This window comes from Lycium barbarum, unplaced genomic scaffold, assembly GCF_019175385.1.
Source record: "Lycium barbarum isolate Lr01 unplaced genomic scaffold, ASM1917538v2 unchr_scaffold_05, whole genome shotgun sequence".
NCBI lineage: Eukaryota > Viridiplantae > Streptophyta > Magnoliopsida > Solanales > Solanaceae > Lycium > Lycium barbarum.
In genome coordinates, this window is record NW_026843402.1 from 405,221 (window position 1) to 472,657 (window position 67,437).

The 67,437-nt window shown below is 43.5% G+C and overlaps 1 long non-coding RNA gene across 1 annotated transcript; it reads left to right on the top strand.

Annotated features, from left to right (window-relative positions):
- Positions 1-35,681: 35,681 nt before the first annotated feature.
- LOC132625562 (uncharacterized) lies at positions 35,682-38,596 on the top strand. The gene is made up of 3 exons (XR_009576901.1): positions 35,682-35,926; positions 36,008-36,199; positions 38,276-38,596. It is a non-coding gene; the product is annotated as an uncharacterized LOC132625562 (long non-coding RNA).
- The last annotated feature ends 28,841 nt before the right edge of the window (positions 38,597-67,437 follow it).

The following is a 67,437-nucleotide window of genomic DNA, read 5'->3' on the forward strand; positions in this document are numbered from 1 at the left end:
CCTCAGTCGGCTATAGTTCTACACCCCTATCTTCGGTTGCGGGTATGTCAGTCGCACTCTGTAACCCGATCCGCACGATGATCCTGCCAGTTAGGCTTTGTACCTCTGTTTCATATCACGATTCAGACGGCTACACCCCGTGCTTATGATATATATCGTGGTCCTGGCCATACACTCTGTATTTCCGTTTCGGACTTGGAGTCGATACTACCTGTTCTATTTCTATACTTCTGGCTCGGTTTTGCTTATATTGTTATATTTCCCCTTTACATACTCGGTACATTTCCGTACAGACCCCCTGTTCTTCGGGGGCTGCGTTTCATGCCACGCAGGTACTCCCAATTGAGTTGAGGACAGATGGAAGATGTTCCAGTGCAGATGGCAAGCTCCGTTTGTTCCCGGAGTGCTACCGAGTCAGATTCTGTATGTTATGCTTTTGGGATCTTATTAGAGACTTTGCAGACAGTGTCGTGGGTATTGGTTGTCGGTCTGTGTACGTAATGAATTTTGTATGATCACAAATTTGTTCGGCTTGAAAGCCACGAGAAAGAATATTTCTGAAAGAAAAGTTTTGCTATGTACTTTATTATTTGTTTTAAAGAAAAAAAAGTTGACGTGATTTTATGTGCAGCGAGAGTCTGAGGGTTCGCTCGGCCCTAAGTAAGGGTCGGGTGCCCATCACACCCCAGCGAGGTCGGGGTGTGACAAGTGCCGAGGAACGTACGGCCCGATCCATATAAGTTAGTGTCTAGGAATGTACCACCCGATCCATAAATGTTAGTGTTGAGGAACGTACGACCCGATCCATAAAGTTAGTGCCGAGGAACGTATGGACCGATCCATAAATATTAGTGCTGAGGAACCTACGGCCCGATCCACATAAGTTAGTGCCGGGGAACGTATGGCCCGATCCATAAATGTTATTGTCGAGGAACGTACCACCCGATCCATAAATGTTAGTGCTGAGGAATGTACAACCCGATCCATAAATGTTATTGCCGAGGAACATACGACCCGATCCATAAAAGTAAGTGCCGAGGAACGTACGACCCGATTCATATAAGATAGTGCCGAGGAACGTATGACCCGATCCATAAATATTAGTGCCGAGGAACCTACGACCCGATCCATATAAGTTAGTGCCGAGGAACGTACGACCCGATACATATAAGTTAATGCCGAGGAACGTACGGCTCGATCCAATAAGTTAATGCCGAGGAACATACGGCCCGATCCATATAAGTTAGTGCCGAGGAACGTACGACCCGATCCATACAAGTTAGTGCCGAGGAACGTACGGACCGATCCATAAATGTTAGTGCCGAGGAACATACGGCCCGATCTATATAAGTTAGTGCCGAGGAACGTACGGGCCGATCCATACAAGTTAGTGCCGAGGAAGGCACGACCCGATCTATATAAGTTAGCGCCGAGGAACGTACGGGCCGATCCATATAAGTTAGTGCCGAGGAAAGCACGACCCGATCTATATAAGTTAGCGCCGAGGAACGTTCGGGTCGATCCATATAAGTTAGGGCCGAGGAACGTACGACCCGATTCATATAAGATAGTGCCGAGGAATGTATGGCCCGATCCATAAATATTAGTGTCGAGGAACCTACGGCCCGATCCATATAAGTTAGTGCCGAGGAACGTACGACCCGATCCATATAAGTAAGTACCGAGGAACTTACGACCAGATTCATTTAAGATAGTGTCGTGGAACGTATGGACCGATCCATAAATATTAGTGCCGAGGAACCTACGGCCCGATCCATATAAGTTAGTGCCGAGGAACGTACAACCCGATCCATATAAGTTAGTGCCGAGGAACGTACGTCCCGATCCATATAAGTAAGTGCCGAGGAACATAAGACCCGATCCATAAAAGTAAGTGCCGAGGAACGTACGACCCGATTCATATAAGATAGTACCGAGGAACGTATGGCCCGATCCATAAATATTAGTGCCGATGAACCTACGGCCCGATCCATATAAGTTAGTGTCGTGGAACGTACGACCCGATCCATATAAGTAAGTACCAAAGAACATACGACCCGATCCATAAAGTTAGTGCCAAGGAACGTATGGTCCGATCCATAAATATTAGTGCTGAGGAACCTACGGCCCGATCCACATAAGTTAGTGCCGGGGAACGTATGGCCCGATCCATAAATGTTATGGTCGAGGAACGTACCACCCGATACATATAAGTTAATGCCGAGGAACATACGGCCAGATCCATAAATGTTAGTGTCGAGGAACATACGACCCGATCCATAAAAGTAAGTGCCGAGGAACGTACGACCCGATTCATATAAGATAGTGCCGAGGAACGTATGGCCCGATCCATAAATATTAGTGCCGAGGAACCGACTTTCTGATCCATATAAGTTAATGCCGAGGAACGTACGACCCGATACATATAAGTTAATGCCGATGAACGTACGGCTCGATCCAATAAGTTAGTGCCGAGGAACGTACCACCCGATCCATAAATGTTAGTGCTGAGGAACGTACAGACCGATCCATATAAGTTAGTGCCGAGGAACGTACGGCCCGATCCACATAAGTTAGTGCCGGGGAACGTATGGCCCGATCCATAAATGTTAGTGTCGAGGAACATACGACCCGATCCATAAATGTTAGTGCTGAGGAATGTACAAGCCGATCCATAAATGTTAGTGCTGAGGAACATACGACCCGATCCATATATGTAAGTGCCGAGGAACGTACGACCCGATTCATATAAGATAGTGCCGAGGAACGTATGGCCCGATCCATAAATATTAGTGACGAGGAACCTACGGCCCGATCCATATAAGTTAGTGCCGAGGAACGAACGACCCGATACATATAAGTTAATGCCGAGGAACGTACGACCCGATCCATATAAGTAAGTACCGAGGAACGTACGACAAGATTCATTTAAGATAGTGTCGTGGAACGTATGGACCGATCCATAAATATTAGTGTCGAGGAACCTACGGCCCGATCCATATAAGTTAGTGCCGAGGAACGTACGGCCCGATCCATATAAGTTAGTGCCGAGGGACTTACCACCCGATCCATAAATGTTATTGTTGAGGAATGTACGACCCGATCCATAAAGTTAGTGCCGAGGAATGTTGTCACGACCCAACCCCGTGGGCCGCGACTGGTGCCCTACTTAGGCACCCCAAACAAACTCACAACCCGATCATCGAATTCAAACTCAATCAAACTCAGCATACGCTATCCGAACTAGAAATGAGAAACAGACGCCATACACAAACATTTATCGAACATTTATCTTAAGCGGTCGCCCGTTCAGATTAGTCAAATCAAAATCAGAAAGGTGGCGGAATATACGTCGCCCAAATGCACACACACACATCAGAAAGGGGCGGAAGGTACATCGCCCAAATGCACGCACACACATACAAACCCAGAGGCCGACTTGGCCATAGTAGCGTACGGGCCGCTTAAGATCGCAAAACAGACTCACATACAAACACACCGGACCCACGACCCACAAATCTGACTACAGGCCTCTAAACAAAACAGAACATATGAACAGATGACGGGACAGGGCCCCGCCGTACCCACACATCCACAAATGTACCGAACACACACATACAACAGAAGATATGTACCAAAAGTAGGCTCCGGATCAAGGGGAGCTCTCCAACACAGCAGAATGAGTAGCCTAAACTGGAGGACCACCCAAATGAGCTTCTGTACCTGCGGGCATGAAACACAGCCCCCGAAGAAACGGCGGTCAGTACGGGAGAAGTACTGAGTATGTAAAGTAGAAGGTACAGAAATCACAAACACAGCTGGAGTCAGAAAGAACAAACACACCGTTAACGTAAACAAAGCAAACCTGTGCGGGAGGCGAACGTACAAATGCAATCAAATCATGTATAGGGTTTAGGAACGTGGTCACCCCCCGACGCTGGTGCCACAACACATCATAACTCCAGAAATTTTCAAATCTCCGTACAGTCTCCAGACACATCATATCACACACACATCACATCATCAGAACATATCAAATGCCATATCACATCATAACTCCATAAACGGTAACCGGCCCTATGGCGAGGCCTCGGAAACTGTAACACATCATGACTCCCGAATATGTTATAACGCGCACGATCACAAAGTCGGCCCGGGTACCGATGAACGAAATCATAGCAGACAGCACGAACAGAGTAGTGCAGAAACCATATGCATATCAAAAATAATTTACCGGACTCAACATATAGTTTACATATAGGTATATACCGACGCCAGAAGGCTCGGAGTAGGAATCAGATTGAACAAAATTTGTGTATAAAAGTTACGAAGTTCCAAACTGCCAAATCTTTAGAGAAAAACTGTTTATAGGTCATTTTCCGAAAATCTCACATTATTCAAAGTACAAAACGTTCACTAACGGCATAGGAAGTTTCAAACGCACCATTGAGTCATAAACAAACAATCACTGGTCATAGCGGACGCAAACGAACCAAACAAACCGAATAAGGGGAGCCTCGGGGCTCGTGGCCCCACCTCGAGTCCAATTGAGGCGGCGGACGCAAATCACAGATCTTAGGCTCCCTAGAGCCATTTACGAAAGTTTCGGAGGGTTTCGGACACAACAACAAAAGTTATGACGATTCGAACATTCCTTGGACCAAATGCAACAAAAAGGGTTCAATTGCGCTGGATGAATAGTACCCAAACTTGAACCTAAATTTCCAAGAGCAGAGTTACCCCCGAGATTCCGATCTTAACCTAGTATGACTAGGACATGCCAAAAGAAGGATAGGTAGGCTTTACATACCTGGTTGGCGCCTTACGCTCGTCAAATCGCGATTCCCGTTTCGTCCGAAAACTGCAAATGGTCACTTTTACCAGTTACTATTCATGGGAGTTAGCATTTTCATCTTTGGGGCTATACTTGGCTACCGAAATTTCGGCAGCATTTCCCCTATAAATCTAACATCCTCGAGACTTGGCTCGGCTCAAAATACAACAACAACAACAATCCCAAACATCATTACACAATACAACCCACACTCAAACCACACTAACTTCAAAATTGCACCTTATTACATAAGTTGGTAATTCTATATTCAAACTTCAAAATTCCAAATCTATTTCCACATTAGTCCATTCATTCACTCATTCAAAATTATTCAAACACACCACCAACAAGTTCCAAACCACATACAAACTTATTCAAAGTTCATTACTTTCCAATTTTTATTCAAAACACCAAAAGTTACGACGAACATTCTAACTTGCGTCGTTTCATTCCGAATTCATTATCATCAACCATAAATCATATTTAATGTCCTTAATATCATAATTATACTATGATATACACAAATATACCAAAGGTATACACTTTCCGATAACGTCCGAAATCATTCTCTAACACCAAATCAATTCTCCTAACATTCATTTACGTTATAAAGGCCATGACGACACAACTAACAACCTTAAACGAAATCAATTCACACTTGTTTTCCTTTCTAAGGCACACGGCCAAACACACCCTTTTCACACACACACGCCATGCACAAACACAACCCCATCCCACAATCTTCATGCTAATCCAATCACTAACACATATATATCCATTTCATAACATTAAAACATAAAAATCTTACCTTGTTCTTAAGATTCCGATTCGCCGCAAACGTCGCCTTTTCGTCAAACTAATTGTACCACAACGAAGAGCACCTCGAACTCATCAATCATTCAAAAGAGACTAGGTGTGTGGATTAGAAACAAAGGCCAAGATTTTTTATTTTTTTTTCTAGGTTCGGCCGAGAGCCCTTGTTGTGGGGTGTTCTTGAATTTTTCTTGTTTTGATCTTGATAAAGCTAAGTATATGTCATATATATCCACTTATAGGTCATGTGCATATAGCACATGACCTTAATAAAATGGGCTTGGACTTGCTCCCTTGGCCGGCCACTTCACTCATTTGGGCCTCAATTTTTGTATTCAATTTTCTTGGCCCGATTCATTAAAAGTCCCGTTTTGTAATTCCCGAAACAAATTTCCGAAATTCCAAATTTACCCTCGGCCTTCCCCGAGGTCTTAACATTAACGACTCCATAACCAACATAGTCATATTCACCAAAATCCAAATATTTCCTCAACACACACAAGTCTTCTTTATTTCTCGATTTCCCGTTATACAAAAATACGGGACATAACATTCTCCCCCCCTTAAGAACATTCGTCCTCGAATGTTGAATCGACCTCATGGGTGTCGTACTACTCCGGGAGGGTTCTCTTGATAGTTGTCCTTTATTGACTTTTCCGACATGGCTTCTTTACCAATACTAGGGGTAGATTTCTCACATCACCGATTCAAATGCCTTCATAATCCCCTTTCCTCACACCCTACGTAATCACCGAACCATGCGCTATATTCTTTTAATGGACGAACGCTTCCTAGACATCATAGTCAATATCATTTTCTTGTCACACTCTTGAGTTTCCTTACCACATCGTCATAATCTCACTTTACTTCATATCAGACACTTCATGCCAAACAGATTCAGAACTAAAGCCGGACGCGCACAAGTGTATCGGACGGATCCAAATCAGAGACAAACATACTCAACTATGGCGGACGGATTCGTAGTTGAAGTCAGAGGTACAAAAGTGTGCCAAACAAATCTAAGATCATGGTCAAACGTACGAAAACGTGTCGGACGGGTTCGCAGTCAGAATCAAACACACGAAGATATGCCAGACAGATTCACAATCGAAGTCAGACGTACGGAATCATATCGAACAGGTCCGAAATCAGAATCAAATATACAGAATTGTTTCATACAGAGTCGTGATCAGACAAACCGAAGTGTATCAAACACACGCGCGGTCAAAATCAAACGCACAGAAGCATATCAAATGGATTTATATCCAGAGTCAGACATACAGAGGTGTGCCAGACAGAAACGGATTCAGAATCAAACGCACAACAGGTTCATCGGGCGGGAACATAGTCGAACTCAGAAACGCAGAGGCGTACTAGGCAGAGCCTCATCGGGATCGGAAGTGCAGAAGCACCATAGCTAGATTGTCAATTTAGGATCAAATCATTCATATTAAGGCTCCAATAATTTGTTATATCCCGTATTTTTGAACCTCGGAGCATCTGCTGGGGTGGGGCCCACATACCGAGATTTTTTTTTGGAACATCTGAAAAGTCATATGAATCACATATGTAAAGTTAAACACAACTCATGAAGTACCTTTGGACCAAATCAAAGTGGAAACCCTCCTAACGAATATTTTTAAGAAAACGTTTTCGGGTGACCTGACTTTGGGGGGCAAAAACTGTATTGTAAATTTGGAATTTCGAAAATACCTTGAAATTCAAGTTGTAGATAATTGAATTAGCTTTCCATCCATAGGTCGTGGGTTCCCAGGTGACGTCGGTACAAGGAGATATGAACGTTTTAAGGTCGAAAGGTCAGTGGGCTAGGCCCAACTCGGGACCAACCGAGTTGGCCCAAAAAAAATGAAAAACAAATTCAGGCCCAAGTGAGGAGCCATTCGGCCATGGTCCATAAAAAGGATCCAAGCCCATGGAATTAAGTCATGTGGTCAATGAATAAAAGACCACTTAATCATCCAAATTCCATAGAACTTTCAAGAGAAAGAATAGGAGGAAAAACAAGAGAAAAACAAGAACAAAAAGAGGGCATTTCGGGTTTGGCCATAGAAAAATCACCCCTCAAAATCTTGCCTCTAAAATTATTTTCTTGTTGAATTCCTACTAAATTAAGTGTCCTCTACAACTTGGTGTAATTGTTTTGGAAGAAGGAGCACTTATTTCTTCAAGTTGACAACTTGTTCAAGTGAAGAAGTTTGTAGAAAAAGGTAAGAATCAATTCCTTTTTCTTATGTTATGAAGGTTTGTTTATGTTGTGGTATGTGGAAATGAGTAGAAATTATGGAAATAAGGAAGTTTGCAAAGTGGGTATGTATATATATATGTAGCCATGGGTGTATATATGTTGTATACATATATGAGTTGAATTTTATGTTGCATTCTAGTTGTGGTTATGATGGAAATTATATTGGGAATGAAAGTTGAATGAATTTTGGTTGAAGTTGGAATATAGATGATTATGTCACTTTAGAATAATTTTGTGATATTATGGAAATGAAGTTGTTAAGATGTGAATTATGATTATGGTTGATGAATTTGGAAGTTGGAAATTTGTTATGAAGTTGTATGCCAAAGATTTGATGTTTTGCATAAGTTATGATTTTGGCGGAAGATTGTATATCATGTATATCGAGTGTATATCTTAAGGAAAACGATATGAAATGTTTCTAGAACTATATGGTGATGATCATGATGGTTGTTGAATATGAAATTATTGATCTTAGTTGAAAGTTGGGTTGAATTGAAGATTATGTCAACTTGTGAGAAAAATGACTAGTTGAAGGATATTTGTGTTTTTAATGTTCATTGTTGATATTGTTGTTGTCGTTTGGATTGTTGTTGATGATTTATAGCCGAGTTGAATTCTCGGGGTGTCATATGTATAGGGGAAGTGCTGCCGAAATTTCGGTAGCCAAATATGCTTAAAGTTGAAATAATGGCATTAATAATTCACAATTGGTAAACTTGACCAATTGCAGTTTTTCGACGAAACGGGAAGTGAGTTTGGAAAGGCTTAAGGAGCGCGAAAGGTATGTAAAGCAACCCCAATTCTTCCCTTGGCATGCCCCTAGTGTGTTAGGGTCGGATCCGGGCCTCGAAGGACCTCTTGGCCCTCGGAATCCGCAAGACAAAATTTCAGTTTTTCCTTCAGTAGAATTGAACCATTTTGATACGCTTTTTCTGAAATTATGCAATTTTGCTCTAAATTATTCAGAAAGTCATAGAATGTTTGTATAACCTTTTTAGGTGATACTATATGCTTAGAGGGCACAATTTGAGCCCGCCGCCTTGTTTGTCCCAAGGCGGGCCCGCTATTTACGGTTTTGCCCCTAATGTGTTAAAGCTTCCTTTTTAAGCGATTTTTGAAAGAAATGTTTTAATTACCCTACTAATCGCTTAACGAATATTATTTTAAATATTCTGTTAAATATTATAAATTATTTTGACACTCGGAATGACTTCGGGAAAGTTATACTTCTGTAATTTATTATGATATCCGAAATACATTTATTATGATTCCGTCCGACCCCATTGGATTTGTTTGTCTTTGATACGCTTCATCGAGTCTTTGAAAACATTTATTATATTTTTAAATTGCATTAGTCTCTCACTACTCCATTCGTGGATGTCCCAATGTTTCCCACACTGAGCCCGGGCCAGGATATGTTGTCAAGCGTAATTCTCTGCATTGTTCGCCGCGCCCCGATGTGAGGGGGCAGGTATACGCGTACATGGGTCTGTGGAGTATGATGTGCCATGTCCGCCTATTCTGATCTGATCTGTTATGGCCATTCTGATATGACATTTTATGATACGGGGCCACGCCCCTTTTTCTGATTCCTCTGTATAGTGGCACCAGCGTCGGGAGGGTGGCCACATTCTGTCTGCCGAGTCCCGTGTCAGGGACCGGATATGATATGATATGACATATGTTTCTGTACGCATTCTGTCTGTTTTGGAAATATGCATTTGACACTCTGGATTCTGTACTTATTTTCTGTAACCATTATGATTTGACTTCTGTGATTCCGCTTTACATATTCAGTACATATTTCGTACTGACCCCCTTTCTTCGGGGGCTGCGTTTTCATGCCGCGGAGGTACTGACGACAGGTTCACTGATCCACACGTTTAGGATCCTATTTCTGCTATTTGGGGCGCTCTCTTCTACAGAGCCCATCTTTTGGTACAGTCTGTCACTGCTATCTGGATATGTACTTTGTTCAGGGTATGACGGGGCCCTGTCCCGTCTTATGATTATGATATGGTCTGTAGAGGTCTGTGGATACATCTGTGTGGGTTCTGTACATATGTTTGGGATATTCTGTTCTGTGATGGCCTTATCGGCCTATGTGTGCCAAGTCTGCTTTTCTGCTAAATTCTGTAGCGACCACTAATATTATTATTATATTATTATTCTGTTAATATGCTAATTTGGGGTATCGGGTACGTATAGGTGCCCAGCTCGGGCACTGGTCGCGGCCCACGGGATTGGGTCGTGACAAAAGTGGTATCAGAGCGGTTCGTCCTCGGAATGTCCACAGACCGTGTCTAGTAGAGTCTTGTTTATCGGTGTGTTGTGCACCACACCTATAAACAGGAGGCTACAGGGCATTTAGGATACTACCCTTCTTTCTGTCTTAGATCGTGCGATAGAGCTGTGTTATCAGGATGACCCCTTCCTAACGAGTGGCTATATTTGCAGATATGCCTCCAAAAAAGGCGACAGCGGCCCAAAAGGCCAAGTTAGTTGTCGTAGGAGAGACTAGCCGGGTCCAGAGGACTACCAGGGCCCAGGTATATATTGCTCCGGAGACTTTGCCCCAGACAGAGGGTTCTTCTACACCGCCACTCGTGGAGGAGATTGGGGCAGCCGTAGCTGCAGATCGGGGGACGGCTCCACTGCCAGCTCCCGCAGTTCCAGTACCTGAGCCTCCAGCTCCACGGCCAGGCACTGAGGATCAGTCTATGAGGGAGGCAGTCCAATTGCTGACTAGACTTATGGCAGGGCAGGTTCAGGGGCATGGACTGGGAGGTGACCGGGCAGTCAGGCGTGATAGTTCGAGAGCCCGTGAGTTTTTGACTTGTAACCCTCCAGAGTTCTTCGGGACAAAGCCCGAGGAGGATCCTGAGGAGTTTATCAGGAAGATGCGACGCACTCTAGATTTGATTAATGCTTCCGAGACAGAGTCAGTCGCGTTAGCTTCGTACCGGTTATATGATGTGGCGGCAAACTGGTACGAGTCATGGGGGCTATCCAGGGGGGACCGCGCTCCTCCAGCAGCTTGGGGCGATTTTTCTCAGGCATTTCTTGGACATTTTCTGCCCCCAGAGTTGCGACGAGCCAGATCTGATAGATTCTTATTATTGAGGCAGAAGGGCCGCAGTATCCGGGACTACAGTTTGGAGTTTGATCCTTGGCCCGATATGCACCTACTGTGGTGGCTACTATGGCGGACCGGATGCACAGATATATTATGGCGCTGGATCGGTATTTTGTTGACAGCTGCTTAGTGTTGGCTGCTCAGCCCGGTATGGACATTGCCCGTATCCAGGCCCATGCCCAGGGTATGGAGGATCGGGGCAGAGGAGGACACCAGCCTGACAGGGGCCAGGATCAGAGACAGCCCAAGAGGGCCAGGTCATCTGGAGATTTTCGGGGCAGACAGCCCCAACAGCCGCAGCAGCCTAGCAGATTTTCATCTCAGCCAGCGCAGAGCGCGCCTCCCCAGCCTACAGGTCGCAGATTCGATAGCCCACGGTATTCAGGAGCAGGCCAGAGCTCCAAGGCTTCAGGTTCGCGGACAGATAGGGGTTCTGGTCAGATGAGGCCACCCAGGGTTCAGTGTTCTTTTTGCGGCAGATACCATACGGGAGAGTGCTACAAAGCCACCGGTGCATGCTTTTCTTGTGGCCGTCAGGGCCATTCTGTGAGAGATTGCCCGTATAAGGGTAGTTCGGGTGGTGCAGCGCAGCCTACCGGATCAGCCGCTGGGTCTTCATCTTCGTCAGGGGCTATGCGCCCTACGGGGCAGGGTATTTCGGCACCAGCGGGTCGCGGCAGAGGCCGTGGTGGAGCTTCTGGTATTAGCAGTCCTTCGAACCGTATTTATGCTTTGGCCAGCCGCCAGGATCAGGAGGCATCTCCTAATGTCGTTACAGGTACTTTATTGGTCTTCTCTCGGTCTGTGTATGCATTAATTGATCCAGGTTCAACTTTATCATATATTTCACCTCTTGTTGCCGGTTAAATTGGTATTATGTCTGAACCTATAGAGCCATTTGAGGTAGCCACACCGATAGGGGACTTTATTGTAGCGAAACAGGTTTATAAAGACTGTTCTGTGATTGTATGTGGCCGTGATACTAAGGCAGATCTGGTAGAGTTAGATATGACTGAATTTGATGTTATTATGGGTATGGACTGGCTAGCTTCCTGTTATGCTAATGTTGACTGCCAGAATAAGGTGGTTCGCTTCCAGTTTCCCGGGGAGCCAGTTTTAGATTGGGCTGGAAATACAGCATCGCCGAAAGGCAAGTTTATTTCATACCTTAAGGCAAAGAAAATGATTAGAAAGGGTTATATCTATCATCTGGTACGGGTGCAAGACTTGGACGCAGAGACGCCGACACTTCAGTCAGTCCCCGTGGTTAATGAGTTTCCAGATGTTTTCCCCGACGAGCTTCCAGGTCTTCCTGCAGAGCAGGAGATAGATTTCTCTATTGATTTACTCCCAGACACTCAGCCTATCTCTATTCCTCCGTATAGAATGGCGCCTGCAGAATTAAAGGAGTTGAAGGAGCAGCTGAAAGATTTGTTGGATAAGGGCTTCATCAGACCCAGTACTTCGCCTTGGGGAGCCCCGGTATTATTTGTGAGTAAGAAGGACGGGTCGCTGCGTATGTGTATTGATTATCGACAGCTGAATAAGGTAACTATAAAGAATAAATACCCCCTCCCCAGGATTGATGATTTGTTTGATCAGCTGCAGGGCGCTAAGTGTTTTTCGAAGATAGATCTTCGATTCGGTTACCACCAGGTGCGAGTACGAGAGGTCGATATCCCTAAGACAGCTTTCCGGACCCGATATGGGCATTACGAGTTCAGGGTTATGTCTTTTGGGCTTACTAATGCCCCCGCTGTATTCATGGATTTGATGAACCGGGTATTCAGGCCATTCTTGGATATGTTTGTAATTGTATTCATTGATGATATCCTGGTTTATTCTCGGTCTGAGGCGGAGCACGCAGATCATCTGAGATCGGTATTAGGGGTACTCCGGCATCAGAAATTATATGCGAAATTTTCTAAGTGTGAATTCTGGCTGTCTTCAGTGGCTTTCTTGGGGCATGTTATTGCAGCTGATGGTGTCCGGGTGGACACACAGAAGATTGAGGCCGTGAAGAATTGGCCCAGACCTACGACGCCCACAGAGGTACGCAGTTTCCTGGGGTTAGCAGGCTATTATAGGAGATTTGTGGAGAAGTTTGCTTCGATTTCAGCGCCTTTGACAAGGTTGACTCAGAAGGGAGCTAAGTTCCAGTGGTCTGACGCTTGTGAACGGAGCTTCCAGTTGCTGAAGGAGAAGCTGACTACAGCCCCAGTTCTGACTCTTCCAGAGGGACCGGACGGGTATGTTATTTATTGTGACGCTTCTGGCATGGGGTTAGGCTGTGTATTGATGCAGCACGGCAGAGTTATAGCGTATGCTTCCCGGCAGCTCAAAAAGCATGAGAAGAATTATCCTACCCACGATCTGGAGCTTGCAGCGGTGATTCATGCTCTGAAGATATGGAGACACTATTTATATGGCGTTCATGTGGATATCTATACTGATCATAAGAGTCTCCAGTATATTTTCAGGCAGAGAGAGCTTAATTTGCGACAGCGGAGGTGGCTGGAGCTTCTGAAAGATTATGACGTGGATATTCTGTATCATCCGGGTAAGGCTAATGTTGTTGCCGATGCGCTCAGTCGGAAGTCTATGGGCAGTTTGGCCGATTTACAGCCAGACAGGAGAGAGATAGCCCGTGATATTCAGCAGTTGGCTAGTCTCGGGGTTCGTCTGGCCGATTCTGGAGATACACGGATTTCTGTTCGAGGGGTTTCTGAGTCATCTATCAGGGACGATATTAAGCGGCATCAGTTTGAGGATCCTGTCTTAGCTCGGTACAGGGACACAGCCTATGATAAGGAGAGGACTCCGTTCGAGTTTTCACCGGACGGCACTATGTTATATAGAGGCAGGTTGTGTGTACCTGATATTGCAGGCCTTCGGCAACAGGTTATGAGCGAGGCACATTATGCTCGCTATTCGGTCCATCCTGGGTCTACGAAGATGTACCATGATCTCCGATGCTTATACTGGTGGGACGGCATGAAGCGGGATATTGCAGAGTTCGTCGCCCAGTGCCCTAATTGTCAGCAGGTCAAGATTGAGCATCAGAAGCTGGGTGGACTGTTGCAGGAGATGGAAATCCCGACTTGGAAGTGGGAGGTCATTAATATGGACTTCATTACAGGTTTGCCTCGCACTCCACGGAAGTATGATTCCATCTGGGTCGTTGTTGATAGGCTGACGAAATCAGCCCATTTTCTTCCCGTCAGGACTACTTATTCCGCCGAGGATTATGCCAGGCTCTATATTAGAGAGATTGTGAAGCTTCACGAAGTTCCTATATCTATTATTTCTGACAGAGGCGCCCAGTTTACGGCGCGTTTCTGGAGGTCGTTTCAGGAGGGTCTAGGGACTCAGGTGAGTCTGAGCACAGCCTTTCATCCTCAGAGCGACGGACAGGCTGAGCGCACTATACAGACGCTGGGGGATATGTTGCGGGCCTGCGTTATTGATTTCAGAGGCAGCTGGGATGATCACTTGCCATTGATTGAGTTTGCATATAATAACAGTTACCATTCCAGCATCCAGATGGCTCCGTACGAGGCTCTATATGGCAGGAAATGCAGATCGCCGATTGGCTGGTTTGATATTGGCGAGTCAGAGTTGATTGGCCCAGATATGGTCCAGCAGGCCGTGGACAAGGTAAAACTTATTCGGGAGCGACTGTTGGCAGCCCAGAGTCGACATAAGTCATACGCGGATAAACGGCGTCGACCGTTGGAGTTTCAGGTAGGCGATTGGGTATTCCTGAAGGTATCGCCTATGAAAGGCGTGATGCGGTTCGGCAGAAAGGGTAAGCTCAGTCCGCGTTATATTGGGCCTTATCAGATTGTTCGAAAAACTGGAAATGTCGCCTATGAGCTAGATTTGCCATCTGATTTGGAAGCGGTACATCCGGTATTTCATGTCTCTATGCTTCGTAAATGCGTCGGTGACCCTTCTAGAATATTTCCTGCTGATGATATTCAGGTGACGGAGCAACTATCGTACGAGGAGCAGCCCGTATCTATTTTGGATCATCAGGTAAGGAGGCTTCGGAATAAAGATGTAGCCTCTGTTAAGGTACTGTGGCGGAACGATAATAGGGAGGAAATGACATGGGAGGCCGAAGAGGAAATGAAGAAGAAATATCCTCATTTGTTCTCTATACCCACAGGTAACCTTAAATCCCTGCTTTAATTTATTCCAATATCAATCGTGTGTCATATGTGATGTCTGTAAACATGAACTCCCCCAAAGTATTTTCAAACCCTATGAGATTAATTTAACATTCGAGGACGAATGTTCTAAAGGGGGGGAGGATGTTATATCCCGTATTTTTGAACCTCGGAGCATCTGCTGGGGTGGGGCCCACATACCGAGATTTTTTTTTGGAACATCTGAAAAGTCATATGAATCACATATGTAAAGTTAAACACAACTCATGAAGTACCTTTGGACCAAATCAAAGTGGAAACCCTCCTAACGAATATTTTTAAGAAAATGTTTTCGGGTGACCTGACTTTGGGGGGCAAAAACTGTATTGTAAGTTTGGAATTTCGAAAATACCTTGAAATACAAGTTGTAGATAATTGAATTAGCTTTCCATCCATAGGTCGTGGGTTCCCAGGTGACGTCGGTACAAGGAGATATGAACGTTTTAAGGTCGAAAGGTCAGTGGGCTAGGCCCAACTCGGGACCAACCGAGTTGGCCCAAAAAAAATGAAAAACAAATTCAGGCCCAAGTGAGGAGCCATTCGGCCATGGTCCATAAAAAGGATCCAAGCCCATGGAATTAAGTCATGTGGTAAATGAATAAAAGACCACTTAATCATCCAAATTCCATAGAACTTTCAAGAGAAAGAATAGGAGGAAAAACAAGAGAAAAACAAGAACAAAAAGAGGGCATTTCGGGTTTGGCCATAGAAAAATCACCCCTCAAAATCTTGCCTCTAAAATTATTTTCTTGTTGAATTCCTACTAAATTAAGTGTCCTCTACAACTTGGTGTAATTGTTTTGGAAGAAGGAGCACTTATTTCTTCAAGTTGACAACTTGTTCAAGTGAAGAAGTTTGTAGAAAAAGGTAAGAATCAATTCCTTTTTCTTATGTTATGAAGGTTTGTTTATGTTGTGGTATGTGGAAATGAGTAGAAATTATGGAAATAAGGAAGTTTGCAAAGTGGGTATGTATATATATATGTAGCCATGGGTGTATATATGTTGTATACATATATGAGTTGAATTTTATGTTGCATTCTAGTTGTGGTTATGATGGAAATTATATTGGGAATGAAAGTTGAATGAATTTTGGTTGAAGTTGGAATATAGATGATTATGTCACTTTAGAATAATTTTGTGATATTATGGAAATGAAGTTGTTAAGATGTGAATTATGATTATGGTTGATGAATTTGGAAGTTGGAAATTTGTTATGAAGTTGTATGCCAAAGATTTGATGTTTTGCATAAGTTATGATTTTGGCGGAAGATTGTATATCATGTATATCGAGTGTATATCTTAAGGAAAACGATATGAAATGTTTCTAGAACTATATGGTGATGATCATGATGGTTGTTGAATATGAAATTATTGATCTTAGTTGAAAGTTGGGTTGAATTGAAGATTATGTCAACTTGTGAGAAAAATGACTAGTTGAAGGATATTTGTGTTTTTAATGTTCATTGTTGATATTGTTGTTGTCGTTTGGGTTGTTGTTGATGATTTATAGCCGAGTTGAATTCTCGGGGTGTCATATGTATAGGGGAAGTGCTGCCGAAATTTCGGTAGCCAAATATGCTTAAAGTTGAAATAATGGCATTAATAATTCACAATTGGTAAACTTGACCAATTGCAGTTTTTCGACGAAACGGGAAGTGAGTTTGGAAAGGCTTAAGGAGCGCGAAAGGTATGTAAAGCAACCCCAATTCTTCCCTTGGCATGCCCCTAGTGTGTTAGGGTCGGATCCGGGCCTCGAAGGACCTCTTGGCCCTCGGAATCCGCAAGACAAAATTTCAGTTTTTCCTTCAGTAGAATTGAACCATTTTGATACGCTTTTTCTGAAATTATGCAATTTTGCTCTAAATTATTCAGAAAGTCATAGAATGTTTGTATAACCTTTTTAGGTGATACTATATGCTTAGAGGGCACAATTTGAGCCCGCCGCCTTGTTTGTCCCAAGGCGGGCCCGCTATTTACGGTTTTGCCCCTAATGTGTTAAAGCTTCCTTTTTAAGCGATTTTTGAAAGAAATGTTTTAATTACCCTACTAATCGCTTAACGAATATTATTTTAAATATTCTGTTAAATATTATAAATTATTTTGACACTCGGAATGACTTCGGGAAAGTTATACTTCTGTAATTTATTATGATATCCGAAATACATTTATTATGATTCCGTCCGACCCCATTGGATTTGTTTGTCTTTGATACGCTTCATCGAGTCTTTGAAAACATTTATTGTATTTTTAAATTGCATTAGTCTCTCACTACTCCATTCGTGGATGTCCCAATGTTTCCCACACTGAGCCCGGGCCAGGATATGTTGTCAAGCGTAATTCTCTGCATTGTTCGCCGCGCCCCGATGTGAGGGGGCAGGTATACGCGTACATGGGTCTGTGGAGTATGATGTGCCATGTCCGCCTATTCTGATCTGATCTGTTATGGCCATTCTGATATGACATTTTATGATACGGGGCCACGCCCCTTTTTCTGATTCCTCTGTATAGTGGCACCAGCGTCGGGAGGGTGGCCACATTCTGTCTGCCGAGTCCCGTGTCAGGGACCGGATATGATATGATATGACATATGTTTCTGTACGCATTCTGTCTGTTTTGGAAATATGCATTTGACACTCTGGATTCTGTACTTATTTTCTGTAACCATTATGATTTGACTTCTGTGATTCCGCTTTACATATTCAGTACATATTTCGTACTGACCCCCTTTCTTCGGGGGCTGCGTTTTCATGCCGCGGAGGTACTGACGACAGGTTCACTGATCCACACGTTTAGGATCCTATTTCTGCTATTTGGGGCGCTCTCTTCTACAGAGCCCATCTTTTGGTACAGTCTGTCACTGCTATCTGGATATGTACTTTGTTCAGGGTATGACGGGGCCCTGTCCCGTCTTATGATTATGATATGGTCTGTAGAGGTCTGTGGATACATCTGTGTGGGTTCTGTACATATGTTTGGGATATTCTGTTCTGTGATGGCCTTATCGGCCTATGTGTGCCAAGTCTGCTTTTCTGCTAAATTCTGTAGCGACCACTAATATTATTATTATATTATTATTCTGTTAATATGCTAATTTGGGGTATCGGGTACGTATAGGTGCCCAGCTCGGGCACTGGTCGCGGCCCACGGGGTTGGGTCGTGACATAATTCATGAAAATTTCCCTTTATTCGTAACCTTATCCGCCACGTTATCACACAAATTGTCTTGCGTCTCACGTATCGACTCCTTCAAAGATTACAATTACTCACACTGCTTATCTTTTATTTATCACAACATTAGTTGCCGGGGCTCGGCTCTTAGCCCACATGGCACTGAATGGAAATCATACACACACATACACATACACGTACACATTCACACACTTGTTCGGACCTTACTGGCGAACATCTCTGGCTGCGTGGTTTATCGTTCTAGCCTCCGAAATTCCATATATTTTCCATCTCTTATGTACAGATAACTGCCTCGGATATTTTCATTAATTCGGATTCTTACCCTACTTTTACTGACACACAAAAAGAGAATATCGCATAATACTGAGGTACAGACCTATCATTGTGCATATTCATCCAGAAAAAGGTTAGTAATATACCTGGGTCTGCATCTGGGGGTGCCTCTGGGTCCCGCCGACAAGTCAAAGCATAGATGCGGTTCGAGGGACCGCTAGAATCTGAACCCCCGCCACGGCCTCTACCGCGGCCCACCGGTGCTGGCATACCTCGCCCCGTGGAGCGCATGGCCGAAGGGGTAGATGACGAACCAGCAACGGATCTCATCGGCGGTGCTGCACTACCGGAACCGCCTGCCCACGGACAATCCCGCATGATATAGCCCTGGCGGCCGCAAGCAAAACAGGCCCCTGTGACCCTGAAGCACTCACCTGGGTGCGATCTTCCACAATACGAACACGGGGGCATAGGTGGCCTAGTCTGACTGGGACCCCTGCTCGCCTGAGGACCTGGGGCTCTGGAACTCTGGTCTGCCCTGGACGGTCCTGCGCCATCAAATCTCTTACTAACAGACTGCGTGTCCCGGCCTGACGGAGGAAAGTACTCACTAGACTGATACTGAGGCTGCCCGCCCCGAGAATCTCCAGAATACCCCGCTGATCTGGCCCTCTTGGGCCGTCTCCCATCATACTCTCTGTTGGGCCGATCTGCTCGGTGCCGGTTCTCCATCCCCTGGGCGTAGGCCTGTAAACGGGCAATGTCCATATCTGTCTGTAATGACACCGCCATACAGCCGTCAATCAGGTAACGATCCAACCCCATAACATATCTATGCATCCGATCTGTCATATCTGCCACCACGGCAGGGGCATATCGGGCCAGGGAATCAAACTCCAAATTATATTCACGAACGCTTCGACCCCTCTGCTGCAGATGCAAAAACCGATCAGCTCGCTCCCGTCGTAACTCTGGGGGCAGAAAGTGGCGGGTGAAAGCAGTCACAAACTGATCCCACATAGCTGGAGGAGCACCCTCACCCCGGGATAGCTCCCAAGTCTCATACCAATGCGCGGCAACATCCCGAAGTCTATGCGAAGCTAGCTCAACCGACTCGGTCTCTGAAGCCCTGACCAAGTCTAATGCACGCCGCATCCCCCGAATGAAGTCATGGGGGTCCTCGTCGGGCTTAGACCCGAAAAACTCTGGAGGGCCACATAATAAGAACTCCCGAACTCTCAGCCTGTCCCGTCTGTCCTCATCATCATCGTCCCTCCGCCCGCGCCTGCGAGCCTGTCCCGCTACTATCGTGGTCAACAACTGTACAGCCTCCCTCAGGGTCCTATCCTCCGCCCCTGGCTGAGGAGCTGGAGTCTCAGGAGCGGGTACACGGACCTCTGGAGCTGCTGAAGGTCCTGCTCCAGGCTGTACTAATGGGGGTGTAGCAGACCCCTCAGAATGAGGTGCAACCTCAGGCAAATCATAGATACGAGCCCGAGTAGCTCGCTGTGCCTGACTGGTCTCTCCCACCTTCGCCTTGCCCTTCTGGGCCGCCGTTGCTTTCTTCGGAGGCATCACTGCAAACACAACAACGGGTCAGATCAGAATGACCCTAATAGCACAGCTCTATCGCACGATCTAAGATTCCAAAGAAAGGGTAACACAACATCCTAGATGTCCTGTAGCTTCCTGTTTATAGATGTGGTGCACAACACATCGATAAACAAGACTCTACTAGACACGGCCTGTAGACATTCCGAGGACAAACCGCTCTGATACCACTTTTGTCACGACCCAACCCCGTGGGCCGCGACTGGTGCCCTACTTAGGCACCCCAAACAAACTCACAACCCGATCATCGAATTCAAACTCAATCAAACTCAGCATACGCTATCCGAACTAGAAATGAGAAACAGACGCCAGACACAAACATTTATCGAACATTTATCTTAAGCGGTCGCCCGTTCAGATTAGTCAAATCAAAATCAGAAAGGTGGCGGAATATACGTCGCCCAAATGCACACACACACATCAGAAAGGGGCGGAAGGTACATCGCCCAAATGCACACACACACATACAAACCCAGAGGCCGACTTGGCCATAGTAGCGTACGGGCCGCTTAAGATCGCAAAACAGACTCACATACCAACACACCGGACCCACGACCCATAAATCTGACTACAGGCCTCTAAACAAAATAGAACATATGAACAGATGACGGGACAGGGCCCCGCCGTACCCACACATCCACAAATGTACCGAACACACACATACAACAGAAGATATGTACCATAAGTAGGCTCCGGATCAAGGGGAGCTCTCCAACACAGCAGAATGAGTAGCCTAAACTGGAGGACCACCCAAATGAGCTTCTGTACCTGCGGGCATGAAACACAGCCCCCGAAGAAACGGGGGTCAGTACGGGAGAAGTACTGAGTATGTAAAGTAGAAGGTACAGAAATCACAAACACAGCTGGAGTCAGAAAGAACAAACACACCGTTAACGTAAACAAAGCAAACCTGTGCGGGAGGCGAACGTACAAATGCAATCAAATCATGTATAGGGTTTAGGAACGTGGTTACCCCCTGACGCTGGTGCCACAACACATCATAACTCCAGAAGTTTTCAAATCTCCGTACAGTCTCCAGACACATCATATCACACACACATCACATCATCAGAACATATCAAATGCCATATCACATCATAACTCCATAAACGGTAACCGGCCCTATGGCGAGGCCTCGGAAACTGTAACACATCATGACTCCCGAATATGTTATAACGCGCACGATCACAAAGTCGGCCCGGGTACCGACGAACGAAATCATAGCAGACAGCACGAACAGAGTAGTGCAGAAACCATATGCATATCAAAAATAATTTACCGGACTCAACATATAGTTTACATATAGGTATATACCGACGCCAGAAGGCTCGGAGTAGGAATCAGATTGAACAAAATTTGTGTATAAAAGTTACGAAGTTCCAAACTGCCAAATCTTTAGAGAAAAACTGTTTATAGGTCATTTTCCGAAAATCTCACATTATTCAAAGTACAAAACGTTCACTAACGGCATAGGAAGTTTCAAACGCACCATTGAGTCATAAACAAACAATCACTGGTCATAGCGGACGCAAACGAACCAAACAAACCGAATAAGGGGAGCCTCGGGGCTCGTGGCCCCACCTCGAGTCAAATTGAGGCGGCGGACGCAAATCACAGATCTTAGGCTCCCTAGAGCCATTTACGAAAGTTTCGGAGGGTTTCGGACACAACAACAAAAGTTATGACGATTCGAACATTCCTTGGACCAAATGCAACAAAAAGGGTTCAATTGCGCTGGATGAATAGTACCCAAACTTGAACCTAAATTTCCAAGAGCAGAGTTACCCCCGAGATTCCGATCTTAAACTAGTATGACTAGGACATGCCAAAAGAAGGATAGGTAGGCTTTACATACCTGGTTGGCGCCTTACGCTCGTCAAATCGCGATTCCCGTTTCGTCCGAAAACTGCAAATGGTCACTTTTACCAGTTACTATTCATGGGAGTTAGCATTTTCATCTTTGGGGCTATACTTGGCTACCGAAATTTCGGCAGCATTTCCCCTATAAATCTAACATCCCCGAGACTTGGCTCGGCTCAAAATACAACAACAACAACAATCCCAAACATCATTACACAATACAACCCACACTCAAACCACACTAACTTCAAAATTGCACCTTATTACATAAGTTGGTAATTCTATATTCAAACTTCAAAATTCTAAATCTATTTCCACATTAGTCCATTCATTCACTCATTCAAAATTATTCGAACACACCACCAACAAGTTCCAAACCACATACAAACTTATTCAAAGTTCATTACTTTCCAATTTTTATTCAAAACACCAAAAGTTACGACGAACATTCTAACTTGCGTCGTTTCATTCCGAATTCATTATCATCAACCATAAATCATATTTAAAGTCCTTAATATCATAATTATACTATGATATACACAAATATACCAAAGGTATACACTTTCCGATAACGTCCGAAATCATTCTCTAACACCAAATCAATTCTCCTAACATTCATTTACGTTATAAAGGCCATGACGACACAACTAACAACCTTAAACGAAATTAATTCACACTTGTTTTCCTTTCTAAGGCACACGGCCAAACACACCCTTTTCACACACACACGCCATGCACAAACACAACCCCATCCCACAATCTTCATGCTAATCCAATCACTAACACATATATATCCATTTCATAACATTAAAACATAAAAATCTTACCTTGTTCTTAAGATTCCGATTCGCCGCAAACGTCGCCTTTTCGTCAAACTAATTGTACCACAACGAAGAGCACCTCGAACTCATCAATCATTCAAAAGAGACTAGGTGTGTGGATTAGAAACAAAGGCCAAGAATTTTTTTTTTCTAGGTTCGGCCGAGAGCCCTTGTTGTGGGGTGTTCTTGAATTTTTCTTGTTTTGATCTTGATAAGGCATAGCACATGACCTTAATAAAATGGGCTTGAACTTGCTCCCTTGGCCGGTCACTTCACTCATTTGGGCCTCAATTTTTGTATTCAATTTTCTTGGCCCGATTCATTAAAAGTCCCGTTTTGTAATTCCCGAAACAAATTTCCGAAATTCCAAATTTACCCTCGGCCTTCCCCGAGGTCTTAACATTAACGACTTCATAACCAACATAGTCATATTCACCAAAATCCAAATATTTCCTCAACACACACAAGTCTTCTTTATTTCTCGATTTCCCGTTATAAAAAAATACGGGACATAACAAATGTATGGACCGATCCATAACTATTAGTACTGAGGAACCTACGGCCTGATCCACATAAGTTAGTGCTGGGGAACGTATGGCCCGATCCATAAATGTTATTGTCGAGGAACGTACCACCCGATCCATAAATATTAGTGCTGAGGAATGTACAACCCGATCCATAAATGTTATTGCCGAGGAACATACGACCCGATCCATAAAAGTAAGTGCCGAGGAACGTACGACCCGATTCATATAAGATAGTGCCGAGGAACGTATGGCCCGATCCATAAATATTAGTGCCGAGGAACCTACGGCCCGATCCGTATAAGTTAGTGTCTTGGAACGTACGACCCGATCCATATAAGTAAGTACCAAAGAATGTACGACCCGATCCATAAAGTTAGTGCCAAGGAACGTATGGACCGATCCATAAATATTAGTGCTGAGGAACCTACGACCCGATCCACATAAGTTAGTGCCGGGGAACGTATGGCCCGATCCATAAATGTTATGGTCGAGGAACGTACCACCCGATACATATAAGTTAATGCCGAGGAACATACGGCCAGATCCATAAATGTTAGTGTCGAGGAACATACGACCCGATCCATAAAAGTAAGTGCCGAGGAACGTACGACCCGATTCTTATAAGATAGTGCCGAGGAACGTATGGCCCGATCCATAAATATTAGTGTCGAGGAACCGACGGCCTGATCCATATAAGTTAGTGCCGAGGAACGTACGACCCGATACATATAAGTTAATGCCGACGAACGTACGACTCGATCCAATAAGTTAGTGCCGAGGAACGTACCACCCGATCCATAAATGTTAGTGCTGAGGAACGTACGGACCGATCCATATAAGTTAGTGCCGAGGAACGTACGGCCCGATCCACATAAGTTAGTGCCGGGGAACGTATGGCCCGATCCATAAATGTTAGTGTCGAGGAACATACGACCCGATCCATAAATGTTAGTGCTGAGGAATATACAAGCCGATCCACAAATGTTAGTGCTGAGGAACATACGACCCGATCCATATATGTGAGTGCCGAGGAACGTACGACCCGATTCATATAAGATAGTGCCGAGGAACGTATGGCCCGATCCATAAATATTAGTGCCGAGGAACCTACGGCCCGATCCATATAAGTTAGTGCCGAGGAACGAACGACCCGATACATATAAGTTAATGTCGAGGAACGTACGGCTCGATCCAATAAGTTAATGCCGAGGAACATACGGCCCGATCCATATAAGTTAGTGCCGAGGAACGGACGGCCTGATCCATACAAGTTAGTGCCGAGGAACGTACGGACCGATCCATAAATGTTAGTGCCGAGGAACATACGGCCCGATCTATATAAGTTAGTGCCGAGGAACGTACGGGCCGATCCATACAAGTTAGTGCCGAGGAAAGCACGACCCGATCTATATAAGTTAGCGCCGAGGAACGTACGGGCCAATCCATATAAGTTAGTGCCGAGGAAAGCACAACCCGATCTATATAAGTTAGCACCGAGGAACGTTCGGGCCGATCCATATAAGTTAGGGCCGAGGAACGTACGACCCGATTCATATAAGATAGTGCCGAGGAATGTATGGCCCGATCCATAAATATTAGTGCCGAGGAACCTACGGCCCGATCCATATAAGTTAGTGCCGAGGAACGTACGACCCGATCCATATAAGTAAGTACCGAGGAACTTACGACCAGATTCATTTAAGATAGTGTCGTGGAATGTATGGACCGATCCATAAATATTAGTGCCGAGGAACCTACGGCCCGATCCATATAAGTTAGTGCCGAGGAACGTACGGCCCGATCCATATAAGTTAGTGCCGAGGAACGTATGACCCGATCCATATAAGTTAGTGCCGAGGAACGTGTTATATCCCGTGTTTTCACACCTTTGGAAAATTGGAAATAATTTGGACTTGTATGAAATAAGGTCATAATTGAATTTATGTAACCCTTGAATTGTTATGAAAGAATATTAATATGGAAGTGTCGAGGAACGCTAAGGGCAAATTTGGGATTTCGAAAATTAGTTTCGGGAATTACAAAACGGGAATTATAATCCATTGGGCCCAAATAATTGAAAGAAAAATTAGGCCCAATGATGAAGGGTGGCGGGCCAACTTAGTGGCCCTAGCCCATGTTTTATTAATTTTTCCATGTGTAAAAATTAACTAAGGGACCATAGTGTATATATCATATATTATATCATCTTCATCTCTTAGAAGATTCATGAAAGAACAAAGCAAAAACAAGAGAAAAAAAGGGGAGGGTTCGGCTTGGCCATAGAAAATTTGCCACCAAAAATCTTGCTTCTAAAATTTTGTTCTTGTTGTATTCCTACTAAAGTGAGAAAGGAGACCTTATTTCATCAAAGTGAACACAAGTTCAAGTGAAGAAGACTTGAGGAAAAGGTGAGAATTTATTCCTTATTCTTGTGTTATAAAGTCTTGTTTGTGTTGTAGCATATAAAAATGTGTTGATTGTATGGAAAAATGGAAGTTTGTAAAGTGGGTTTGGAATATGATGTGTAGCCGTGTGTATGTATGAATTGTATAGCCATAATGTGTTGAATTCATGTTATATTCTAGTTATGGTTGTGATGAAATGCATATGGGAATTGGAAGTGAAATGAATTTGGTTGAAGTTGATGAATGGGGCATATGGCCGTAGGGTATGTGGACTTGGAATGGTAATGAATTAAGTTGTTTAGTATGTTAGTGTGTTATTGTGATGTTTACAATGTAAATGAAGATAGAATGATATAAGTTAGTATTGAAATGGAATGTAGAAGTTTATGTCGTTTTAGAACGATTTTACGACATTATGAAAATGAAGTTATTAAGTTGCAAATTATGATGAGTATTGATGAAGTTGGAAGCTAGAAACATATTATGAATATGTATGCCAAAGATTAGAAGTTTTGAATGAGTTACGACTTTGGCGGAAAGTTTGTATATTATGTATATCGTGTGTATAATTTAAGGAAACCATATGAAATGCTTCTAAACTATGTTGTGGTGATCTATATTGTTAATGAATGTGAAATCATTGATATTAGTTTGAAAGTTTGGGTTGGAGAGAAGGTTATGGCAATTGTCGGCAAGTAGAGCTAGTTGTGCCATATTATGTTTTTGATGTTCGTTGTTGATGTTGATGTTGTTGTTTGGGTTGTTGTTGATGATTCTGAGCCGAGTTGAATTCTCGGGGGTGCTATATGTATAGGGGAAGTGCTGCCGAAATTTCGGTAGACAAATATGAGTTAAATTGAATTTGTAGCATCTATAACTTACAATTGGTAAATGTGACCATTTGCAGATTTTCGACGAAACGGAGAGTGATCTTGGATAGGCTTAAAAAGCTCAAAAGGTATGTAAAGCTACCCCGATCCTTCTTTTGGCATGCCTAAGTGTAGTAGAATCAGATTCGGGCCTCGAAAGACTTTCTGCCCATCAGAACCCGCAAGTGAAAATCTCGCTTTTTCCTTTAGTAGAATTGAGCCCTTTTGGTATGTTTTCTCGGAAATTATGCAAACTTTCTCTAAACTACTCGGAAGGCTATAGAACGTCCGTAGAACCTTTATAGGTGGCCTCATAGGCTTAAAGGGCGTAATTTGAGCCCACCGCCTTGCTTGTTCCGAGGTGGGCCCACTATTCCCGGTTTTGCCCTTATAGTGCTTAAGTCTTCTTTTCGAGCGGTTTTTGAAAGGAATGTTTTGATTACCATTCTAATTACCTAACAAACATTATTTTAAATATTCCATTAAGTCTGATAAATTGTTTTGACACTCGGAACGATTTCAGAAAGGTTATACTTCTGTAATTTATTATGCAATCTGAAACTCACTTATTATGATCCCATCCGACTTCATTGGATTGGTTTGTCATTAATATGCCTCATCGAGTCTCTGAAAATATTTATACTATTTTAATTGCATTTAGTCTCTCACTACTCCATTCGTGGATGCCCCAATGTTTCCCACACTGAGCCCAGGCCAGGATATGTTGTCAAGCGTTATCCTCTGCATTGTTCGTCGTGCCTCGATGTGAGGGGGCAGGTATACGCGTACATGGGTTTGTGGAGTATGATGTGCCATGTCCGCTTGTTCTGATATGATTTGCTATGGCCATTTGATATGACATATTATGCTACGGGGTTATGCCCCTATTCTGATTCTTCTTTGTTGTGGCACCAGCGTCGGGAGGGTGGCCACGTTCTGTCTACCGAGTCCCTTGGCAGGGGCCGGATTTGATATGACATATGTTTCTGTACACACTCTGCATGTTTTGAAATTATGTATCTCATACTTTGGATTTTCTGTTTACTCTCTGTATGTCCTGTACCAGTTATGATTTTGTCTCCGTAATTCAGGCTTTACATATTCAGTACATATTTCGTACTGACCCCCTTTCCTCGGGGCTGCGTTTTCATGCCGCGCAGGTACCGACGACAGGTTTGCTGATCCGTCCGCTTAGGACCTCATTCTGCTATTTGTGGAGCGCTCTTTTATTCAGAGCCATCTTTTGATATAGTCTGTCACTTCTATATATGTATATTCTCGTTCATGGGTACGGCGGGGCACTGTCCTGTCATATGATTCTGTCGGTCTGTTTAGAGGTCTGTGGACATGTTTGTGGGTTGGGGTCTTTCTGTACAGATATGTGTATGTGTTGTGTTCGGGCGAGCCCATTCGCCGCGGCGGCCGGTCCGCATAAATTTAAATGTTGCTCTGTTGGCCCTGTGTGGCCTTTGTTGGTATTTTCTGCGTGCAGGGTATTTGGGATAGTCCGTAAAACAAAGGAAACTCTGCCGAAATTTTTCTGGAAATTATCTAAATTTAGAATAAAGCCTTGTCGGCTTCTGCCACATACTAGAATGCGTTTGAGTGCCCAGATCGGGCACTAGTCACGGCCTACGGGGTTGGGTCGTGACAGAACGTACCACCCGATCCATAAATGTTAGTGTTGAGGAACGTACGACCCGATCAATAAAGTTAGTGCCGAGGAATGTATGGACCGATCCATAAGTTAGTGCCGAGGAACGTACGGGCCGATCCATACAAGTTAGTACCGAGGAAAGCACGACCCGATCTATTTAAGTTAGCGCCGAGGAACGTACGGGCCGATCCATATAAGTTAGGGCCGAGGAACGTACCACCCGATACATATAAGTTAATGCCGAGGAACGTACGGCTCGATCCAATAAGTTAGTGCCGAGGAACATACGGCCCGATCAATATAAGTAAGTGCCGAGGAACGTACGGCCCGATCCATACAAGTTAGTGCCGAGGAACGTACGGACCGATCCATAAATGTTAGTGCCGAGGGACATACGGCCCGATCTATATAAGTTAGTACCGAGGAACGTACGGGCCGATCCATACAAGTTAGTGCCGAGGAAAGCACGACCCGATCTATATAAGTTAGCGCCGAGGAACGTACGGGCTGATCCATCTAAGTTTGGGCCAAGGAACGTACCACCCGATACATATAAGTTAATGCCGAGGATCATATCGCCCGATCCATAAATATTAGTGCCGAGAAAGCTACGATCCGATCCATATAGGTAAGTGCCGAGGAACGGATGACCCGATTCATATAAGATAGTGCCGAGGAACGTATGGCCCGATCCATAAATATTAGTGCCGAGGAACCTACGGCCCGATCCATATAAGTTAGTGCCATGGAACGTACGACCCGATCAATCTCCAGACAAATCGTATCACAAACATACCACATCATCAGAACATATCAAATGCCATATCACATCATAACTCCATAGACGGTAACCGGCCCTATGGCGAGGCCTCGGAAACCGTAACACATCATACTTCCGAATATGGTATAGCGTGCACGATCACAAAGCCGGCCCGGGTACCGACGAACGAAATCATAGCGAATGGCACGAACGGAGTAGTGCAGAAACCATATGCATATCAAAAGTAATTTACAAGACTCGACATATAATTACATATAGGCATATACCGACGCCAGAAGGCTCGGAGTAGGAGTCAGGTCGATCAAAGTTAATATATGGAAGTTACGAAGTTCCAAACTGCAAAACCTTTGAAAAACAATTCACAGGTCACTTTCCGAAAATCTAACATCATTCATAGTGCAAACGTTCAATAACGATATAGGAAATTTCAAACGGACCTTTGCGTCATAGGCAAATGATTACTTTTCATATCGAACGAAAATGAGCCAAACAAACCAAATAAGGGAAGCCTCGGGGCTTGCAGGCCCACCTTGAGTCAAATCGAGGCGGCGGACACAAATCACAGACTTTAGGCTCCATAAAGCCATCTACGAAAGTTTCGGAGAGATTCGGACACAATAGCAAAAGTTAGGAAGGTTTGAACATTCTTTCAAGCAAATGTAAGGAATAGGTTTCAATTGCGCTGAATGAATAGTGGCCAAAATTAAACTTGGATTTCCAAGAATAGAATTATCCCCGAGGGTCCGATCTTAACCTAGTATAACTAGGACATGCCAAAAGAAGGAAAGGTAGGCTTTACATACCTGGATTGCACCTTACGCTCGTCAAATCTCAATTCCCGTTTCGTCCAAAAACTGCAAATGGTCACATTTACCAGTTACTATTCATGAAAGTTAACATCTTAATCTTTGGGCTATACTTGGCTACCGAAATTTCGGCAGCATTTCCCCTATAAATCTAACACCCCCGAGACTTAGCTCGGCTCAAAATACATCAACAACAACAACCCAAACATCATCAAACAACATAAACCACAATCAAGTCATTCTAACTTTAAAGTTCTACCTTACTACACAAGTTGACAACTTTCATTCAAACTTCACAATTCCAAACTTACGCCCACATTATTGTATTCATTCACCCATTCAAGATTATCCAAACCCATCCCAATTACACTCCAACAATATACAAAATTTCCCGAAGTTCATTACTTTCCATATTTCATCCAAAACATCAAAACTTACGGCGAACATTCTAACTCGCATTGTTTCATTCCAAATTCATTAACATCAACCATAAGTCATATTTAAAGTCTTTAGCATCATAGATATACAATGATATACACAAATATACCAAAGATATATACTTTCCCATAATGTTCCGAAATCCTTTTCCAACGCCAATTCAATTCATTAAATAATCATTTAAGTTATAAAGGCCACAACGACGCAACTAACAAACTTAAACGAAATCAAATTCATCTTGTCCTCCACAATTCATGGCTCACGGCCACATACCAACACATGCACACACACGGCTTTCTACACACACATCCAAGTTACGGGATTCTCGTCTATTCTCAATCCTTAACACATTCATATCAATTCCATAACATTAGAGGGGCAAAATTCTTACCTTTTCTTAAGTTTCCGACTTGTCGCAAACGCGCACCTTCCGCCAAACTAATTGTACCCCGTCGGAGAGCGTCTTGAGTACTTTACAATATGTGAAGAACAAGGATTTTTGGATCAAACACAAGGCTTGGGAATTTTTTTTTGTTCTTATAGGGGTTCTCGGCCGAGAGCCTTTCTTTGGTGTTGCTCAATTTTTTTTTTGTGTTTTGTTTTAGTTCTAGATAACTCCAAAGGGAATATGGATATATATCCAATTATAGGTCATGTGTATATCACATGACCTTTAAAAAATGTGGGCTTGGACCTTGTCTTGGCCGGCCACTTCAAGGCTTTGGGCCTCAATTTTTTTGTTGTCCAATTCTTGGCCCAATTCATTAAAAGTCCCATTTTGTAATCCCCGAAACTAATTTCCGAAATTCCAAATTTACCCTCGGCCTTCCCCAATGTCTTGACATTAATGATTTCATAACCAACATAGTCACATCAACTAGAATCAAAATATTTCCTCATAACACACAAGTCTTAATTATTTCTCGATTTCCAATTATACGAAAACACGGGACATAACATTCTCCCCCCCTTAAGAACATTCGTCCTCGAATGTTAAGTTGACCTCACGGGGCGTCATACTACTTCGGAAGGGTTCTCTTTATAGTTGTCCTTTGTTGCTTTTCCGACATGGCTTCTTTATCAACATTACGGGGGGGGGGGGGGGGGGGGGGGTAAATAAAAATTTTCACATTACTGATTCAAATGCCTTCCTAATACATCTTCTCATACCCCACGTAATCACCGAACCATACGCTATGTTCTTGTAATGGACAAACGCTTCCCAGACATTATAATCAATATCATTTCTCGTTATACTTCTGAGTTTCTTACCACATCGTCATAATCCCACTTCACTTCATACCAGACACTTTATGCCAAACAGATTCAGAGCTAGGGTTGGACGCGTATAAGCATATCGGACGGATTCATAGTCAACGTCAGAGGTACGGAAGTATGTCAGACAAATCTGAGATCGGAGTCAGACGTACAGAGAGGTATCAGACAGATTCGAAATCAGAATCAGACGTACAGAATTGTATCATACAGAGTCGTGATCGAAGTCAGACAGACCGAAATGTATCAGACATACGAAGATGTATCAGACAGACGCGTGATCAAAATCAGACGTACAAAGGCATATCAGGCGGATTTATATCCAGAGTCAGACATACAGGGGTGTGCCAGACAGAAACGTATTCAGAATCAGACGTACAAAAATTCATCAGATGGGAACATAATCAAGCTCAGAAATACAGAGGCGTACTAGGCAGAGCCTTATCGGAATCGGGAGTGTAGAAGTACAACAGATAGAATATCAAATTAGAATCAAATCGCTCCTATTAAGGCTCCAATGATTCATGAGAATTTCCCTTTATTTGTAAACTTGTTTGCCAAGTGATCATACAAATTGTCTTGCGAGTCGCTCATCGGCTCCTTCAGAGGTTCCGCTTATTCACACTCTTATTCTTCATTACTCACAATATTAGTTGCCTGGACTCGGCTCTTGTTCCATATGGACACCAAACAAAAATCATACACACACACATACACACACTTACTAATACCTTACTGGCGAACGTCTTAGACTGTTGTTCAAATTCGTTCAATTTCCCAAGCGGTGGTGTACCCTTTTCTTTTTGCCCATTTAGTCCGCCTCGTTCTGCGCGACTCCTGTAAGGGCACTAATTACTCCACACATTCTATTTTTCTTTTGGTTACCCCAAATTTCCATTTATATTTATCATACTTTCACTTGTGAGAAACTTTGCATTACTTCCCAGGGGGTCACCCATCCCAGAATTGCTCTGGCTTGAGCACGCTTAACGCCGAAACTTTCATGCATTTTGACGCATTAGGGCTGATATAATTTCGTCAATTGCCCCGCACGACCTTTGTCACGAAATTTTGGGGCCAATCGGGGTCTTAGCAAATTTTTTTCTTTTTGGGAAGTTTTCGTAGTGGGTCCCACTCCGACCCAAAGAGGTCGTTTGCTCTTCTGGCTATATGGTTTATCGCTTTAGCCTGTCAAATTCCCTATATTCGCCTCCCACATGAATAGATGGCTGCCTCAAATATTTTCATTAATTCGGATTCTTACCCTACTTTTACGGACACGCAGAAAGAGAATATCGCGTAATATACTGGAATACAGACCTATCATTCCACATATTCATTCAGGAAAAGGTTAGTAATATACCTGGGTCTGCGTCTGGTGATGCCTCTGGGTCCCGCCGACCAGTCAAAGCGTATATGCGGTTCGAGGGACCGCTAGAATCTGAACCCCCACCACGGCCTCTACCGCGGCCCGCTGGTGCTGGCATACCTCGCCCCGTGGAGCGCGTGGCCGAAGGGGTAGATGGCGAACCAGCAACGGATCTCGTCGGCTGTGCTGCGCTACAAGAACAGCCTGCCCACGGACAATCTCGCATGATATGGCCCTGGCGGCCGCAAGCAAAACAAGCCCCTATGGCCCTGAAGCACTCACTTGGGTGCGATCTTCCACAATACGAACACGGGGGCATAGGTGGCCTAGTCTGACCGGGGCCCCTGCTCGCCTGAGGACCTGGGGCTCTGGAACTCTGGTCTGCCCTGGACGGTCCTGCGCCATCAAATCGCTTACTAGCAGACTGTGTGTCCCGGCCTAACGGAGGGAAGTACCCACTAGACTGATACTGAGGCTGCCCGCCCCGAGAATCTCCAGAATACCCCGCTAATCTGGCCCTCTTGGGCCGTTTCCCATCATACTCTCTGCTGGGCCGATCTGCTCGGTGCCGGTTCTCCATCCCCTGGGCGTAGGCCTGTAGACGGGCAATGTCCATATCTGTCTGCAATGACACCGCCATACAGCCGTCGATCAAGTAACGATCCAACCCCATAACATATCTGTGCATCCGATCAGACATATCTGCTACCACGGCAGGTGCATACCGGGCCAGGGAATCAAACTCCAGATTATATTCACGAACACTTCGACCCCTCTGCTGGAGATGTAAAAACCGATCAGCTCGCTCCCGTCGTAACTCTGGGGGCAGAAAGTGGCGGGTGAAAGCAGTCACAAACTGATCCCACGTAGCTGGAGGAGCACCCTCACCCCTGGGTAACTCCCAAGTCTCGTACCAGTGAGCGGCAACATCCCGAAGTCTCCAGCTCAACCGACTCGGTCTCTGAAGCCCTGACCAAGTCTAATGCACGCCGCATCCCCCGAATAAAGTCATGGGGGTCCTCATCGGGCTTAGACCCGAAAAACTCTGGAGGGCCACATAATAAGAACTCCCGAACTCTCAGGCTGTCCCGCCTGTCATCATCATCATCGTCCCTCCGCCCACGTCTGCGAGCCTGTCCCGCTACTATTATGGTCAACAATTGTACAGCCTCCCTCAGGGTCCTGTCCTCCGCCCCTGGCTGAGGAGCTGGAGTCTCAAGAGCGGGTACACGGACCTCTGGAGCTGCTAAAGGTCCTGCTCCAGGCTGTACTAGTGGGGGTGTAGCAGACCCCTCAGAATGAGGCACAACCTCAGGCAAATCATAAACACGAGCCCGGGTAGCTCGCTGTGCCTGACTAGTCTCTCCCATCCTCGCCTTGCCCTTCTGGGCCGCCGTTGCCTTCTTCGGAGGCATCACTGCAAACACAATAACGGGTCACATCAGAATCACCCTAATAGCACAGCTCTATCGCACGATCTAAGATTTCAAGGAAGAGTAACACCCTAAATGCCCTGTAGCCTCCTGTTTATAGATGTGGTGCACAACACATCGATAAACAAGACTCTACGAGACACGGCCTGTAGAAATTCCGAGGACAAACCGCTCTGATACCACTTCTGTCACGACCCAACCCCGTGGGCCGCGACTGGCACCCTACTTAGGCACCCCAAACAGACTCACAAACCAGATCATCATATTCAGACTCATTCAGACTTAACATACGTTATTCGAACTGAAGACTAATAGCAGACGTCACGCAAGCATTGAATGAACACTTATCTTAGGCGGTCGCCCGTGCAGGACAGTCATATCAAAATCAGAAAGGTGGCGGAATATACATCGCCCAAATGCACACACACACACGTACAAACTTATGGGTCGTCTTGGCCATAATAGCATACGGGCCGCTTAAGAACGTAAAACAAAACCACATACGAACACACCGGACCCACGACCCACAAATATGACTACAGGCCTCTAAAACAAAATAGAACATACGAACATATGACGGGACAGGGCCCCGCCGTACCCACACAGCCACAAATGTACAGAAACACCCACAGCAAAAGGTATGTACCAAAAGTTAAGCTCCGGATCAAGGGGAGCTCTCCAAAATAGCAGAATAGGTAGCCTAAACCGGAGGATCACCCAAACGAGCTTCTGTACCTGCGGGCATGAAACGCAGCTGTAACACCCCGTACCTTTAACGAAAGTTTTTACCACGATCCTAGACTTAGAACATCAGATAAAGAATGTGGAAATTGAAATTTTTCTGTTCAGTTGTGATATGGTGGTTTACGCCCATGAACAGTGACCGTATTTCAATTTACGACCATGAACAGTGCCCGTAAACTGAAACCAAGAATTTCTGAACATTCTGGAATTTGACATTTTGAGGTCATATGGTTAAATACGGACCGTATTTCACTTTACGGCCCGTATTTCCAAACGTATTTCTAATTTGGGAAAACTTCCTTGATGAAAGTTGTAGAGCATTGAAATACCTTTCCAACGGTATGTTACGGGGGTCAAACGGACATCTGTGCAAGGAGTTATGGCCATTTTACTGAAGCGACACAGTGCAGTCCAAAGTGCAGAATACGGTCCGTAAATCAATTTACGGCCCGTAAACTGACTTTACGACCAGCAGTGTTCAGGTCGTAAATTTCACTTTCACAGAACAATATATATTCGTCCATATCAGTTCAACTCATTATTTTTCATTCCTTCAAACCCTAGAACGACCTCCTACTCTCCTCCAACATCAAGAACACCAAGGTAAGTCCATTCTAATTATTCCAACTCAATTCTAACATATATCCTTGTAATCTAAACAATAAATCATCATTCCTAATATAGGGTTTTCAAGAAAACCCATCTCAAGATTCAAGAATCAAGATTTGGGAAATCTTCTCCAAAATTCAAGTCTTTAATTCAGGTTTTGGAGCAATTAAGGGTTTGCAACATATTTCCTTCCAAAGTGATTCAAGCTAGGTTTTGGGTGTTCTTCAATAGAAAAGTGAATTGTTAAATCTTGTTTAACAAATTAAGGTATGCCTCTTTTGAACATACTCTTTTGATCGATTTTTTTTATAAACTCTTTGATTTTGATTCGTATGTCTCTTTTGAAAAATCTTATTTTGGAATGCATGACTTCTTTTCTTGAAGGTTCTTTATTGAATAGAAAGGGTGAACTTCTCATACAAAACCCTAATGTATGTCTAAGATTTTAATAATGTTCTTACCCTTATCATTGATAGATTTGACGGGTTAGAATAGAGAAAATGGCATTGAAAGCTCGGTTATGATTTTTGGATATCAAATGATTTGTGGGCTGTTTTGGTATGATTAAATGGATAGAATTAGTTGGATATTGATATAAAATAATTGTTGTGATTGTTGTTGATGTTGTTGTTCTTGAATTTGGAAGTATAAATATTATTCAAGATCCTTTAATGAATGAAAGGAAAAGAAATCTTTTCATGTTCCTTGAACTCTAATTCATGTTTAAATGGTGGTTAATGTGTGTGAGGGGACAAACCCACATTAAACCTAGATTGTAACAAACCCTATATATGTATGTGATATTATGAATGTTTTCCTCTATAAGATATGTTTAATAATGATGGTTAAGGGTTGGTAATGATATTCTCATTGATGATTTAAGACATGGAAATCTTTCGTAAAGAAGTTATACGTTTTCAAACATTGGTCGGAATAACTTATCCTTTCAATATGGCATAATGCTCCGTAATGATAATTTGACTACAAAGATGATTTCTTTTAGACAAGGTCATGCGTGTGTAGGGTCAAGCCCGCATCGAACCTTACACGAACTATACTACTTTGTGAAACTCGCTTTTCCCCATTATTGGATGATTGAACTTAAATCTTCTAAAGGTTAGACCTTCAACTTGTTTTGTTGTAAAATGGGTTTCTTAAACTTGAAATTTGAATAAGATATTTGAATAAGATTTTCAATCGGTGGTAACTTGAAATGCCTCTATTTGGGATGATGACTTGAGAAGTGAGGTTCGGCCCTAAGCCATAATTGATAATTTAGTAATATGACATTATTTGTATTTTTGTTTGTGTTTTTGTAACTGTATGGTAAAGTTGTGTTTGTCCAGAGGACGATTAGCCTCCGTGGTTTCCTAACCAGGAGTATCGATTGATTGATTAGTTTGCCTATGAGTGGCTTGCTTTCTATCTTGTTTCCTGTGAGTGGCTTGTAGTGATATAGAATTCGTAAGTGAAATTCTTGGCATGGTAAATGGTAAAGAGTTAAATTGATATGCCTTTCGTTGATCGATATGTGTAATGAACTTAAATGTTATTGACGGTATGACTGTTTTGAGACAATTGGTGAATCGGCTTCTATGCCATGGACTTTGTTGTTCTGTTTGCCTTGCTATTCGGGAGGAGGAGTAGCCACTATGGATCCTAGTGTATTAATTGCCTTGCCATTCGGGAGGAGGAGTGGCCACTCCCGGGTTCGCTACCTGGGGTGCATTAATGGCCTTGCTATTCGGGAGGAAGAGTAGCCACCGTGAATCTATATTTCGGTGTATTGCGCAGTGTGCCTAGCCATTCGGGAGGATGAGTGGTTACCGGGGATTTCATATCCCGGTGTGTTTATGCCTAGCCATTCGGGAGGATGAGTGGTCACCGAGATTTTATAATTCGGTGTGGTGAGTTGTGACAAGGGAACCCTACGGTCATTCCCTCGATGTGATTGATTCTTGGGCTTGTGTCAGTATGTAAAATATTCGTATATGTGTAATATTCGTAATCTCTCATGGAACCGTTGTTGACAATCATGATCAATTTGAAAGGCATAATTAAAAGTTGTAACTTAACAAAAGACTTCATAATTGATTTTTGATAATTCTTATGGAGATACACATGTTGAATACTTGTTTCTATATTGATTAATGGATTTGTAAACTGTTTAACAAATGATATTGAGAATCACAAAGTGGAATGGCTGTTTTTATGCTATCTTTTTCAGAACTGATTTCTTTATATATTATTATATTTTATTTTCATAATACTTGTTGTCCCCGAGGCACTCACTGAGTACAAAAGTACTCAGGCATACCATTGTTGTTTTTGATGGTATGTTAGGTAACGAAGAAGAGCAGGTTCGTGATACTTTCGACGCTTAATAGGACTTGCTACTGCTGTGGATTTGGTGAGCCCACATCCTTGTTCGTGGGACACTTTCCGTTTCATTTATTATTCTAGATTTCCGGGCTGCGTCCCGAAGTTTGACGATTGTTATGTCTCTTAGAAGCTCCATAGATAGTTGTCAGAATTGTTGGTAGATTGTCAAAAGTCTCGTACGACTTAATGGGTGTTTGCCACGTTGATGGCCATTGCTTATAAAGACTTCCGCTGATTTAATTCATGTGTTACATTTAATTTATAAATTGTTGGAGGCGAATATTGAACCTGGCGGGTTCAAGTATTATTATTATGTCGTTTAGGTTCTTCCGATGTTGTTCATGACGTCGGATGCCGGTCACGTCTAGGGTGGGTTTTGGGGCGTGACAGTAGCCCCCCGAAGAACAGGGGGTCAGTACGGGAGAAGTACTGAGTATGTAAAGCAGAAAGTACAGAAATCACAATCCTAACTGGAGTCAGAAGGAACAAACACAAACGTCAAAGTAGCAAGTCAAACCTGTACGGAAGATAAATGTACAAATGCAAATAAAAAAAAATCATGTATAGGGCTTAGGAACGTGGTCACCCCTGACGCTGGTGCCACAACACATCATACTCCAGAAGTTTTTCAAATCTCCGTACAGTCTCCAGACAAATCGTATCACAAACATACCACATCATCAGAACATATCAAATGCCATATCACATCATAACTGCATAGACGGTAACCGGCCCTATGGCGAGGCCTCGGAAACCGTAACACATCATACTTCCGAATATGGTATAGCGCGCACGATCACAAAGCCGGCCCGGGTACCGACGAACGAAATCATAGCGAATGGCACGAACGGAGTAGTGCAGAAACCATATGCATATCAAAAGTAATTTACAAGACTCGACATATAATTACATATAGGCATATACCGACGCCAGAAGGCTCGGAGTAGGAGTCAGGTCGATCAAAGTTAATATATGGAAGTTACGAAGTTCCAAACTGCAAAACCTTTGAAAAACAATTCACAGGTCACTTTCCGAAAATCTAACATCATTCATAGTGCAAACGTTCAATAACGATATAGGAAATTTCAAACGGACCTTTGCGTCATAGGCAAATGATTACTTTTCATATCGAGCGAAAATGAGCCAAACAAACCAAATAAGGAAAGCCTCGGGGCTTGCGGGACCACCTTGAGTCAAATCGAGGCGGCGGACACAAATCACAGACTTTAGGCTCCATAAAGCCATCTACGAAAGTTTCGGAGAGATTCGGACACAATAGCAAAAGTTAGGAAGGTTTGAACATTCTTTCAACCAAATGTAAGGAATAGGTTTCAATTGCGCTGAATGAATAGTGGCCAAAATTAAACTTGGATTTCCAAGAATAGAATTGTTATGTCCCATGTTTTCGTATAACTGGAAATCGAGAAATAATTACGATTTGTGTGTTATAAGGAAATATTTTGATTTTGGTGAATATGACTATGTTGGTTATGGAATCATAAATGTTAAGACATCGGGGAAGGCCGAGGATAAATTTGGAATTTCGGAAATTAGTTTCGGGAATTACAAAACGGGACGTTTATCGAATTTGGCCAAGAAGAAATTAGAACACAAAATGAGGCCCAAAGTTAGTGGGGTGGCCGGCCATATTGGCTAGGCCCAAGCCCTTTTTAATGATCATGTGCCATGCACATGATCTATATTTGGATATATATCACTTAAGCCTCTTGGAATTATCAAGAATCAAGATCAAAACAAAAAAAAAATTAAGAAAGCACCTCAAAGAAGCTCTCGGCCAAGCTTGAGAAAAAGGAGAGAAAAAAACTTCCCAAGCTTTGTTGTTGATCCAAAAATCTTAATTTCTACATAGTTGTGAAGTACTCAAGGCCCTCTTCAACGGGGTATAATTAGTTTGGCACAAGAACCTCGTTTGCGACAAGTCGGAAATTCAAGAAAAGGTAAGAATTTTGCCCCTCTAATGTTATAGAATTGATATGAATGTGTTAAGGATTGGGAATAGACGCGAATCTCGTAACTTTGGTGTATATAGAAAGCCGTCGGTGTGTGTGTATATTGTATGTTGGCCGTGAGCCTAGGAAGAAGAAAGTGGTGTGAATTGATCTTGTTTAGTTTGTATAATGTGTTGTTGTGATCTTTATGTCGTAAATGATTGATTAATGAATTAAATTGGCGTTGGAAAATGATTTCGGACATTATCGGAAAGTGTATACCTTTGGTATAATTGTGTATATCATTGTATATTTGGGGTGCTAAAGACTTTAAATATGATTTATAGTTGATATTAATGAATTCGGAATGAAACGACGCAAGTTAGAATGTTCGTCGTGAACTTTCAATGTTTTGAAGAATTATGGAAAGTAATGGATTTTGGGACAATTTCGTGTATGGCTTGGATTGTATTTGGGATGTGATTGTATAAGTTTGAATGAGGAAAGGATACAATTATGTAGATATAGAGTTGGAGTTTTGGAAGTTTGAATGAAAGTTGCCAATTTAGGTAATAAAGTAGAACTTTGAAGCTAGAGTGGTTTGATTATTACTTGTGTTGTTTGATGATGTGTGGGCTGTTGTATTGATGTATTTTGAGCCGAGCTAAGTCTCGGGGATGTTAGATTTATAGGGGAAATGCTGCCGAGATTTCGGTAGACAAAAATGAAGTTAAAGGCATTTTTAGGCCTAAGAATCTCAATTGGTAACTTTGACCATTTGCAGATTTCGGACGAAACGGGACTTGACTTTTGGGAGAGCGTAAGATGTCTGTAAGGTATGTAAAGCTTCCCACTTCTTCGTTTGGCATATCTTAGTGTGATAGGCGAATATGGGAACTTCCGGAGCATTTCTGCTCCTCGAAACCCGATCCACAGAAAAGTTACTATTCATTCAATTCAATTGAAGCCTAAGGGCTCTATTTTGGCTAGAATGCCACCAATCGTCCGAAACCTATCGAAATGTGGTCGGGTAACTTAGAAATGATTATGTATGAACTTTTGGCCCCTAAATGTTCGTAAGTTATGTTCGCCACCTCAATTCGACTCGAGGTGGGCCCACTAACCCCGAGACGCCCTATTTGTCTTATTGGGCTGTCCTTTTGAATAAAGTTTGAAATGATACCTTCGATTTTGGAACTTCCTCCTACGGGACGTGTTTTGAATATTACGATACGCTAAGTTACGTCTTGAGCTATACGTACTATTTTGGAAACGTTTTGTGAAATGAAACCTTGTATCGACTAAGTATTCGATTATTTTGTATTATGAAATGACTTATGGGATTACTCTGTTTTGAAAGACTATTTTGAAGTATGATTTGCATTTGTTTGCTCACGACTCCGCTCGTGCCTTATTATGACTTCGTTCACCGGTTCCCGGGCCGGTTATGATTCGTGCGCCTTACAATAATTCAGCCGTATGCTGTGTTACGGTTCCCGAGGCCTCGCCATAGGGCCGGGTTCAGTTTGGAGTTATGCTGTGATATGGCTCGTGATGCGATACGCTCACCTCTGATTATGTTTGTGTTCGGGGACGTACGGAGATTTGAAACCTTCTGGTGTTATGCTGTGTGTGGCGCCAGCGTCGGAGTGGCGACCACGTTCTTAAGCGTTTGCATGATTTCGTTTGCATTATGTATACGTATATGATTTTGATACGGATTTGTACTCCATTTTTGTCATCTGATTTGCTTTCCGTTTTGATCTATATTTCTGTACTCCGTGCTTTACATACTCAGTACATATTTCGTACTGACCCCCTTTCTTCGGGGGCTGCGTTTCATGCCCGCAGGTGCAGATATTGGAGATCCTCCACTGTAGGCTTCACTCTTTGCTACTTCGGAGTACTCCTTCTTGACTCGGAGTCCCCCTTTTGGTACAGACTCTGTTTTGCTATGTATACTCTGTACATTTGACTATTTGGGTACGGCGGGGCCCTGTCTCGCCATATGTCTTTGTCTTGAGTTCGTAGAGGCCTGTAGTCATATATGTGGGGCGAGGGTCCTATATATGTTTGTTTGATTTTGTTTTCTGGTCTTAAAGCGGTCCGTTTGTTTTGATGGCCCTAAATGGCCCTTGTGATTATATTTGCACTTTTGACCGGCGATGTCTATTCCGCCGCTCAGTTTGGATCCGATATGACATTTTGATTTGTGCGACCGCTTAAGACATATTTGATAAAGATTCAGTTTGATATGACTTTTATGAATTTTTGGAATATGCTCGGATTTGGTAAATGAATATGCGGTTTGGTCTGGGTACCCAGATAGGGTGCCAGTCGCGGCCCACGGGGCTGGGTCGTGACAAAAGTGGTATCAGAGCAGTTTGTCCTCGGAATGTCTACAGGCCGTGTCTCGTAGAGTCTTGTTTATCGATGTGTTGTGCACCACACCTATAAACAGGAAGCTACAGGGCATTTAGGGTGTTACTTTCTTTGGAATCTTAGATCGTGCGATAGAGCTGTGCTATTAGGGTCATTCTGATCTGACCCGTTATTGTGTTTGCAGTGATGCCTCCGAAGAAGGCAACGGCGGCCCAGAAGGGCAAAGCGAGGATGGGAGAGACCAGTCAGGCACAGCGCGCTACCCGGGCTCGTGTCTATGATTTGCCCGAGGTTGTGCCTCATTCTGAGGGGTCTGCTACACCCCCATTAGTACAGCCTGGAGCAGGACCTTCAGCAGCTCCAGAGGTCCGTGTACCCGCTACTGAGACTCCAGCTCCTCAGCCAGGGGCGGAGGCTAGGACCCTGAGGGAGGCTGTACAGTTGCTGACTACACTAGTAGCAGGTCAGGCTCGCAGGCGCGGGCGGAGGGACGATGATGACGATGACAGGCGGGACAGCCTGACAGTTCGGGAGTTTCTATTACGTGGCCCTCCAGAGTTTTTCGGGTCTAAGCCCGACGAGGACCCCCATGACTTTATTCGGGGGATGCGGCGCACACTGGACTTAGTCAGGGCTTCAGAGACTGAGTCGGTCGAGCTGGCTTCGCACAGACTTCGAGATGTTGCTACCCACTGGTACGAGACTTGGGAGTTGTCTAGGGGAGAGGGTGCCCCTCCAGCCACTTGGGATCAGTTTGTGACAGCATTCACCCGCCAATTTCTGCCCCCAGAGTTACGACGGGAGCGAGCTGATCGGTTTTTACATTTGCAGCAGAGGGGTCGAAGCGTTCGTGAATATAATTTTGAGTTTGATTCCCTGGCCCGGTATGCACCTGCCGTGGTAGCTGATATGTCTGATCGGATGCATAGATATGTTATGGGGTTGGATCGTTACCTGATTGACGGCTGTATGGCGGTGTCATTGCAGACAGATATGGACATTGCCCGTCTACAGGCCTACGCCCAGGGGATGGAGAACCGGCACCGAGCAGATCGGCCCAGCAGAGAGTATGATGGGAGACGGCCCAAGAGGGCCAGATCAGTGGGGTATTCTGGAGATTCTCGGGGCGGGCAGCCTCAGTATCAGTCCAGTGGATACTTCCCTCCGTCAGGCCGGGACACACAGTCTGCTAATAAGCGATTGGATAGTGCGGGACCGTCTGGGGCCGGTCAGAGCCCCAGGGTGGCAGGTTCACAGGTATCCAGGGGTCCCAGCCAGGCCAGACCACCCAGGCCCCGTTGTTCTCATTGCGGGAAGTCTCATCCTGGGGAGTGCTATCGAGCGATTGGAGCTTGTTTTTCTTGTGGTGGTCAGGGCCACTTTATGAGAGACTGTCCGTTGGCTAGCGGTTCTGGTAGTGTGGCTCAGCCGACAGGGTCAGCCGCCGGTTCATCATCTGCTCCATCTGTTGCACGCCCTGGAGGGCGAGGTATACCAGCACCGGCAGGACGCGGTCGAGGCCGCGGTGGCGGTTCAGGTTCTAGCGGTCCCTCGAACCGCATATACGCTTTGGCTGGTCGGCGTGACCCAGAGGCATCACGAGACGCAGACCCAGGTATACTACTAACCTTTTTCTGAATGAACGTGTGCAATGATAGGTCTGTATTCCAGTATATTATGCGATATTCTCTTTCTGCGTGTCAATAAAAGTAGGGTAAGAATCCGAATCAATGAAAATATTTGAGGCGGCTATCTATGCATGTGGGGGGCGAATATAGGGAGTTTGGCAGGCTAAAACGAGAAACCACATAGCCAGGAGAGCAAACGACATATTTGAGTCGGAGTGGGACCCGCTACGAAAACTTCCCGAAAAATTTGCTAAAACCCCCAATTGGCCCTAAAATTACGTGACAAAGGTCGTGCGGGGCAATCGACGAAATTATATCAGCCCTAACGCGTTAAAATGCATGAAAGTTCCGGGGTTAAGCATGCTCAAGCCAGAGCAATTCTGGGATGGGTGACCCCCTGGGAAGTAATGTAAAGTTTTTCATAAGTGAGAGTGCGATAAAAATAAATGGAAATTTGGGGTAACCAAAAGGTAAATAGAATGTGTGTGGAGTAATTAGTGCCCTTTCGGGAGTCGCGCAGAACGAGGCGGACTAAATGGGCAAAAAGAAAAGGGTACAACACCGCTTGGGAAATTGAACGAATTTGAATAACAGTCAGAGACGTTCGCCAGTAAGGTATTAGTAAATGTGTGTGTGTGTGTGTGTATGATTTTCGTTTGGTGCCCATGTGGGTTAAGAGCCGAGACCCGGCAACTAATGTTGTGATAGACGAAAGGTTTTACTAAACCGAATACATGAAGCGAAGCGGGGGGCGACGATCCGAAAGTTGTCAAGGGATAGAAAATCCCTAAGTACATTATAACTCAGTTTAGAATGACGATGTCTGGAAGAGAAAATGAGTATGGAGGGTAGGAAAGATGAAAGATAAGCAGTGTGAATAAGTGGAATCCTTGAAAGAGTCGATACGCGAGACGTAAGACAATTTGTGTGACAACTTGGCGAATAAGTTTACCAATAAAGGGGAAATTCTCATGAATTATTGGAGCCTTAATAGGAGCGATTTGATTCTAATTCGACATTCTATCTGTTGTGCTTCTGCACTCCCGATTCCGATAAGGCTCTGTCTAGTACGCCTCTGTATTTTTGAGCTCGATTATGTTCCCGTCTGATGAATCTTTGTGCGTCTGATTCTGGATATGTTTCTGTCTGGCACACCTCTGTATGTCTGACTCTGGATATAAATCCGTCTGATATGCTTCTGTGCGTTTGATTTTGGTCACGCGTATGTTCGATACATTTCGGTCTGTCTGATCAAGACTCTGTATGATACAATTCTGTACATTTGATTTTGATTTCGAATCTGTCCGATATGATTCCGTGCGTCTGACCCCGACTATGAATCTGTCTAATATGTCTCCGTGTGTTTGATTCTGATTACGAATCTGTCTGATACGCCTTCGTACGTCTGACTCCGATCTCAGACTTGTCTGATATACTTCCGTACCTCTGATGTTGACTATGAATCCGTCCGATATGCTTATACGCGTCTGGCCCTAGTTCTGAATCTGTTTGGCATGGAGTGTCTGGTATGAAGTAAAGTGAGATTTCGACGATGTGGTAAGAAACTCAGCAGTGCAATAAGGAATGATTCTATGATGTCTGGAAAGCGTTCGTTTGTTATAAGAATATATCTTATGGTTCGATGATTACGTGGGGTATGAGAAAATGTATTATGAAGGCATTTGAATCAGTGATGTGAAAAATTTACCCCCCTAAAGTTAGTAAAGGAGCCGTGTCGGAAAAAAAAAAAAAAAAAAAAAAGACAACTATAAAGAGAAACCTCCCGGAGCAGTATGACGCCCCATAAGGTCGATTCAACATTCGAGGACGAATGTTCTAAAGGGGGGGAGAATGTTATGTCCCGTGTTTTCGTATAACGGGAAATCGAGAAATAATTACGATTTGTGTGTTATAAGGAAATATTTTGATTTTGGTGAATATGACTATGTTGGTTATGGAATCATAAATGTTAAGACATCGGGGAAGGCCGAGGATAAATTTGGAATTTCGGAAATTAGTTTCGGGAATTACAAAACGGGACGTTTATCGAATTGGGCCAAGAAAAAATTAGAACACAAAATGAGGCCCAAAGTTAGTGGGGTGGCCGGCCATATTGGCTAGGCCCAAGCCCTTTTTAATGATCATGTGCCATGCACATGATCTATATTTGGATATATATCACTTAAGCCTCTTGGAATTATCAAGAATCAAGATCAAAACAAAAAAAAAATTAAGAAAGCACCTCAAAGAAGCTCTCGGCCAAGCTTGAGAAAAAGGAGAGAAAAAAATTTCCCAAGCTTTGTTGTTGATCCAAAAATCTTAATTTCTACATAGTTGTGAAGTACTCAAGGCCCTCTTCAACGGGGTATAATTAGTTTGGCACAAGAACCTCGTTTGCGACAAGTCGGAAATTCAAGAAAAGGTAAGAATTTTGCCCCTCTAATGTTATAGAATTGATATGAATGTGTTAAGGATTGGGAATAGACGAGAATCCCGTAACTTTGGTGTATATAGAAAGCCGTGTGTGTGTGTGTATATTGTATGTTGGCCGTGAGCCTAGGAAGAAGAAAGTGGTGTGAATTGATCTTGTTTAGTTTGTATAATGTGTTGTTGTGATCTTTATGTCGTAAATGATTGATTAATGAATTAAATTGGCGTTGGAAAATGATTTCGGACATTATCGGAAAGTGTATACCTTTGGTATAATTGTGTATATCATTGTATATTTGGCGTGCTAAAGACTTTAAATATGATTTATAGTTGATATTAATGAATTCGGAATGAAACGACGCAAGTTAGAATGTTCGTCGTGAATTTTCAATGTTTTGAAGAATTATGGAAAGTAATGGATTTTGGGACAATTTCGTGTATGGCTTGGATTGTATTTGGGATGTGATTGTATAAGTTTGAATGAGGAAAGGAATACAATTATGTAGATATAGAGTTGGAGTTTTGGAAGTTTGAATGAAAGTTGCCAACTTAGGTAATAAAGTAGAACTTTGAAGCTAGAGTGGTTTGATTATTACTTGTGTTGTTTGATGATGTGTGGGCTGTTGTATTGATGTATTTTGAGCCGAGCTAAGTCTCGGGGATGTTAGATTTATAGGGGAAATGCTGCCGAGATTTCGGTAGACAAAAATGAAGTTAAAGGCATTTTTAGGCCTAAGAATATCAATTGGTAACTTTGACCATTTGCAGATTTCGGACGAAACGGGACTTGACTTTTGGGAGAGCGTAAGACGTCTGTAACGTATGTAAAGCTTCCCACTTCTTCGTTTGGCATATCTTAGTGTGATAGGCGAATATGGGAACTTCCGGAGCATTTCTGCTCCTCGAAACCCGATCCACAGAAAAGTTACTATTCATTCAATTCAATTGAAGCCTAAGGGCTCTATTTTGGCTAGAATGCCACCAATCGTCCGAAACCTATCGAAATGTGGTCGGGTAACTTAGAAATGATTATGTATGAACTTTTGGCCCCTAAATGTTCGTAAGTTATGTTCGTCACCTCAATTCGACTCGAGGTGGGCCCACTAACCCCGAGACGCCCTATTTGTCTTATTGGGCTGTCCTTTTGAATAAAGTTTGAAATGATACCTTCGATTTTGGAACTTCCTCCTACGGGACGTGTTTTGAATATTACGATACGCTAAGTTACGTTTTGAGCTATACGTACTATTTTGGAAACGTTTTGTGAAATGAAACCTTGTATCGACTAAGTATTCGATTATTTTGTATTATGAAATGACTTATGGGATTACTCTGTTTTGAAAGACTATTTTGAAGTATGATTTGCATTTGTTTGCTCACGACTCCGCTCGTGCCTTATTATGACTTCGTTCACCGGTTCCCGGGCCGGTTATGATTCGTGCGCCTTACAATAATTCGGCCGTATGCTGTGTTACGGTTCCCGAGGCCTCGCCATAGGGACGGGTTCAGTTTGGAGTTATGCTGTGATATGGCTCGTGATGCGATACGCTCACCTCTGATTATGTTTGTGTTCGGGGACGTACGGAGATTTGAAACCTTCTGGTGTTATGCTGTGTGTGGCGCCAGCGTCGGAGTGGCGACCACGTTCTTAAGCGTTTGCATGATTTCGTTTGCATTATGTATACGTATATGATTTTGATACGGATTTGTACTCCATTTTTGTCATCTGATTTGCTTTCAGTTTTGATCTATATTTCTGTACTCCGTGCTTTACATACTCAGTACATATTTCGTACTGACCCCCTTTCTTCGGGGGCTGCGTTTCATGCCCGCAGTTGCAGATATTGGAGATCCTCCACTGTAGGCTTCACTCTTTGCTACTTCGGAGTACTCCTTCTTGACTCGGAGTCCCCCTTTTGGTACAGACTCTGTTTTGCTATGTATACTCTGTACATTTGACTATTTGGGTACGGCGGGGCCCTGTCTCGCCATATGTCTTTGTCTTGAGTTCGTAGAGGCCTGTAGTCATATATGTGGGGCGAGGGTCCTATATATGTTTGTTTGATTTTGTTTTCTGGTCTTAAAGCGGTCCGTTTGTTTTTGTTATATCCCGTATTTTTTAACGTCATATTATTAACTGAGGTGGGGCCCACACGTCAATATTTTTTTTGGGACACGTGACAAGTTATATGAATCGCATGTGTAAAGTAAAACACAACTTATGAAGGGCCTTGGGGCCAAATCAAAGTGGAAGCCCTCCAAACGAATCTTTTAAGAAAACGTTTTCGGATGACCTGATTTGGAGGGGCAAAAACGGCATTATAAGTCTGGAATTTGGGAAAACGCCCAGAAGTAAAAGTTGTAGATAATTGAAATATCGTTCCAACCGTAGGTCGTGGGCCTATAGGTGACACCGTGCGATAGAGCCAGCTGTAGGAGAAGAATTTCCTTTTTACTAACCCTTAATTTCAGCTGGAGAACAGTATCGACGTAAAGCAACAACTGATGATATTAGAGGCTACACAGTATACCGGTAAGCAATGGTGTGAAAGACGTATGTCGGACAAGGTGTTTGAAGTATGATTGATACGTAAGGGTAAATATTGAAGAGGAGAGTAAACAGGAATGTGTCACCGGTGCCGTTTGAGTTGGGCACGCAAGGTAAGTCTCGACCTCTTTATACTTTCATTTGAAATTGTTAGCCCTGTGTGGCTATGATGCGATATGATGTGATGTATATATACGTATATGTGTTGGCCCTGTGAGGCGTGGTTGGTATTTCCTTTGTACAGGTTTTGCGATAGTGAGAAATACAGAGGAACCTCTGCCCAAATTTTTCTAAAAATACGAGGAGGAAAATGAGATATAAATTCTTAACAAGTCTTGAAGGTCGATATCGATAGGGCAAAAAAATGCCTAACGATAAAGTTTCCTCTAATTGGAAGAATGCAAAGTGTATGACGGGCCGTCGAGAATTGAGCAGTTCGCTCACGCCTCAGAATTATATATGTATGCATAGAGGTAAACATTGAGGATTTACGGGGGCGGCCCGGTAACCAGAAAAGTAAAAGAATCTTCTCTAGATCGGGGTGAGACCCGCTACGAGAACGTTTTGAAAGTTGCTAAGACCCCGAGTTGCCTTAAATTATGTGACAAAGGTCGTGCGGGACCGTCGACGCAATTATATCAGCATTAACGTGTCAAAATGTGAGAAGGTTACGAAGTTAAGCGTGCTAGGGCCAGAGCAATTTTGGGATGGGTGACCCCCTAGGAAGTATACCAAAATGTTCATGAATGTAGAAGTGAAAGACAGATACGAAATCTGGGGTAACCCCAAAGGAAAGTAGAAGGCACTGAGCGATTGAAAACCCTAAATAGGTCGGGTAGGCCAAGGCAGACTCGGCTGGTGAAAGAGAAAGGAAACGCAATACAGCCCTTGGATCAGAGTAAGTTTGAAAAAGCATTTGGAAATATTTTGTGAGTAAAATGGCAGTAAATGCATAGATATGCATACGATGTCTCGTTCATGACTGTACCAATCTGTAGTGGGCCCCATCGGCCAGTGTTACGATATCAGAAGAATGTTAGCTAAACAAAATTCGGGAGACAAGTAAAAGGTGGGATGTAGAGATGTCATGAAGTAAACGAGTACTGAACTCGTTACAATAAGAGTGGAAGTTTCTGATGCGACAATATTAATGAAAAGGAGAAAAGTAGGTAAGCGGAGGAAGAAAAGATAGCGATTGCAACTTTTGGAAATCTTCGAAGGAAAGACGGGTACCTCCCCGGATGTATCAGGAGACCCCATAAGGTCAGTTTAACATTCGAGGACGAATGTTCTAAAGGGGGGGAGGATGTTATATCCCGTATTTTTGAACGTCATATTATTAACTGAGGTGGGGTCCACACGTCAATATTTTTTTTGGGACACGTGACAAGTTATATGAATCGCATGTGTAAAGTAAAACACAACTTGTGAAGGGCCTTGGGGCCAAATCAAAGTGGAAGCCCTCCAAACGAATCTTTTAAGAAAACGTTTTCGGATGACCTGACTTGGAGGGGCAAAAACGGCATTATAAGTCTGGAATTTGGGAAAACGCCCAGAATTAAAAGTTGTAGATAATTGAAATATCTTTCCAACGGTAGGTCGTGGGCCTATAGGTGACATCGGGATAAGGAGATATGAACTTTTTAAGGCGGAAAGGTCAAGCTGGGCAGTGAAATGGGCCCAACCCGATTCCAATCCGGGTCAGGCCCATTTCCTTGTTATTTAAGGGAGGTTTCAGCCTCCTCCTCCACATTTTCAGATCAGAAAAGATCCAGAAAATTCTATAGAGAGAGAGGGAGGAAAGACTTAGAGAGATAAATAAAGTTTGATCAAAATCTGAGCCCCGAATCCCGAAGCCCATGAAGAGAAAAGTGTTCTACGTCGCGTTGCCTTCGATTTGAGCTAAAAATCAACTAAAAATAAGAGGGTGGACGTGGTAGCTGTGCACTTAAGGTATGATTAAGGCTCTTTTTCATTGCCAACAAGTTTATTTAAAGTTTCAACGGAATAGAACGGGAAAATAGCGATATAAATTCGTCCGTTGGCATTGAAATTGATTGTAGAAGATTATGTCATTTTAATATGATTTTACGATATTATGGGAATGAAGTTGTTAAGATGTGAATTATGATTATGGTTGATGAAATTGGAAGGTGGAAATATGTTATGAATATGTATGTTGAAGATTTGAAGTTTTGGATGGATTATGGTTTGGTGGAAAATTTGTATATTTTGTATATCATGTGAATATTGTATAGAAATGATATGAAATACTTCCAAATCACATTGTAATGGTCTTGATTAATGATGAATATGGAAATGTTGATACTAGTTTGGGTTTGTGAAGTTGAAGTGGAAGTTGTTGGACCATGTGGAAAACAAGGCTAGTTATGCCATACTATGTGTTTTGTAATGCTTGTTGTTGTTAGTGATGTTGTTGTTGGGTTGCTGTGTTGATATATTAAGCTGAGCTAAGTCTCGGGGATGTCATATATATAGGGGAAATGCTGCCGAAATTTCGGTAGGCAATTATGTGATTAAGCTTAGATTCTCGAAAAGCTTGAAATTGACAATTGGTAAACATGACCATTTGTAGATTCTGGACGAAATTTGAATTGAAGCCAAGCGAGCGTAAGGCGCAATCGAGGTATGTAAAGTCTTCCCCTTTGTTCTTTGGCATGTCCTAGATGTACTAGGTCAAGATCGGAGCCTCGGGGGCGATTCTGCTCATAGAAACTCGAGATTGATTTTTGATACTATTCATTCAATTCAATTGAATTTCAAAAGGCGCATTTTGCTAGAAAAGTGGTTAAACCTCCATAACTTGTACAAATGTAACCCGATCACTATGAAACCTTCCTGGATGACTCCGTAGAGTCTAATGGGCGTGATTCTTGTCCGCCGCCTCGACTTGGCCCGAGGTGGGCCCGCTATTCCCCGATGCCTCTCTTATTGTTCCCGGAGTGCTGCCGAGTCAGATTCTGTATGTTATGCTTTTGGGATCTTATTAGAGACTTTGCAGACAGTGTCGTGGGTATTGGTTGTCGGTCTGTGTACGTAATGAATTTTGTATGATCACAACTTTGTTCGGCTTGAAAGCCACGAGAAAGAATATTTCTGAAAGAAAAGGTTTGCTATGTACTTTATTATTTGTTTTAAAAAAAAAAAAAGAGTTGACGTGATTTTATGTGCAGCGAGAGTCTGAGGGTTCGCTCGGCCCTAAGTAAGGGTCGGGTGCCCATCACACCCCAGCGAGGTCGGGGTGTGACAGAGTGGTATCAGAGCAGGTCTGTCCTAGGGGTTGTCTGCAAAGTCGTGTCCGGTAGAGTCCTGTTTATGGTGTGTTGCGCGCCACATCTATAAACAAGAGACTACGGGGCATCTAGGGATTGTTGATCTTCTTTGAATCCTGGACCGTGCGATAGAGCCAGCTGTAGGAGAGGAATTTCCTTTTTACTAACCCTTAATTTCAGCTGGAGAACAGTATCGACGTAAAGCAACAACTGATGATATTAGAGGCTACACAGTATACCGGTAAGCAATGGTGTGAAAGACGTATGTCGGACAAGGTGTTTGAAGTATGATTGATACGTAAGGGTAAAAATTGAAGAGGAGAGTAAACAGGAATGTGTCACCGGTGCCGTTTGAGTTGGGCACGCAAGGTAAGTCTCGACCTCTTTATACTTTCATTTGAAATTGTTAGCCCTGTGTGGCTATGATGCGATATGATGTGATGTATATATACGTATATGTGTTGGCCCTGTGAGGCGTGGTTGGTATTTCCTGTGTACAGGTTTTGCGATAGTGAGAAATACAGAGGAACCTCTGCCCAAATTTTTCTAAAAATACGAGGAGGAAAATGAGATATAAATTCTTAACAAGTCTTGAAGGTCGATATCGATAGGGCAAAAAAATGCCTAACGATAAAGTTTCCTCTAATTGGAAGAATGCAAAGTGTATGACGGGCCGTCGAGAATTGAGCAGTTCGCTCACGCCTCAGAATTATATATGTATGCATAGAGGTAAACATTGAGGATTTACGGGGGCGGCCCGGTAACCAGAAAAGTAAAAGAATCTTCTCTAGATCGGGGTGAGACCCGCTACGAGAACGTTTTGAAAGTTGCTAAGACCCCGAGTTGCCTTAAATTATGTGACAAAGGTCGTGCAGGACCGTCGACGCAATTATATCAGCATTAACGTGTCAAAATGTGAGAAGGTTACGAAGTTAAGCGTGCTAGGGCCAGAGCAATTTTGGGATGGGTGACCCCCTAGGAAGTATACCAAAATGTTCATGAATGTAGAAGTGAAAGACAGATACGAAATCTGGGGTAACCCCAAAGGAAAGTAGAAGGCACTGAGCGATTGAAAACCCTAAATAGGTCGGGTAGGCCAAGGCAGACTCGGCTGGTGAAAGAGAAAGGAAACGCAATACAGCCCTTGGATCAGAGTAAGTTTGAAAAAGCATTTGGAAATATTTTGTGAGTAAAATGGCAGTAAATGCATAGATATGCATACGATGTCTCGTTCATGACTGTACCAATCTGTAGTGGGCCCCAGTGGCCAGTGTTACGATATCAGAAGAATGTTAGCTAAACAAAATTCGGGAGACAAGTAAAAGGTGGGATGTAGAGATATCATGAAGTAAACGAGTACTGAACTCGTTACAATAAGAGTGGAAGTTTCTGATGCGACAATATTAATGAAAAGGAGAAAAGTAGGTAAGCGGAGGAAGAAGAGATAGCGATTGCAACTTTTGGAAATCTTCGAAGGAAAGACGGGTACCTCCCCGGATGTATCAGGAGACCCCATAAGGTCAGTTTAACATTCGAGGACGAATGTTCTAAAGGGGGGGGAGGATGTTATATCCCGTATTTTTTAACGTCATATTATTAACTGAGGTGCGGCCCACACGTCAATATTTTTTTTGGGACACGTGACAAGTTATATGAATCGCATGTGTAAAGTAAAACACAACTTGTGAAGGGCCTTGGGGCCAAATCAAAGTGGAAGCCCTCCAAACGAATCTTTTAAGAAAACGTTTTCGGATGACCTGACTTGGAGGGGGCAAAACGGCATTATAAGTCTGGAATTTGGGAAAACGCCCAGAAGTAAAAGTTGTAGATAATTGAAATATCTTTCCAACGGTAGGTCGTGGGCCTATAGGTGACATCGGGATAAGGAGATATGAACATTTTAAGGCGGAAAGGTCAAGCTGGGCAGTGAAATGGGCCCAACCCGATTCCAATCCGGGTCAGGCCCATTTCCTTGTTATTTAAGGGAGGTTTCAGCCTCCTCCTCCACATTTTCAGATCCGAAAAGATCCAGAAAATTCTATAGAGAGAGAGGGAGGAAAGACTTAGAGAGATAAATAAAGTTTGATCAAAATCTGAGCCCCGAATCCCGAAGCCCATGAAGAGAAAAGTGTTCTACGTCGCGTTGCCTTCGATTTGAACTAAAAATCAACTAAAAATAAGAGGGTGGACGTGGTAGCTGTGCACTTAAGGTATGATTAAGGCTCTTTTTCATTGCCAACAAGTTTATTTAAAGTTTCAACGGAATAGGACGGGAAAATAGCGATATAAATTCGTCCGTTGGCATTGAAATTGATTGTAGAAGATTATGTCATTTTAATATGATTTTACGATATTATGGGAATGAAGTTGTTAAGATGTGAATTATGATTATGGTTGATGAAATTGGAAGGTGGAAATATGTTATGAATATGTATGTTGAAGATTTGAAGTTTTGGATGGATTATGGTTTGCTGGAAAATTTGTATATTTTGTATATCATGTGAATATTGTATAGAAATGATATGAAATACTTCCAAATCACATTGTAATGGTCTTGATTAATGATGAATATGGAAATGTTGATACTAGTTTGGGTTTGTGAAGTTGAAGTGGAAGTTGTTGGACCATGTGGAAAACAAGGCTAGTTATGCCATACTATGTGTCTTGTAATGCTTGTTGTTGTTAGTGATGTTGTTGTTGGGTTGCTGTGTTGATATATTAAGCCGAGCTAAGTCTCGGGGATGTCATATATATAGGGGAAATGCTGCCGAAATTTCGGTAGGCAATTATGTGATTAAGCTTAGATTCTCGAAAAGCTTGAAATTGACAATTGGTAAACATGACCATTTGTAGATTCTGGACGAAATTTGAATTGAAGCCAAGCGAGCGTAAGGCGCAATCGAGGTATGTAAAGTCTTCCCCTTTGTTCTTTGGCATGTCCTAGATGTACTAGGTCAAGATCGGAGCCTCGGGGGCGATTCTGCTCATAGAAACTCGAGATTGATTTTTGATACTATTCATTCAATTCAATTGAATTTCAAAAGGCGCATTTTGCTAGAAAAGTGGTTAAACCTCCATAACTTGTACAAATGTAACCCGATCACTATGAAACCTTCCTGGATGACTCCGTAGAGTCTAATGGGCGTGATTCTTGTCCGCCGCCTCGACTTGGCCCGAGGTGGGCCCGCTATTCCCCGATGCCTCTCTTATTGTTCTGTCTGTCTTATTCCCATACGATAAGTCGAGGAAACTTATGGCTATTGTTCCGACTACTAAACGGGAGTTATTTTAACGAACCTGAATTGATTTAATGTTCATGGAAACAATTACGGGGACAGAAACTATGATATAAATTCTGTATGGCTTTAGCCAATGTACTCGTGTCCGGAGCTCGCAGGTAGCTCCTGGTTATTATGTTGTTTACTATACGATAGGTGCTATGACCACCTTTATGAGCTTTATAAAATATTTTTTTTGACATCTAAAACGTTTTGAAAATATTACCCTGATATTTTGGATAAACTACTTACCTCCCGTACTTACTGATATACGATTTTGGTATACCTGAATCTCGTGTGATGTATGATCCTGGCGTGTGTGATTATGTTGGGAAAGTGATAATTTGGCATTCTGTATGGTTGTTTTCTGTTTTACCGAGTCCCGGGCCGGTTATGTGAATATGCGCATATGTAATATTGGCCGGTGGACCCTCGACCGCGGCGTGTCCGACATTGACAGCTGGACCCTTGACCGCGTCATGCCGGACGTGTGGCATTGACTGCTGGACCCTTGACCGCGTCTGCCGCACTTGTGATTGTGCCTGACATAGACCGCTGGACCCTTGACCGCGGTATGTCAAATGTGTGATTGTGACCGCTGGACCCTCGACCGCGGTATGTGTGATTGTAACCGCTGGACTTTTGGTCGCGGTATGTGTGATTATAACCGCTGGACCCTTGGCCGCGGTACGTGTGATAGTGACCGCTGGGTACTTGGCCGCGGTATGCGTGGTAGCGACCGCTGGACTTATGGCCGCGGAAATTGTGCGTTGATTCCTTTATATGTGTGAAACAAAAATGTTTTTCAAAAGAAAGTAAAGCATTTTGACATTCTAACTGCCGTATTTGCCTGCTGGAACCTCTTGGGTATGACTTGTGCACTAGAGGCGACCCTGTGGCGACCTGGTTATTCGTGCACACCCCAGTGCACTGTCCATTGCACCCCTCACTAAAGGGCCGAAACCTGAGGTAAATATATACTACCTGTGCTTGTGTAAGTTTATGATTCTGCATGCATGGTTCTGCCTGTTACATTTCTGGACAGCGGATTCGGAGAATGATTCTGTTGGTGTTGCTTCTGCAAGATTGAGCCGGACTATTCTTCAGTCGGCTATAGTTCTACACCCCTAGCTTCGGTTGCGGGTATGTCGGTAGCACTCGGTGCCCCGATCCGCACGATGATCCTGCCAGTTAGGCTTTGTACCTCTGTTTCATATCACGATTCAGACGGCTACACCCCGTGCTTATGATATATATCGTGGTCCTGGCCACACACTCTGTATTTCCGTTTCGGACTTGGATCCGATACTACCTGTTCTATTTCTATACTTCTGGCTCGGTTTTGCTTATATTGTTATATTTCCGCTTTACATACTCGGTACATTTCCGTACTGACCCCCTGTTCTTCGGGGGCTGCGTTTCATGCCGCGCAGGTACTCCCAGTTGAGTTGAGGACAGATGGAAGATGTTCCAGTGCAGATGGCAAGCTCCATTTGTTCCCGGAGTGCTGCCGAGTCAGATTCTGTATGTTATGCTTTTGGGATCTTATTAGAGACTTTGCAGACAGTGTCGTGGGTATTGGTTGTCGGTCTGTGTACGTAATGAATTTTGTATGATCACAAGTTTGTTCGGCTTGAAAGCCACGAGAAAGAATATTTCTGAAAGAAAAGTTTTGCTATGTACTTTATTATTTGTTTTAAAGAAAAAAAAAAGAGTTGACGTGATTTTATGTGCAGCGAGAGTCTGAGGGTTCGCTCGGCCCTAAGTAAGGGTCGGGTGCCCATCACACCCCAGCGAGGTCGGGGTGTGACAGTTTTGATGGCCCTGAATGGCCCTTGTGATTATATTTGCACTTTTGACCGGCGATGTCTATTCCGCCGCTCAGTTTGGATCCGATATGACATTTTGATTTGTGCGACCGCTTAAGACATATTTGATAAAGATTCAGTTTGATATGACTTTTATGAATTTTTGGAATATGCTCGGATTTGGTAAATGAATATGCGGTTTGGTCTGGGTACCCAGATAGGGTGCCAGTCGCGGCCCACGGGGCTGGGTCGTGACAAAAGTGGTATCAGAGCAGTTTGTCCTCGGAATGTCTACAGGCCGTGTCTCGTAGAGTCTTGTTTATCGATGTGTTGTGCACCACACCTATAAACAGGAAGCTTAACCTAGTATAACTAGGACATGCCAAAAGAAGGAAAGGTAGGCTTTACATACCTGGATTGCGCCTTACGCTCGTCAAATCTCAATTCCCGTTTCGTCCAAAAACTGCAAATGGTCACTTTTACCAGTTACTATTCATGAAAGTTAACATCTTAATCTTTGGGCTATACTTGGCTACCGAAATTTCGGCAGCATTTCCCCTATAAATCTAACACCCCCGAGACTTAGCTCGGCTCAAAATACATCAACAACAACAACCCAAACATCATCAAACAACATAAACCACAATCAAGTCATTCTAACTTTAAAGTTCTACCTTACTACACAAGTTGACAACTTTCATTCAAACTTCACAATTCCAAACTTACGCCCACATTATTGTATTCATTCACCCATTAAAGATTATCCAAACCCATCCCAATTACACTCCAACAATATACAAAATTTCTCGAAGTTCATTACTTTCCATATTTCATCCAAAACATCAAAACTTACAGCGAACATTCTAACTCGCATTGTTTCATTCCAAATTCATTAACATCAACCATAAGTCATATTTAAAGTCTTTAGCATCATAGATATACAATGATATACACAAATATACCAAAGATATATACTTTCCCATAATGTTCCGAAATCCTTTTCCAACGCCAATTCAATTCATTAAACAATCATTTAAGTTATAAAGGCCACAACGACGCAACTAACAAACTTAAACCAAATCAAATTCATCTTGTCCTCCACAATTCATGGCTCACGGCCACATACCAACACATGCACACACACGACTTTCTACACACACATCCAAGTTACGGGATTCTCGTCTATTGTCAATCCTTAACACATTCATATCAATTCCATAACATTAGAGGGGCAAAATTCTTACCTTTTCTTAAGTTTCCGACTTGTCGCAAACGCGCACCTTCCGCCAAACTAATTGTACCCCGTCGGAGAGCGTCTTGAGTACTTTACAATATGTGAAGAACAAGGATTTTTGGATCAAACACAAAACTTGGGATTTTTTTTTAGTTCTTATAGGGGTTCTCGGCCGAGAGCCTTTCTTTGGTGTTGCTCAATTTTTTTTGTGTGTTTTGTTTTAGTTCTAGATAACTCCAAAGGGAATATGGATATATATCCAATTATAGGTCATGTGTATATCACATGACCTTTAAAAAATGTGGGCTTGGACCTTGTCTTGGCCGGCCACTTCAAGGCTTTGGGCCTCAATTTTTTTGTTGTCCAATTCTTGGCCCAATTCATTAAAAGTCCCGTTTTGTAATCCCCGAAACTAATTTCTGAAATTCCAAATTTACCCTCGGCCTTCCCCAATGTCTTGACATTAATGATTTCATAACCAACATAGTCACATCAACTAGAATCAAAATATTTCCTCATAACACACAAGTCTTAATTATTTCTCGATTTCCAATTATACGAAAACACGGGACATAACAGGCCCGATCCATATAAGTTAGTGGCGAGGAACGTAACACCCGATCCATAAATGTTAGTGTTGAGGAACGTACGACCCGATCCATAAAGTTAGTGCCGAGGAACGTATGGACCGATCCATAAATATTAGTGCCGAGGAACCTATGACCCAATCCATATAAGTTAGTGCCGAGGAACGTACGACCCGATACATATAAATTAATGCCGAGGAACGTACGGCTCGATCCAATAAGTTAGTGCCGAGGAACATACGGCCCGATCCATATAAGTAAGTGCCGAGGAACGTACGACCCGATCCATACAAGTTAGTGCCGAGGAACGTACGGACCGATCCATAAATGTTAGTGTCGAGGAACATACGGCCCGATCTATATAAGTTAGTGCCGAGGAACGTACGGGCCGATCTATACAAGTTAGTGCCGAGGAAAGCACGACCCGATCTATATAAGTTAGTGCCGAGGAACGTTCGGGCCGATCCATATAAGTTAAGGCCGAGGAACGTACGACTCGATTCATATAAGATAGTGCCGAGGAACGTATGGACCGATCCACAAATATTAGTGCCGAGGAACGTACGGCCCGATCCATATAAGTTAGTGCCGAGGAACGTACGACTCGATACATATAAGTTAATGCCAAGGAACGTATGGCCCGATCCATAAATGTTAGTGCCGAGGAACCTACGGTCCAATCCATATAAGTTAGTGCCGAGGAACATACGACCCGATCCATATAAGTAAGTACCAAAGAACGTACGACCCGATTCATATAAGATAGTGCCGAGAAACGTATGGACCGATCCATAAATATTAGTGTTGTCACGACCCAGCCCCGTGGGCCGCGACTGGCACCCTACTTGGGTACCCAGACCAAATTACATATTCATTGCCAAATCCAAACTTATTTCAGAACTTCATAAAAGTCATATCAAACATAGTTTATATCAAAATATGTCTTATGCGGTCGCACAAATCAAAATGTCATATCGGATCCAAACTGAGCGGCGGAATAGACATCGCCGGTCAAAGTGCAAATATAAGCATAAGGGCCATCAAAACAAACGGACCGCTTTAAGACCAGAAAACAAAATCAAACAAACATATATAGGACCCTCGCCCCACATATATGACTACAGGCCGCTACGAACTCAAAACAAAGACATATGGCGAGACAGGGCCCCGCCGTACCCAAATAGTCAAACGTACAGAAGATATACATAGCAAAAGGAGTCTGTACCAAAAGTGGACTCCGAGTCAAGAAGGAGTACTCCGAAGTAGCAAAGAGTGAAGCCTATAGTGGAGGATCACCAATATCTGCACCTGCGGGCATGAAACGCAGCCCCCGCAGAAAGGGGGTCAGTACGAAATATGTACTGAGTATGTAAAGCACGGAGTACAGAAATATGGGCCAAAACCAAAAGCAAATCAGATGACAAAGTGGGGTACAAATCAGTATGTCAAAATCCGTATCAAAATCATATACGTATACATAATGCAAACGAAATCATGCAAACGCTTAAGAACGTGGTCGCCACTCCGACACTGGCGCCACACACAGCATAACACCAGAAGGTTTCAAATCTCCGTACATCCCCGAACACAAACACAAACATAGGTGAGCGTATCGCATCACGAGCCATATCACAGCATAACTCCAAACGGAACCCGGCCCTATGGCGAAGCCTCGAGAACCGCAACACATCAAACGGCCGAATTATCATAAGGCGCACGAATCATAACCGGCCCGGGAACCGGTGAACGAAGTCCTAATGAGGCACGAGCGGAGTCGTGAGCAAACAAATGCAAATTATATTTCAAAATAGCCTTTCAAAACTTAATGATTTCATAAGTCATTTCATAGTACAAAATAACCGAATACTTAGTCGATACAAAGTTTTATTTCACAAAATGTTTCCAAAATGGTACGTATGGCTCAAAACGTAACTTAGCATATCATAATATTCAATACATATCTCGTAGGAGGAAGTTCCAAAACCGAAAGTATCATATCAAGCTTTATTCAAAAGGACAGCCCAATAGGACAAATAGGGCGTCTCGGGGTTAGCGGGCCCACCTCGAGTCGAATTGAGGTGGCGAACATAATTTACGGACGTTTAGGGGCCAAAAGGTCATACATAATCATTTCCAAGTTACCCGACCACATTTCGATAGGTTTCAGACATTTGGTTGCATTCTAACCAAAATAGAGCCCTTAGGCTTCAATTGAATTGAATGAATAGTAACTTTTCTGTGGATCGGGTTTCGAGGAGCAGAAATGCTCCGGAGGTTCCAATATTCACCTAACATTCTAAGACATGCCAAACGAAGAAGTGGGAAGCTTTACATACCTTACAGACGTCTTATGCTCTCCCAAAAATCAAGTCCCGTTTCGTCCGAAATCTGCAAATGGTCAAAGTTCCCAATTTGAGATTCTTAGGCTTAAAAAAATGCCATTAACTTCATTTTTGCCTACCGAAATTTCGGCAGCTTTTCCCCTATAAATCTAACATCCCCGAGACTTAGCTCGGCTCAAAATACATCAACAACAACAGCCCACACATCATCAAACAACACAAATCATAATCAAACCACTCTAGCTTCAAAGTTCTACCTTATTACCTAAGTTGGCAACTCTTCATTCAAACTTCCAAAACTCCAAATCTATATCCACATCATTGTATTCATTCACTCATTCAAGATTATTCAATCACATTCCAAATATATTCCAAGCCATATACGAAATTGCCCAAAATTCATTACTTTCCATAATTCTTTCAAAACATCAAAACTTACAACGAACGTTCTAACTTGCGTCGTTTCATTCCGAATTCATTAACATCAACCGTAAGTCATATTTAAAGTCTTTGGCATCAAAGATATACAATGATATACACAAATATACAAAAGGTATACACTTTCCCGTAATGATCCGAAATCCTTTTCCAACGCCAATTCAATTCTTTAAACGTTCATTTACGACATAAAGGTCACAACGACACATTAAACAAGCTAAACAAGATCAATTAACATTACTTTGCACTTCATAAGTGCCACGGCTCCAACACCAACACACACACACCCACGGCTTTCTACATACATCAAAGTTACGGGATTCTCGTCTATTCTCAATCCTTAACACATTCATATCAATTCTATAACACAAAAGTGTAAGAATTCTCACCTTTTCTTGAAAACCCGACTTGTCGCAAACGCGCACCTTACGCCAAACTAATTGTACCCCGTTGAAGAGGGTCTTGAGTACTCCACAACTATGCAAAAATCAAGATTTTTGGATCACAAGACAAGCTAGCACAATTTTTCTTTTCTTTTTCTTTATTCTCGGCCGAATGCTTCACTTTGAGGTGTTCTTGAATTTTTTTATGTTGTTTTGATAATTGCTAAAGATGAGATGATATTTATCTAGTTTAGGGTCATGTGCCTAGCACATGACACTAAAAAGAATGGGTTTGGGCCAAGCCAAGTGGCCGGCCACCCTATTTCTCTTGGGCCTAAATTGTTGTTCAATTTCCTTGGCCCAATTCGTTAAACGTCCCGTTTTGAAATTCCCGAAACTAATTTCTGAAATTCCAAATTTACCCTCGGCCTTCCCCGATGCCTTAACATTAATGATTCCATAACCAACATAGTCATATTCACTAAAATCAAAATATTTCCTTATAACACACAAATCTTAATTATTTCTCGATTTCCAATTATACGAAAACACGGAACATAACATTCTGCCCCCCTTAAGAACATTCGTCCCCGAATGTTAAATTAACCTTATAAAGTCTTATGACCCAGGCGGGGGAGTCCTTTATTATTAGTGGCATACAAAATTATTTTTATCAACCAACATAACAAACTGAAAGGTTTAGATTACCTATGGACGTCGGGAACAAATGGGGGTATTTCTTCTTCATCTCGTCCTCCGCCTCCCAAGTCATCTCCTCCCGATTATTGTTGCGCCACAGGACTTTGACGGAGGGCACTTCTTTAGTGCGTAGTCTCCGCACCTGTCGATCCAGAATAGATACAGGCTGCTCGTCATAAGATAACTGCTCCGTCACCTGAATGTCATCAACTGGGAATATCCTGGAAGGATCACCAATACATTTCCGCAACATAGACACATGAAACACTGGGTGTACGGCCTCCAAGTCGGATGGTAAGTCTAGCTCATAGGCGACCTCGCCTATCTTTCGAACGATCTGATACGGCCCAATATACCGCGGGCTCAACTTACCCTTTCTGCCAAATCTCATAACACCCTTCATGGGCGACACCTTCAGGAATACCCAGTCACCAATCTGGAACTCTAACGGTCGACGTCGTCTATCAGCATAAGCTTTCTATCGACTCTGAGCAGCCAATAATCGTTCCCGAATAAGTTTCACCTTATCTACAGCTTCCTGGATCACGTCTGGCCCAATTAACTTAGTCTCGCCCACGTCAAACCAGCCAATAGGAGATCTGCATCTCCTGCCATAAAGGGCCTCGTACGGAGCCATCTGAATGCTGGAGTGATAACTGTTATTATAAGCAAACTCGATAAGCGGCAAATGATCATCCCAGCTGCCCCTGAAATCAATAACGCAGGCCCCTAACATATCTTCGAGCGTCTGAATAGTGCGCTCGGCCTGCCCGTCGGTCTGAGAATGAAAAGCTGTACTGAGGCTCACCTGAGTCCCTAATCCCTCCTGAAATGACCTCCAGAAGTTAGCTGTAAACTGGGCACCTCGGTCAGTAATAATAGATACAGGGACCCCGTGCAGTCTGACTATCTCTCTGATATATAATCTGGCATAGTCCTCAGCCGAATAAGTAGTCCGGACCGGAAGGAAATGGGCTGATTTCGTCAGCCTGTCCACAATAACCCAAATAGAGTCGTACCTGCGTAGAGTACGCGGTAACCCAACAATGAAGTCCATATTAATCATCTCCCATTTCCAGGCTGGAATCTCCATCTCCTGTAACAATCCACCGGGCTTCTGATGCTCGATCTTAACTTGCTGGCAGTTCGGGCACTGACTAACAAACTCGGCAATATCTTTCTTCATGCCGTCCCACCAATACAAACACCTGAGATCCCGATACATCTTAGTGGAACCAGGATGAACAGAATACCGTGCATTATGTGCCTCGCCCATAATCTGCCGCAGTAAGCCCGCAACGTCCGGTACACAGAATCTACCATCATATAATAGTACTCCTTCAGGCAAGATCTCAAACTGAGTCTTTGCTTTATTAAGGGCCACATCTCTATACTGAATCAAAAGAGGATCTTCAAACTGGCGCTGCTTTACCTCCTGAATAATAGATGACTCAGCAACTGGACGAACAGAAATCCCAGAATCTCCAGAATCCACCAAACGAACTCCGAGGCTGGCCAGCTGATGAATATCACGAACCAAATCTTTCTTATCAGATGGAACATCAGCCAGACTGCCCACGGACTTGCGGCTAAGCGCGTCAGCTACCACATTGGCTTTCCCCGGATGGTACAGAATATCAACGTCGTAGTCCTTTAGTAACTCAAATTACTAAAGGACCCGATCCATAAAGTTAGTGCCGAGGAATGTATGGACCGATCCATAAATATTAGTGCTGAGGAACCTACGGCCCGATCCACATAAGTTAATGCCGGGGAACGTATGGCTCGATCCATAAATGTTATTGTCGAGGAACGTACCACCCGATCCATAAATGTTAGTGCTGAGGAATGTACAACCCGATCCATAAATGTTATTACCGAGGAACATACGACCCGATCCATAAAAGTAAGTGCCGAGGAACGTACGACCCGATTCATATAAGATAGTGCCGAGGAACGTATGGCCCGATCCATAAATATTAGTGCCGAGGAACCTACGACCCGATCCATATAAGTTAGTGCTGAGGAACGTACGACCCGATACACATAAGTTAGTGCCGAGGAACGTACAGACCGATCCATAAATGTTAGTGCCGAGGAACCTACGGCCCGATCCATATAAGTTAGTGCCGAGGAACGTACGACCCGATACATATAAGTTAATGCCGAGGAACGTATGGCCCGATCCATAAATATTAGTGCCGAGGAACCTACGGCCCGATCCATATAAGTTAGTGCCGAGGAATGTACGACCCGATCCATATAAGTAAGTACCGAGGAACGTACGACCCGATTCATTTAAGATAGTGTCGTGGAACGTATGGACCGATCTATAAATATTAGTGCCGAGGAACCTATGGCCCGATCCATATAAGTTAGTTCCAAGGAAATCACGACCCGATCCATACAAGTTAGTGCCGAGGAAAGCACGACCCGATCTATATAAGTTAGCGCCGAGGAACGTACGACCCGATCTATATAAGTTAGTGCCGAGGAACGTACGGGCCGATCCATACAAGTTAGTGCCGAGGAAAGCACGACCCTATCTATATAAGTTAGCGCCGAGGAACGTTCGGGCCGATCCATATAAGTTAAGACCGAGGAACGTACGACCCGATTCATATAAGATAGTGCCGAGGAACGTATGGACCGATCCACAAATATTAGTGCCGAGGAAGCTACGACCTGATCGATATAGGTAAGTGCCGAGGAACGTACGACCCGATTCATATAAGTAAGTACCGAAGAACGTCTGACCCGATTCATATAAGATAGTGCCGAGGAACGTATGGACCGATCCATAAATATTAGTGCCGAGGAACCTACGACCCGATCCATATAAGTTAGTGCCGAGGAACGTACGACCCGATCCATATAAGTAAGTACCGAAGAACGTATGACCCGATTCATATAAGATAGTGCCGAGGAACGTATGGACCGATCCATAAATATTAGTGCCGAGGAACCTACGGCCCGATCCATATATGTTAGGGCCGAGGAACGTACCACCCGATACATATAAGTTAATGCCGAGGAACGTATGGCCCGATCCATAAATATTAGTGCCGAGGAACCTACGGCCCGATCCATATAAGTTAGTGCCGAGGAACGTACGACCCGATACATATAAGTTAATGCCGAGGAACGTACGACTCGATCCAATAAGTTAATGCCGAGGAACATACGGCCCGATCCATATAAGTTAGTGCCGAGGAACGTACGGCCCGATCCATACAAGTTAGTGCCGAGGAACGTACGACCCGAATCCATAAATGTTAGTGCCGAGGAACATACGGCCCGATCTATATAAGTTAGTGCCGAGGAACGTACGGGCCGATCCATACAAGTTAGTGCCGAGGAAAGCACGACCCGAACTATATAAGTTAGCGCCGAGGAACCTACGGGCCGATCCATATAAGTTAGTGTCGAGGAAAGCACGACCCGATCTATATAAGTTAGCGCCGAGGAACGTTCGGGCCGATCCATATAAGTTAGGGCCGAGGAACGTACGACCCGATTCATATAAGATAGTGTCGTGGAACGTATGGACCGATCTATAAATATTAGTGCCGAGGAACCTACGCCCGATCCATATAAGTTAGTTCCAAGGAACGTACGGACCCGATCCATATAGTTAGTGCCGAGGAACGTACGGCCCGATCCATATAAGTTATGTGCGAGGAACGTACCACCCGCTCCATAAATGTGTAAGTATTGAGGAACGTACGACCCGATCCATAAAGTTAGTGCCGAGGAACGTTTGACCGATCCATAAATATTAGTGCTGGGAACCTACGGCCCGATCCACATAAGTTAGTGCCGTGGAACGTATGGCCCGATCCATAAGTGTTATTGTCGAGGAACGTACCACCCGATCCATAAATGTTAGTGCTGAGGAATGTACAACCCGATCCATAAATGTTATTGCCGAGGAACATACGACCCGATTCATATAAGATAGTGCCGAGGAACGTATGACCCGATCCATAAATATTAGTGCCGAGGAACCTACGACCCGATCCATATAAGTTAGTTCCGAGGAACGTACGACCCGATACATATAAGTTAATGCCGAGGAACGTACGGCTCGATCCAATAAGTTAGTGCCGAGGAACGTACGGACC